At 39.8% G+C, this 72089-nt stretch overlaps 2 protein-coding genes and 1 long non-coding RNA gene across 9 annotated transcripts in view; 2 read left to right on the forward strand and 1 right to left on the reverse strand.

Annotated features, from left to right (window-relative positions):
- Window positions 1–14858: 14858 nt before the first annotated feature.
- LOC114902114 lies at window positions 14859–19237 on the reverse strand. The gene is made up of 2 exons (XR_003795354.1): window positions 19048–19237; window positions 14859–15083 (listed from the first exon to the last, which is right to left on the reverse strand). It is a non-coding gene; the product is annotated as an uncharacterized LOC114902114 (long non-coding RNA).
- Window positions 19238–19325: 88 nt separating this feature from the next.
- PON2 (paraoxonase 2) lies at window positions 19326–45164 on the forward strand. The gene is made up of 9 exons (XM_029233924.1): window positions 19326–19486; window positions 27402–27472; window positions 34289–34344; window positions 37986–38151; window positions 38689–38815; window positions 40258–40458; window positions 43044–43125; window positions 43848–43976; window positions 44546–45164. The coding sequence occupies exons 1-9, from the start codon at window positions 19413–19415 to the stop codon at window positions 44702–44704; spliced, it is 1065 nt and encodes a 354-aa protein (XP_029089757.1). The 5' UTR covers window positions 19326–19412; the 3' UTR covers window positions 44705–45164.
- An 8685-nt stretch (window positions 45165–53849) lies between these two features.
- Window positions 53850–72089, forward strand: part of PON3 (paraoxonase 3) — a 52622-nt gene continuing 34382 nt past the window's right edge. For 5 of the 7 annotated variants that reach the window (XR_003795148.1, XR_003795149.1, XM_029233158.1 and 2 more), the window contains exons 1-3: window positions 53850–54015; window positions 55806–55876; window positions 68599–69379. Coding sequence is in view for 5 of the 7 variants with exons in the window: in XM_029233158.1 (XP_029088991.1) it covers window positions 69071–69379 (309 nt within the window). In the remaining 2 variants the exon portion in view is untranslated. Of the gene's footprint in view, window positions 54016–55805; window positions 55877–67700; window positions 69380–72089 lie in introns of those variants that run through there. The other 2 variants (XM_029233160.1, XM_029233157.1) reach the window with 2 other exon arrangements.

Here is a 72089-nt window from a genome sequence, read left to right on the forward strand (position 1 = left end):
CTACCATTTCCAACCACCTTCCTATTTGAGGGGCTTTATATAATGGGTAAAACTAAAAAATACAAATAAGATTCTGAATGTAATTTTGGTACTAATGTTGAGAGTTTTGTTGGATTTGTCAGTATCACCATGGCAAGAGGTGAAACATAATAGTTTAGAGAATATCAATGAAAGTAGGAGGGCATGCTTGTAAAAAGGCTCTGGGGTGGGGAGCTCCTGACATACAAGACCATATTTTCCAAGTGTAGCCTGGAGAAGAAACTTGTTATTTTCAAAGAACTAAAGGTAGAATTCCTCTTGAGGTGCTAAGACTCTTGTTTATTTGCTAGAAAAGAAACTGCAGCCAGGCTGGATGTGAAATGACAGGCTTTGAGACATGGTCTGGAAGAGAAGGCAGAACAGAGGGAAAGTGAAAATCCTTGGCATAAAGATTTCATTCTAGAGCAAAACTGGGAGAGCCCTAATATTGAAGTAGAGTGTACTTGGGTGAGTGTCCTTTTAATATTACTATGTATGATCCTTTCTTGAAGAACAAATAGGCAAAATAAAGTGGCATTACTGGAGCTTGTATACAAAGGTTTTTGAAAGATGAGATATTTAATTAAAATTGCTGCTATCCATTAAAAACTTGTTCTTAGAAAAGTTTACTAGGTTGCAAAATTATAGGGTTTTAAATTTTATTTATTATTATTTTTCTTAAGAAATAGGTCAGTAATGCATATTGTCTTTTCTGGCTAAAGCTCTAGTAATATCTGACATGACCATAAAACTCCTTGCTGAAATTATGTGTAAAAATTTGCTCAGCACAGGAGATAGTTCCACCCTGACCTAGAAACCAGAGCCAGGAGCTGAATGATCTGATCCAACCTTCCTTTGCTCCTACATGTTAAGCCTTAGAAGAGGGAAAGTCCCCAGCTATCCAGGTGAGCTGCATGACTCCTGGGCAGAACTCAACTCTGAACTCTGCAGGACCCCCAGGTAAGCAGTGGCTCTCCTCTGCCACCCTGCTGGAGGACAGTGTCTAGGAATGGTGGCAATAAAGATCATTCCTATTCCCACATAGTCAGGATGTTAATCATCAAAAGACCAGTTGGGATTATTACAGAAAAACATCCTTCAGTGCTCTCCTGGAACAATAAGAACACAAGGAGAATTCTGGTTTTACCCTTGGAAACCTGAGAGGGAGAGAGATGCTTGAGAAATGGACTGATGGCCCAGCAAAATGGTGAGACAACTGGGTGGAAGGAAGAATGAGGACAAGAAAGAAATGTCCAGTGATGAAGGTGACTGGGAGTTAGAACAAGGAGAGGTAGAATAAGGCTACTTAATAATTACTTTTATACTGTTTATTTGGCTGTACTGTGAAGTGACTCTCCATCCCCCAGCTACCTGAATCTTCAGTGCCAAATGTATTAATTGTCTTAACGGTTCTTTGTAGATCATTAAAGGAAAGGGAAGGTAGCTGCATACTGCAGGGTGGAGGGAAGAGAAGAGACACAGGAAATAAGACACACAGCAAAGGTGGAGAATTTCAAGTAAGCAAGAAAGAAGGGTGATCCAAGCCCCTGAACTTCATGCCAAGGAATCTTTAGGGGGACTTAGAGCAACCCATTACATGAGATGGGGTTTGAGCAAGTTAAAAAACCTATTAAAGAGAAAGATAACTCCAAAGTTTGGAGGTGTGAGGACCACCCAGGAGGCTATCACATGTATTACACATCACTGACACCAGACAGGGAGAAATGAAGAGGTCAAAGACTGGTTCTATGTATTCCAGCGGACTCTGAGATTCATTATCTACTTCTTTGTCCATGCATCTATCCACCCATCTATCTGTCACTGATTTTATCTATCAAGTTGCTCACTCCCAGTTTTCCTCAATATCACTATTTCCTTTAAGCTTTGAATGGTTTCTTCAGTATTGAAGGGAATTTCTTTTCTAGTTAATAACAGGGGTAGAATTAGCAAGCACTAATGCAGTCTGTGGCCCCAACCTAAAATCAACAAAACACAAAGAAAAACACAAAGAAAAAAGTGCTTTTTCTTGCTATTTCCCTCTTTGGTGGCAAGGGGTTGCTTACTAAAGCTTTAGGAGATGGCCTAAGTGAGTTTCTCTGTAGCTCCCTGGGAGTGGAGGTGATGGGGACAACTTCCGGTCCTAGGTCAGCTCCACAGCTGCCCTTGGACTAGAGGAGTTCAGCTGTCAGCACGCATGGATGATCACCAGCCTGGAGTCTAGCACAGGCTGCTGCCCCACAAGCCCACTGTCCTCTTTCATCCCTTCCGCCTGTGTGCTCTTCACTGTTCAATTCTGTCCAATTTCCTCCACCAGGAATTTTCCATTATTCCAGTGGCCTGGACAAATTCCTGTGATTTCTCATGACCTATGGGCCTCTATGCAGTGCCTCATGTTGCTAGAATTGGCTTCATTTTCCACTTTTAAGATATTCAAGTAACTTCAATTTCTTCTCACTTAGAATAGTCACACGACTTACCTTCTAAATTTTGGAATGTAGGAGAGGTTACTTGAAATGAAATACAAGGTTACAAAGAATACTGAGGACTTAATTTAGCATCCCCCCTCCATCTCTGTAATTTAATCATATTTCATGTAAACAGTCATTATGTTTTCAAGTCATAAAATATTAAGTAAACATGGATGATAACCACTATCTGTGTTTGAAATAAGAAAGAGCCCTGCCCCTAACTCCCACACCAGAAGTGAGCTCATCTTCCCCCAAGGCAGCCAGGCAAATTCAAGCTCCAGAGCTTCTGTGAAATATAAAATAATGAAAAGAAAATGCACAGGCTTAAAAGAAATAATGATAATAATAATAAAACACTGCTTGCAGGAAAAATAAATGAAAGGCAGAAAATGAAATAGGTCTCCAAAAGTAATTCCTTAAGACTCTTATGTCAATTCTCCTAAAATAAAACATACCAAATAAAATCTAAATTCCTCCTGCTTGCCTGTGCTGTACACACATAGTCCATTAGCAAAGGGGATGGGGTCCCTGGAAATGGAAGCATGAACCGAGTGAGCAGTGCCTTGGTCTTTCTAGCGTTGCCTCTAGGGAGAAAGTTCTTGACCTCTCCCACCACCCGTCACTGTCCCTTCTCTGACCCTAGAAATGGGTGCTTTCAACTTCCACTTGTTAAAATGCTGGCCTGTCTTCCCAAGCTGCAGTTAGGTTCATGATGTCCCCTACAATGTCAAGGGCTGGCCCCAGAATCTCAGTATCTGCTAATCTTTACTTCTGTTTCTCAGATGTCTCCTTGAATGGGCTTTGAGTCTCTCGCCTAAAACTGTGACGCTCTTCCTGTTTCCTGTGGCAGGCCCAGTTCTATCACTTGCACCCCTTTTTGTCAGCCTGCATGACAAAGCTGTTCACCAGAACAAAGAATAAATGGCAGGAAAAGGTACTCAAAGGAAGAAATCATGAATTTTTCAGAAAACTTACCAACTTGACGAAATTATCAAAATTGTTTTTCAGTAGTTCTTACTAGATACAAGTATATGGTAGCCCTCAGAACTTAGGAAAAACATATATACTTAGTATATATACATATATACTTATACATATATACTTATATACTTGTAGTCTACTACACTGGATTTATATATAGCTATTTCAGTGAAAAAGCACACTATAAAGAATCAGCACTATGCAAAGTGGAGTGTTTGGGGTGAAAGGCAACAATTTTTAAAAACAGTCAGATATCAAACAAGGTCAAAGAATTTTTCAAAAAGTGGAGTACCAGAAGGAATGAGCTAAAAGATAAAATGAGATCTTAAAAGTAAGATTTTAGAATTGTTGTGATTAGTGGTAATAGCAAAATCTTAAATTATAACCATAGAAGCAGGCAGCGAAGTAGCGACAAGGTCACTGGAGGAAAGGCAATTGTGGAACTGAAAATGTAAGTGTGGAAAGGTTACACACAAGGATGTTAAAATCATCGAGCATTTTGGCAGTATAGTATAAAAGGGAGTGATTGTGAGCGGGGGCAGAACCATCAAGGACAGATGGGGAAGTATCCTGGGGTTGGGGGGTCAGTAGATAACACAGAAAGTTGAAAAGAGTATTTAGAGACGATGTTTCAGAACGTAGGGGATTTTGTTAATGACTGACTATGGGTTTCAGAGGACACAACAAAAGTGTTTTGGAAGTTGGGGGTGGGGGAGGACAGGGAGATGGGAGAAAGTACCCTGCCATATGGGAAGAGGCTGCAGGATGAAGGCTGACTAGGAAGCCTGGGCTTCTCCACGTGACCACATAACATAGGGATAAAGGGCCTAATGAGATGAAACAGATATTGGAGGTGAGGAGGTGAGTTGTTCCAGGGCTCTCTTGTCACTCTTGTCCATGGAGGTACAGAGGCCAGGAGAGGGGCCGTATTATGCCAAGCATAGATAACTCTGGAGATTTCTTTCCAATCCTCTATCACCTCCACTGTCCACATTGTTCCCAGTCCGTATAAAGGGACAGATAGCAAATAGGTTGCATTCTCTATGGTCAGGGAAGGACTGCCTGGAGCCCTGTGGTATAAAGAACTTCAAGGCCACATTCAGATTCAGGAGAAAAGGAAAATGATCACCTCTATGCCAGTATCTGCCTTCCCTAGCTTAAGGTGATCCCTAAAGCTCAGTTCAATGTCTAATTCTCCATCCTACTTCCTACTTTTCAACCTGCCTCCTAGCCACTCAGGACTTTTACATATGTCACTTTGCTTCAGGCTACAACCTCAACCCTTCCTGAAGATCCTCTACACAATGTGCTGTGCTCTCTGCTAACGAACCCCACGTTTCCATGTCCAGACAAGACCTCATTCCTAAGCACTAAAAACTTGTCCTGCAATCTTCTCCTGGGCTTGGAGCACATCAAAGGTGCTCATCAATCTTCCCCCGTCCATGCCACCCCAACCTGTTCCTCTCCCATCCCAGTTAGTGTATCCCCATTTACACATCTGAACAACCCAAGTCACCTTCAATTCCTCCTTCTCCCCCACGTCTTATCAGTCACCTATTTCCGCCCCTTCAATTTCTGAAATTCCTTAAATCTGCTCCTTGTGCTCCCTCCCCACGGCCTCAGCCTTGTTCACATCTTCTCTCAAGGAGACTTAGGAAGGAGACTCTACCCAACTCACCTTCCAACAGCCATCAGAGTGACCTCTGTGAAACACTGTTTCTCCCTTCCTTAAAAGGCTTTTGTAGTGTGCTCCAAAGACAAAGAAGAAGATAAACTCAAAGGGCCAATATTGCCAGAACAAAGAGTTACAGGACTCCTACCACTCTGTCACAATGTGACCACTGCAGTGTCCCAGGGCCCTCGCAAGCAGCATGCCCGGTCCCTTTCCCATCCCATTATAAGGAAAGACATTTGCCCCATTTTTCTCCCTCTCAGCACACTGAATGTATACATACTCTGCCCAGTCAGCTAATGACTTGCACATTCCCTGGCTATAAAAACAGAAAAGCAATCCATGCTCATTGTCGACTTTCCCTGGCTACCAGGAAGTCAGCCCGCTATTCTTGCAGCGACCCTTCTCTTTAATAAACTCTGTCTTCCTTACATTCTGCCTTGTGTCTGGAAATTCTTTTCCAACCTGCGCTCCAACCATGACAGCTTTAGTGGCTTTGCAGCATATACAGGATAAAAATCAAAGTTCTTAGCCCTTGACAGATAACATTGTACATGTTTGTTCAGGTGCCTCCTCTCCCACTAGATTATGATCTCCACCAAGGCAGGAAGGTATGCCTCCTTTATTTTGAGTTCCCAGTAACTGCTTAGAGATGCAGAACATACTCAATAAATGTGAAGTGAAGTAGTGCAAGCAGGCAGAGGAAAAGTATAAAAAGTAACCCAATTTTAAAGATGCTCTTTCATGAGAGTTGACATGAGCACATTTTCTATAACTCTCGCTATAGCTAATTCACCTCTGCTTACCATAAATAGCAAAGGAATAAAAATCTTTTAATTTGACAATTAACAAAAAATATAACAGGGTGGAAATGAGGGGGTTTTTTTCTTTTGTGTTTTGGAAATGAGGTGTTTTTTGTTCATTTGTTTTTGTTTAACTTTTTATTTTATACTGGAATATAGCCAATTAACAATGTTGTGACAGCTTCAGATGCACAGCACAGCGACTCAGCCATACATACACACGTATCCATTCTCCTGCAGACTCCCCTCCCATCTAGCCTGCCGCATAACATTGAGCAGAGTTCCCTGTGCTATAAAGCAAGTCCTTGTTGGTTATAATTTTTATTATTGTTTTTATTTTTTAAAACATCTTTATTGGAGTATAACTGCTTTACATTGTTGTGTTAGTTGCTGCTGTATAAAAAAGTGAATCAGCTACACGTATACATATATCTCCGTATCCCCTCCCTCTTGCATATATCCCCGTATCCCCTCCCTCTTGCATCTCCCTCCCACCCTCCCTATCCCACCCCTCTAGGTGGTCACAAAGCACCGAGCTGATCTCCCTGTGCTATGCGGCTGCTTCCCACTAGCCATCTATTTTACATTTGGTAGTGTATATATGTCAATGCCACTCTCTCACTTCGTCTCGGCTTATCATTCCACCCCCGGGGCCCTCAACTCCATTCTCTACGTCTATGTTTTTATTCCTGTCCTGCCCCTAGGTTCTTACGAAACTTTTTTTTCTTTTTTTAGATTCCATATATATGTGTTAGCATATGGTATTTGTTTTCCTCTTTCTGACTTACTTCATTCTGTATGACAGACTCTAGGTCCATCCACCTCACTACAAATAACTCAATTTTGCTTCTTTTTATGGTTGAGTAATATTCCATTGTATATATGTGCCACATCTTCTTTATCCATTCATCTGTCGATGGACACTTAGGTTGCTTCCATGTCCTGCCTATTGTAAATAGTGCCGCAAATGAACATCGTGGTACATGACTCTTTTTGAATTATGGTTTACTCAGGGTATATGCCCAATAGTGGGACTGCTCGGTCATAGGGCAGTTCTATTTTTAGTTTTTTAAGGAACCTCCATACTGTTCTCCATAGTGGCTGTATCAATTTACATTCCTACCAACAGTGCAAGAGGGTTCCCTTTTCTCCACACCCTCTCCAGCATTTATTGTTTCTAGATTTTTTGATGATGGCTATTCTGACTGGTATGAGGTGATACCTCATTGGAGTTTTGATTTGCATTTCTCTAATGATTAGTGATGTTGAACATCCTTTCATGTGTTTGTTGGCAATCTGTATATCTTCTTTGGAGAAATGTCTATTTAGGTCTTCTGCCCATTTTTGGATTGGGTTATTTGTGTTTTTGATATTGAACTGCATGAGCTGCTTGTATATTTTGGAGATTAATCCTTTGTCAGTAGCTTTGTTTGCAAATATTTTCTCCCATTCTGAGGGTTGTTTTTTCATCTTGTTTATGGTTTCCTTTGCTGTGCAAAAGCTTTTAAGTTTCATTAGGTCCCATTGGCTTACTTTTCTTTTTATTTCCATTTCTCTAGGAGGTTGGTCAAAAAGGATCTTGCTGTGATTTATGTCATAAAGTGTCTGCCTATGTTTTCCTCTAAGAGTTTTATAGTGTCTGGTCTTATATTAAGGTCTTTAATCCACTTTGAGTTTACTTTTGTGTATGGTGTTAGGGAGTGTTCTAATTTCATTCATTTGCATTTAGCCGTCCAGTTTTTCCAGCACCACTTATTGAAGAGGCTGTCTTTTCTCCATTGTATATTCTTGCCTCCTTTATCAAAGATAAGGTGACCATATGTACATGGGTTTATCTCTGGGCTTTCTATCCTGTTCCATTTACCTATATTTCTGTTTTTGTGCCAGTACTATACTGTCTTGATTACTGTAGCTTTGTAGTATAGTCTGAAGTCAGGGAGCCTGATTCCTCCAGCTTCATTTTTGTTTCTCAAGATTCCTTTGACTAAAATCTGGTTCTTTGAGAAGATAAACAAAATAGATAAACCATTAGCCAGATTCATCAAGAAAAAAAGGGAGAAGACTCAAATCAATAGAATTAGAAATGAAAAAGGAGAAGTAACAACTGACACTGCAGAAATACAAAAGATCATGAGAGATTACTACAAGCAACTCTATGCCAAGAAAATGGACAACCGGGAAGAAATGGACAAACTCTTAGAAATGCACAACCTGCCAAGACTGAATCAGGAAGAAATAGAAAATATGAACAGACCAATCACAAGCACTGAAATTGAAACTGTGATTAAAAATCTTCCAATAAACAAAAACCCAGGACCAGATGGCTTCACAGGCAAATTCTATCAAACATTTAGAGAAGAGCTAATACCTATCCTTCTCAAACTCTTCCAAAATATAGCAGAGGGAGGAACACTCCCAAACTCTTCCTAAAAGGCCACCATCACCCTGATACCAAAACCAGACAAGGATGTCACAAAGAAAGAAAACTACAGGCCAATATCACTGATGAACACAGATGCAACAATCCTCAACAAAATACTAGCAAACAGAATCCAACAGCACATTAAAAGGATCATACACCATGATCAAGTGGGGTTTATTCCAGGAATGCAAGGATTCTTCAATATATGCAAATCAATCAACGTGATACACCATATTAACAAATTGAAGGAGGAAAACCATATGATCATCTCAATAGATGCAGAGAAAGCTTTTGACAAAATTCAACACCCATTTATGATAAAAACCCTGCAGAAAGTAGGCATAGAGGGAACTTTCCTCAACATAATAAAGGCCATATATGACAAACCCACAGCCAACATCGTCCTCAATGGTGACAAACTGACAGCATTTCCACCAAGATCAGGAACAAGACAAGGTTGCCCACTCTCACCACTCTTTTTTTTTTTTTTTCGGTACATGGGCCTCTCACTGTGGTGGCCTCTCCCACTGCAGAGCACAGGCTCCAGATGCGCAGGCTCAGCGGCCATGTGTCACGGGCCCAGCTGCTCCGCGGCATGTGGGATCCTCCCAGACCGGGGCACGAACCCGTGTCCCCTGCATCAGCAGGCGGACTCTCAACCACCGCACCACGAGGGAAGCCCTCACCACTCTTATTCAACATAGTTTTGGAAGTTTTAGCCACAGCAACCAGAGAAGAAAAGGAAATAAAAGGAATCCAAATCAGAAAAGATGAAGTAAAGCTGTCACTATTTGCAGATGACATGATACTATACATAGAGAATCCTAAAGATGCTACCAGAAAACTACTAGAGCTAATCAATGAATTTGGTAAAGTAGCAGGATACAAAATTAATGCACAGAAATCTCTGGCATTCCTATACACTAATGATGAAAAATCTGAAAGTGAAATCAAGAAAACACTGCCATTTACCACTGCAATAAAAAGAATAAAATATCTAGGAATAAACCTACTTAAGGAGACAAAAGACCTGTATGCAGAAAATTAGAAGACACTGATGAAAGAAATTAAAGATGATACAAATAGATGGAGAGATATACCATGTTCTTGGATTGGAAGAATCAACATTGTGAAAATGACTCTACTACCCAAAGCAATCTACAGATTCAGTGCAATCCCTATCAAACTACCACTGGCATTTTTCACAGAACTAGAACAAAAAATGTCACAATTTGTATGGAAACACAAAATACCCCGAATAGCCAAAGCAATCTTGAGAACGAAAAGCGGAGCTGGAGGAATCAGGCTCCCTGACTTCAGACTACACTACAAAGCTACAGTAATCAAGAGAGTATGGTACTGGCAGAAAAACAGAAAGATAGATCAATGGGACAGGATAGAAAGCCCAGAGATAAACCCACGCACATATGGTCACCTTATCTTTGTTAAAGGAGGCAGGAATGTACAGTGGAGAAAGGACAGCCTCTTCAATAAGTGGTGCTGGGAAAGCTGGACAGGTACATGTAAAAGTATGAGATTAGATCACTCCCTAACACCATACACAAAAATAAGCTCAAAATGGATTGAAGACCTAAATGTAAGGTCAGAAACTATCAAATTCTTAGAGGAAAACATAGGCAGAACACTCTGTGACATAAATCACAGTAAGATCCTTTTTGACACACCTCCTAGAGAAATGGAAATAAAAACAAATGGGACCTAATGAAAGTTCAAAGCTTTTGCACAGCAAATGAAACCATAAACAAGACCAAAAGACAACCCTCAGAATGGGAGAAAATATTTGCAAATGAAGCAACTGACAGAGGATTAATCTCCAAAATTTATAAGCAGCACATGCAGCTCAATAACAAAAAAACAAACAACCCAATCCAGAAATGGACAGAAGACCTAAATAGACATTTCTCCAAAGAAGATATACAGACTGCCAACAAACACATGAAAGAATGCTCAACATCATTAATCATTAGAGAAATGCAAATCAAAACTACAATGAGATATCATCTCACACTGGTCAGAATGGCCATCATCAAAAAATCTAGAAACAATAAATGCTGGAGAGGGTGTGGAGAAAAGGGAACACTCTTGCACTGTTGGTGGGAATGTAAATTGATACAGCCACTGTGGAGAACAGTATGGAGTTTCCTTAAAAAACTACAAATAGAACTACCATCTGACCCAGCAATCCCACTACTGGGCATATACCCTGAGAAAACCATAATTCAAAAAGAGTCATGTACTAAAATGTTCATTGCAGCTCTATTTACAATAGCTAGAAGATGCAAACAACCTAAGTGTCCATCATCGGATGAATGGATAAAGAAGATGTGGCACATATATACAATGGAATATTACTCAGCCATAAAAAGAAACGAAATTGAGCTATTTGTAATGAGGTGGATGGACCTAGAATCTGTCATACAGTGAAGTAAGTCAGAAAGAGAAAGACAAATACCGTATGCTAACACATATATATGGAATTTAAGAAAAAAAAAATGTCATGAAGAACCTAGGGGTAAGACAGGAATAAAGACACAGACGTACTAGAGAATGGACTTGAGGATATGTGGAAGGGGAAGGGGAAGCTGTGACAAAGCAAGAAAGTGGTATGGACATACATACACTATCAAACGTAAAATAGATAGCTAGTGGGAAGCAGCCACATAGCACAGGGAGATCAGTTCGGTGCTTTGTGACCACCTAGAGGGGTGGGATAGGGAGGGTGGGAGGGAGGGAGATGCAAGAGGGAAGAGATATGGGAACATATGTATATGTATAACTGATTCACTTCGTTATAAAGCAGAAACTAACACACGATTGTAAAGCAATTATACTCCAATAAAGAGGTAAAAAAAAAAAAAAGATTCCTTTGGCTATTCGGGGTCTTTTGTGTTTCCATACAAATTGTGAAATTTTTTGTTCTAGTTCTGTGAAAAATGCCATTGGTAGTTTGATAGGGATTGCATTGAATCTGTAGATTGCTTTGGGGAGTATAGTCATTTTCACAATGTTAATTCTTCCAATCCAAGAACATGGTATATCTCTCCATCTGTTTGTATCATCTTTAATTTCTTCCTCAGGGTCTTACAGTTTTCTCCATACAGGTCTTTTGTCTCCTTAGGTAAGTTTATCCCTAGGTATTTTATCCTTTTTTGCAATGGTAAATGGGAGTGTTCCCTTAATTCCTCTTTCAGATTTTCCATCATTAGCGTATAGGAATGCAAGAGATTTCTGTGCATTAACTTTGTATCCTGCTACTTTACCAAATTCATTTATTTGGATGGAATAAATTCCATTTGCATGGAATATCTTTTTCTATCCCCTCACTTTCAGTCTGTATGTGTCCCTAGGTCTGAAGTGGGTCTGTTGTAGACAGCATATATATGGGTCTTGCTTTTGTATCCATTCAGCCAGGCTATGTCTTTTGGTTGGAGCATTTAATCCATTTACATTTAAGGTAATTATAGATATGTATGTTCCTATTACCATTTTCTTAATTGTTTTGGGTTTGTTAATGTAGGTCTTTTCCTTCTCTTGTGTTTCCTGCCTAGAGAAGTTCCTTTAGCATTTGTTGAAAAGCTGGTTTGGTGGTGCTGAATTTTCTTAGCTTTTGCTTGTCTGTAAAGGTTTTAATTTCTCCATCGAATCTGAATGAGATCGTTGGCTGGTTGTAGGTTTTTCCCTTTCATCACTTTAAATATGTCCTGCCACTCCCTTCTGGCTTGTAGAGTTTCTGCTGAAAGATCTGCTGTTAACCTTATGGGGATTCCCTTGTATGTTATTTTTTGCTTTTCCTTTGCTGCTTTTAATATTTTTTCTTTGTATTTAATTTTTGATAGTTTGAGTTATATGTGTCTTGGCATGTTTCTCCTTGGATTTATCCTCTATGAGACTCTCTGTGCTTCCTGGACTTGACTGACTATTTCCTTTCCCATATTAGGGAAGTTTTCAACTATAATCTCTTCAAATAGTTTTTCAGTCCCTCTCTTTTTCTCTTCTTCTTCTGGGACCCCTATAGTTCGAATGTTGGTGCATTTAATGTCCCAGAGGTCTCTGAGACTGTCCTCAATTCTTTTCATTCTTTTTTCTTTATTCTGCTCTGCAGTAGTTATTTCCTCTATTTTATCTTCCAGGTCACTTATCCATTCTTCTGCTTCAGTTATTCTGCTGTTGATTCCTTCTAGAGAATTTTTAATTTCATTTATTGTGTTGTTCATCATTGTTTGCTTGCTCTTTAGTTCTTCTGGGTCCTTGTTAAACATTTCTTGTATTTTCTCCATTCTATTTCCACAATTTGGGATCATCTTTACTATCATTACTCTGAATTGTTTTTCAGGTGGACTGCCTATTTCCTCTTCATCTGTTTCACCTGGTGGGTTTTTACCTTGTTCCTTCATCTGCTGCGTATTTCTCTGTCTTCTCATTTTGCTTAACTTATTGTGTTTGGGGTCTCCTTTTTGCAGGCTGCAGGTTCGTAGTTCCTGTTTTTTTTCTGTCTGCCTCCAGTGGGTAAGGTTGGTTCTGTAGGTTGTGTAGGCTTCCTGGTGGAGTGGACTGGTGCCTGTTTTCTGGTGGATGAGGCTGGATCTTGTCTTTCTGGTGGGCAGGACCGCATCCGGTGGTGTGTTTTAGTGTGTCTGTGAACTTAGTATGATTTTAGGCAGCCTCTCTGCTAATGGGTGGGGTTGTGTTCCTGTCTTGCTAGTTGTTTGGCATAGGATGTCCAACCCTGGAGCTTGCTGGTCGTGGAGTGGAGCTGGGTCTTAGCGTTGAGATGGAGATCTCTGGGAGAGCTCTCAATGATTGATATTATGTGGGGCTGGGAAATCTCTGGCAGACCAATGTCCTGAACTTGGCTCGCCCACCTATGAGACTCAAGCCTGACACACAGCTGGAGCACCAAGACCATTTCAGCCCCACGGCAGTGAATGTGGCAGTCTCCATTATGAAGTCAGATTATGAGGGTCTACAATAGCTGTTCAGCTAGAACAGGCTGACTTGGGAGCAATTTGTCTATGAGGCTGTCTCCAGCAGCTCATGTCTGAAAGAGTAGGACTCCGCATGTGCTGCAAGAATCTTAAACGTTTATATAGAGGTCTTCATTGGGTTCAGTCTCGGATTCAGTACAGATGGTCTCTGAAGAACACCTTACTCTCTCAAGGTCGTGTGCTTGAAACAGCTCCTAAGCCTCAGGGTCTACAAGCTGCAGGAAGACGAGACTGCCCGGGGTGGCCTGCAAGCCATTCTTGCCACGAGCCCTGCTGCTGCTGTCGTGGAATCCGGCTTCCCCCACCACTCACCCTGTAGTGAGTTTTCAGTGAAGCTTTCTCTCTGTGCTAGTGAGATTCATGCTACTTGAGTTGCACAAAGCCACAGAGCGCATAAATGTTAGGGTGGGGGTACAAACCCAGCAAATCTGGCCCCAAGGTCTGTGTTATGTCACCCAACGAGAGTGGGGAGGCCACACTCCTAAACACCTCACCCCCATGAGTCAGCTCCTCAAACCCGCAACGCCACAGGTGGTTATCCTTTTTAAATATGGCAGCGTGTACATGTCAATCCCAAGCTCCCTAACTATCCCTTCCCTCTACCCTTCCCCCCACCCCGGTAACCATAAGTACATTTTCTAAGTCTGTGAGTCCGTTTCTGTTTTGTAAGTACGTTCATTTGTATCATTTCTTTTTAGATTCCACACATAAGCGATATCAAACAATATTTCTCTTTCTCTGACTTACTTCACTCAGTATGACAATCTCTAGGTCCATCCATGTCACTGCAAATGGCATTATTTCTGTGAAGATTACTCTCCATAATGTGAGTGGGCCTCATCCTATTAGTTTGAAGCCCTTAATAAAACGAAGACTGATGTCCCCTGAGAAAGAAGGAATTTTTAATATGTATTTTCTTATATTGGATTCTGGTTCCACCATTTTCTAGGTGTGTAACCCTGGGCAAGATACTTAACCCCTGGCCTCAGTTTCATAACTCACAAATTGGAGATAATAACAGTAACTAATCCAAATGGTTGTTATAGGAATTAAATGAGGTAGTGTATGAAAAGCCTGTTGGAATGGGAAATGTTCAATAAGTAACAGCTGTGGTAGTTACTCTGAAAGAGGTTGCACATATGGTTTATTTATAGATAACTAGAAACATTATTGCTATTAGACAATGGGAAACATGCATGTATTTCCTAGAATGAACAGAACATATCTTAACTTTTTCCATAGAGTTCAGGCCATACTGAGTCAGCCTCTGAAGGAGATTGGGAGTTTTTGTTTCTGGTCTCCCCAGCTTTTCTCTCTCCCAACATTTTCTACCCTCTGACCTCTCCATCTGGGGTCCAACTGCTCCTGGAAGAGAGGCAGCAAATCTGACAGCCCTCTGTAGAAAGAGGCTTGGGTCTAGTGGACCATCCGGTTAACTTTCAACTTTAACTCAAAATTGTTTATTCATCTGTTCTAGAGATACATTGACACAATTGAAAAAACTCATTCTTTTTTTTTTTTTTTGCTTTTGAACTTACACACTGCTCTTTTCCTTTTAGCATCTTACCTTAAGAAAGTTTAAAGTTATCCAGTATCTCTGCTCTCTTCCCACACATACAAGAACATTAGGATGATTTAACACAGGTTCCACTTCCTCTTTCTTATTCTTATCCAGAATTTTAAAAACTCATTCATTTTACTGGGCCACTCCTCCTGTAATAAACCAGGCATATTTTTTACAAAATGCATAATTATCTTGTGACTAGCACATAAAATTTTATTTTACGTTTGTGTGTTTTTGACCTCTAGAAACAGCAAGTTCATATTGTTCAACCTAATATTTGAAGAATGTTAATTTCTTGACTATAAATATTTAAAAATATATACAACAATTTTCTGTTTCTGTTATGGCATTTCTTCACTTTTTAGTATATTGGAATTCTCAGAAAATGACTTGGTGGTGGGGAAGTCTCCTTTACCCTCCAAGAAGCCCTAGTGTGAAGCCTCTACAAAGTAAATCTTTCTTTTACTGATAATAATTATCTTTTATAACACCTTTTCCATGTATTTTTGTGTTAAAAGATCTAAAGATATGACTCCTTAAAAAAAAAAAAGAGGTAAGGAGAGGAAGGAAAAAAAAAGGATGTGGAGGGACCAACACCCCATCATATATTATATAAAATGACAATAATCACAAGAAACCTATTTCACAAATTGCTGGGAATATTACACGTGATAATATACTGCGAAGAACTTTAAAGAGTTAAAAGTACAATCATGAAAGGCAGTCCACTTATGTGTTTGAAGAAACATTTTTGGTCTGTGAATGCTTTATTTCTGGTCCATGGTGACGTAAGTATGAAAATTTGAGAGTAAGCATTTAGAAAATGTTATACGAATTTGACAAAGTCATTTTACATCTGTTGAATCAATAATAAAAGATTTGGGCTTGTATTTTGTATGCCTGAATTTTTACTTCATTTTCTAGTAATTCACTTTCATTTTACTTTACAAAGGCAAAGAAACCCTGTCCTTCACCACACATAGTTTGAGAAGCATCGATAAAAGCTATTATTATTTCTGAAATTTTGCTTAACAACCATTAATTTCTAATTACAAACTAGTTATATGTCATTATTTGAGAAATACTCTCTCAAACCAAGTGTAAGGAGTTGCCAGCATACAAACAAGTTCCAAAACAAGTTTGTTTTGTATTGGGTAACATGGTTATTTGGGAGTCAGACACCATTTTTCCCATGAAATAACATTAGCCGAGGGTTAGGTTCTTGGCGTAGCCTATCAATCCCAGTTATCTCAAAAGATGGGTAAGCTATACAATAAAGTGTGATCACCCGTATATACTGTAAATTTTTTTTTTCGCGGTACTTGGGCCTCTCACTGTTGTGGCCTCTCCCGTTGCGGAGCAACAGGCTCCGGACACACAGGCTCAGCGGCCATGGCTCACGGGCCCAGCAGCTCCGCGGCATGTGGGATCTTCACAGACCGGGGCACGAACCCGTGTTCCCTGCATCGGCAGGCGGACTCTCAACCACTGCGCCACCAGGGAAGCCCTATACTATAAAATTTAATGACCAGGCTTCTCCACCCTCTTACGATGGAGAAATTAGGCTACTGATTTCCAAATCAGAAAACATCCCTCTTCCCCACCCAGCCATGAGAAAAGGTGATTCTTAGCTCTGGCAGGGTGGTAGGGATAGGGATAAGGATGGGGTTACTTTTGCAGAAGTTGCTTCAAGAGTAACTCAGAAAGAGGAAGAGTAATGGAGCTATAGTACTCTTCACACAGAGAATGGAGGAATTAGGAGATCAAGTTTGAGGGAACTCACTGGTCGAGTTAATAAAATTAAACTGAGGATTCTCTAAGATTCTCTGAGAATGAGGTTTGGCAGGTTTTGCTGGACTTGAAAGCCTGGTTCTTTACCACAAATGCCTCTATCCTAAACCCCAGGGCATTGTGGTGGCCCAAGACGGTGAGTAGGCTTCATCCTGAATTGAAATCTGTTAGCAGCTACCTCAGAGATTTTAATTTTTCTTCTGTCGTTGTTTGAAAAGATGTGAGGACAAGTCTAGGCTTAGTGAGAAACATTGGTAGAATCAATTAGTGATGTCTGCCACGGGCAAGAAGCGAAAGTAAGCATAAAAGCTGTATTTCGCTACCCTGAGTATACCCTGAAAGAAACAGACCTTTGGCCCTTTAATTTCAGCTGAAACCAGGATGAATTATTAAGCACATGACTTTTTTAAAAGCCTGGGAATAGCAAAAGGGGAACAGCACACAACAAGGTAATCTTATTTACAATTTATGGTTTCCTCATTTTGTGATACATTTGAAAGACACAGGAGCCTAGCTCTTGACCCAGAGTCCAAGAGGAATAGTTTTATATACTAGTCACTAACCAGAAACCTTGGAACAAGACTCTCAGAACTAATACAGAAGCCCTGGCCACAGTCCCAGGCCTTCTTCTTTAGGTCCTCATTCTAAATTCTGATTTCATATATGAGATTCTTCTCTGTCCCCAAAGACTGACATTAAAAACGTCCCTAGAGAAGAGATCCCACCCACACGTGTCCAGTCATAGGGTAACTATGGTGAAACTCTTAACCAAAATGGTCCATGGATAGAATCTGGGGGCTTCATGACCTTGAATGAAGGGAAAAAAATCTTGATTTCTAAAGGAATTTAACATTTCCTTCAATTATGAAAGTAGAAAACCAATCAAATCTCAGAAGCATTAGCAATACTTGTGACTTTGTTACTAATGTAAATAAGAGTTATGTTCATTATTTCATTATAGTGCTGCAGATATCTTGAAATAACATTTATGCTCATCGCTATTTGAAAGAATGTTGCTAGATCTTGTTATTTAACGTGTTAATAATGTAGCACACATTACACTATTATATTACTATAGCACAAACTTTTAAAAGACTACTTTGATAATTGCATTTGAATGTAATTGGTCTCCTTTGCAATCTGCACCTTTTTAAAATAATTTTTTAAATTATTTATTTATTTATTTTTGGCTGCATTGGGTCTTCGTTGCTGCATGTGGTCTTTCTCTAGTTGCGGCAAGGGGGAGTTACTCTTTGTTGTGGTGCGTGGGCTTCTCATTGCGGTGGCTTCTCTTGCTGCAGAACGCGGACTCTAGGGCGCGTGGGCTTCAGTAGCTGCGGCTCGCGGGCTCTAGAGTGCAGGCTCAGTAATTGCGGCACAGGGGCTTAGTTGCTCCGCGGCATGTGGGATCTTCCTGGACTAGGGCTCAAACCCATGTCCCCTGCACTGGCAGGCGGATTCTTAACCACTGCACCACTAGGGAAGCCCCACACCTTTTATTGTATGCATTTATGTTATTCTGCGAAGGTATCTATAATTTCACTACTGCCAGAGGGGTTCATGACTTAAAAAAAGGTAAGCCTCCAGGACTTTCAAAGTACAACTATGTTGCTATCTACCATGCAATATAACCTAATATCCTTTAGGACTGAATCAGAGACATACAGAAACTGAGGGGTCTCTTTTTTTTTCTTGGTGCAGAACAGGTGAGAAACTGGCATTTGCTTTTATTTACTGGTTGTTAATAAAACCGATGTTTGTTGAAAGTTGGCAATTGTGACCATTTCTGCCTACATACTACAGGGTGGCAATTAAGTACTGGCAACCATCAGAAGCTTGTTTCAGCCATACTCACTTATTATAACTGTCTCAATCTTAATGGGGAAGGTTCTCTTTTATACTTTTTTCTTTCTTTATTCACGTTATGATTGTTAAGTTTTAAAATGGGGTTTGTTTTTGGTGGGTTTTTTTTTTCTTGTCTTATTCCCATAAACTGAGTTTGGAGCAAAAATAGTGTCCAGGTGAACTTCCCTGGTGCTCCCAATGCAGGGGGCACGGGTTCAATCCCCGGTCGGGATTCCGCGTGCCGCAGGGCACTGACAAAAAAATAATAATAAAATAAAATAAATAAAATAGTGTCCAGGTTTTGAGGTCTCTAGTCTAGATGAAGCATTACGTAATAGAATGTTTCCTTCCTCCCATCTACATCCTGTTATAAAAAGTAGTGATTCCAACATGACGTATTTACAAGACATGGCCCAGTATCTTTTCCTGTAATTAAAAAATATATATATTTAAAACTGTCCTCCAGAAGTTTCTTACCGGACTAGGACGGAAGGAATGTCTTCGAAGATTAATCGAGAACTGAGAAAGGCCTGCAGCCTGCTTGAGATTCCCGAGGGGTTGTCTGTTAGTGAAGGGAGGTAAAGGAATTCAAAGTGTCACGCCCTTGGCCTAACCAGGGGCGGGATAGGACGGTTCCCACTGCCGGGAAGGTGTCTCAAGAGGCAGGTTTGCGGTGACAAAAGCCAAGGGCCGCGCCGAGGGCGGAGCCGCCGCGGCCTCTGAGCAGGAACCGGGCTCGCCGACCTCGGGGCGGAGCGCGGCCCGCGCGCAAGAGCCGGACCGCGGGCACCGCCCACAGTGCTCCCGGGCCCGGCCGAGCTAGGCGGCGCGGCTTCCGCGCCATGGGACGGTTGCTGGCTCTGAGCTTGCTGGGGATAGCGCTGGCGCTCCTGGGCGAGAGGCTCCTGGCGCTCAGGTAGGTGGGGGCCTCTCGGGTCCCCAGGCTCAGGGTGGCAGGGGCTGCGCGCGAGCGGGGACCCCGGAGCCGGCGGCCACGTAGGACCTCTGCATCGCTCTGCTCCTCGGCCGGCGGAGCTCCTCCACCCCAACCCCCAGCCGCCACCAAAACCCGGCACAGTTTGGGCTGAATCGCGAGACTTCATAGCGAGTTTGTAAGCTTTTGCTGCGCACCCAGGTCTTTCTTACCTAAGTTGACAAGCGAGTGCTTTGCGATTTACCCAGGGGCGAGCCTAGTGCTTTAACTTGAAAACAAAACTGTTACTCATTCACTGAAACTTTAATTATAAAGATTTATTTCAGGTCATTGGTGCTGTTTCTCTTTGTTGCCCGAACCAGCCTCCGTCTTTAATAAAGTTGTTTTCCGTCTCTTCCCTGCAGAGTTTGAGAAACTCTTCCTCTGCTCTCTAATCTTGGCACGGTTGATCAAAGATACTTGAGATATTCAGCTATTGTTCTTACATCACTTCCTTATTTATCTCTTCGTCTGGGAACACCGAAGCCAGAATGCCAAACAGGATACGCCTAGTCTATCTCATGTTTTAGTTATAAGGAAAAAACGTGGGTGATCAGACGTCGTAGTCTCTAAATTATCAACTCAACTTATGTTAAGCCTCACGCGAAAGAATTCCAGAAATGTTGAGCACCTTCTCTGTACGCTGTGCACTCTTAGCCTCCTGTAATAGAGTAAGGCACCGTCCTTACCTTTAAAGAGTTTACCCTATTAAAGGGAAGGAGAGAAATAAATCAAATAGATAAATTAGGATGTTCAGGACAGGTACAAACCAACCCCTGCTGGCTTAAGGAGGAGAAGTTACAACGCCTGAAGGTGGAGTTCAGGAGGAAGAGACATCTGACACTAGCCTTGAGGGATGGGTGAAACACAAATGGGGATGAAGGAGGCAGTCCCAGATGGAGAGTGCAGCGTGAAGAAAGGGAATGGCGGGGGAAGTTTAGATTTGAGCGGAGCATAAAGTTAAGGGATGAGAACAGTAGGAGTAGGGTTTTGAGATGGTTAAACCTACGTTGAAAAATTGGGGCCTGCATAGATAGGCCAAGGGGAACTAGCAATGTTTGTTGTATGTGTTTTATTTTTTTAAACAGGAACCTGTTTAAACCATCTAAAGCATAACCAGTTGGGCTGTGTAGAGATGTCCTGGGAGGCTGGATTGGAGTAGAGCAGTGGTTCTCAGTCCTGGCTGAGCCTTAGGGATCTACTGGAGGCCTGCTGTCTGGGCTGCACCCCCAGCAGTTCCAATTCTGTTGCTCTGGGTGGGGCCCAGGCATGAGTATTTTTTATTTTAAAAAATTCTCCTGATAATTCTAACATGCAGTTAGAGTTGACAAGTACCAGAATAGAGAGCAAATAGACCTGGGGAAACTAGTTAAAGTCTTGCAGTAGTTTGGCCCAAACTCTGGAACCCCAGGGATGAGGGGTAAGGCCAAGGTGATACTGTAGTTTCCAGCTCTGCTGTCTTAGCTGCAGCTTCATCTGCTCATAAAGGGATGCCAGGAGGAGGAACAGTGTCTATGCAACAGGAAGCATCAGAGTTGGAGGAGGAACATTTACTGGTAAGAAATGGACATGTTGAGCTTAATTTTCACATTATATAAATGACCATCCTGCTCTGCAGAACGTTATTGAGTTGGGTGATTTTGTATGATCTGTCCAGCTCTTGGTTTCAAAGGCAGGACCACTAAAGTTCTCAAGCTCATTAAATTATCCCTAAACTTCAAACCACCAGTGTTTCCATAAGTTGAAGTTTTCTCAATTAGTCAATTTTTTCTTCTTACTAATCTTAAGGTTTTAAATTTAAATCCCTTTAACTGATAAATGTAGATGCAAACCTAAGAAAAAGTAAATAAAGCTTATTTAATTTACATAGAACGCACCTGCTAGATGATTTAAATTTGAATGTATCTTTTCTTTATAAAGACTTGACTATAATAAACTTTACTGAGCAGTGACTTCATAGGGTTGTAACCTCATTGGACAGTTGAAGCCTTATAGTGGCTGATGTGAGAATGTTGGGGTGAATGATGGGTGGCTAGATCTAGCAAATAAAAATGTAGGACACCCAGTTAAATTTGTATGTCAGATAAACAACAAATCATTTTTTAGTATATGCCTATCCCATGCAATATTTGGGATATAATTAGACTAAAATAGTATTTGTTATTTATCTGAAATTCAAATTTAACTGGGCATCTTGCATTTTATCTGGCAACCCTATGAGTGCAGAACATCAAGTGCCTGCTACTTACAAAGTTCGGTGGAGTGCTTAAATGCATATTTCTCCTTTCAGACCCTTAGAGTATTTTGAAAAGCAGCATGTTCCCACCTCCACATAAAGAAAGGCTCTTCAAAAACAGGTTTTTGGTTTGTTTTTTTCTCTCGTCTGCTGCCTTCTATTTCATTATTCTATTTTTAGAGATGGCACTTTGGCACTCAGGTTATTTCTCTCCCCCAGGGTGCCCACTTAAATTTCAACTTGGATTTCAGATAAACAGTGAATGATTTTTAGTATAAGTATGTCCTGCATGGATAAATGGAATCAAGGTTGTCTCTTTCCTTCTGAACTATAACTGGCTAAGGTTCCCAGGGGAGGATGGCATGTCATACCCAACTTTTCCACTCCTCCCTCGAGGAGCAATAAAGGAAAAAGTAGAAATACAAACATGTCCCCAGGCAAGTGCTCCCTGTTGCAAAGCACACACCCTTGAATGAATCATGAGACTTGAGTATATCAGAGACCTATGCCTGAGCAGGAACTCGAAATACAAGCATCTGAACTTTTGCTTGTTGCTTGACACCTTTTATGACAGCTCCACCAAGAAGCTAGCTATCCAGTTAGCTTTTGAACACTTCTGAAGGGGCAGACTTGTTTTCAGCCACCATCCTCCTTATTTATTGTGTGACTACTGTGTGCTGGTCTTTGTATTGAAACTGTCAGCAGTTCATTATATTAAACTAAAACTTATATTTACTGAAATTTGGAAAGAAAGCCCTTTTACCTTCCTGCTTCTTCCAGTTTTCATATATGTCTTCCTTCCTATATTATACATAATATTAACTGAGGCTTGGAGAGGCTGCCTAGTTAGTTCAGAAGTTAGTGCCAAACCTGTGCTCTAAGCCAGGTCTTCTGTTTCCAAATACAGTTTGTCCCAGCTCCACCATGGCCTCCTCTCTTCTCTGCCATTGGAGCAAACTTTCCCCAGCTTTACAAGCCTAAGCACAAATTCTTAAGTAAGAGCATTACAGGGGACCAAGGGGTGAATTTCAAGGGGTTTTACAAGTCTGTTTGTGAAAGATAAAGCCCCAGTTTGTCTGAATATAAGTCTGTACGTAAAAGATAAAGCCCCATCAGTGGTTTGTAAGTTCAAAGGCACTGAGATATGGAACAAACCTGGTAGTAACACTGTGTTCCCAGTTTGCTCAAAGCATATTGGCACACCAAACTGGTGCATCCTTACTGCTACCACATGATGAGGCAAGATAATCAGTAACCGCCCGTGACCCATTCCACTTTGGATGGGTAATGCCTTTTCCTGAGTGAAGGAAATAGAGATTCATTTCATGGTAATGACTGTTGGTTAAGGGTTCATGCTTTGTAGCCAGGTCGCCTGAATTCTCCACTATTTACATGAGACCTTGGCTTTTATTTCACCTTTCTGTGCCTCAGTGTCTTAATCTGTAGGATGGGGATAATAGTACTATATGCTCCATATAGGGGCTGTAAAAAATAAATGAGTTCATTCTTGTAAAGTGCTAGAACAATGTCAGACATGTAGTAAGTGCTCAATAAAGTTACCTATGATGACAATGATGTTGGAGCAGGGGTTCTTAGATTTTTTTGTGCCATAGATCCCTTTGGTAGTTTGGTGAAGCTTTGACTCCTTCTCAGCAAGCATCATGTTTCTAAATGCCTAAAATAAAATACATAGGATTACAAACCAAACTGGAATACTATCTAAGTTACTACTAATTTAAATACTTAAATTCTATTGCCAAACTATTTAAAAGATCTAATGTAGGATATAATAACATGGCCTTCTTTATTAAAGCCTTAAGTAGATCTAGAAGTAGTTGAATACCTAACAGATACTGTGAAGCAGAGATGAGTATAAATGGTATTTTGAGATCTCTACAACAACTAAAATGTGATGAAACAATGTAATTTCTGTTAGTGACAGAGTCACAGGTCCTGCTAGTAGAAAGCTCAGTGCTTTGTTGCCTACACTCATCATCAAAAGAAATACTCAGTTTCAGTCAAAGGTTTAACTAAAGATGTGTTTTTTCCCTCCATCAGAATTCAGAAACCCCTGAATTTTACCCATGGACTCTTTGAGGGTCACTGGACCCCAGATTAAGAATCATGATGTACATGTTTCTGATGGGGGTCATTGGAGGAATGATTACTGGCTCAGTTGAAGGAAGGCAGTATGCATTCTTTCATGTATTATACCTATCATATACTCGTAACTAAAAGGAAAATAACCAAGTTCTAATGAAAAGGAAAAGGAAAGTGAGAAAAACAAAAGGAACCTAGAACAAAGAAAGCAAATAGCTTTCATCTAGAGTGTCCATTTTAATAGACTAGTAGTGGTGGCCTGGAACATTGTGTCTAAGCTGGAGCTGAGTTAAAGAGAAAGAGTGCTGTAATTGATTAGCAATGTCTGCATGACAACAGAGTGGCAACTGCCACACCATCTCTGATCTAGTACGTTCATAAGCATGCTGTAGACATAAAGTGTTAGGGAGCAAATAGGCTGCTGCAAAAATATGACTTATTTGTGTTTGTATCTCTTATTTATTTATCTGTTTTTGGCATTAATATATGTAGGCTTATTGATCTGCTAGTCCAAAGAGTTTGTATAGCTTTCATTTGTATATTCTCCAAACTTCTTAAATCTGTTATCATTTAGGAGTGCTTTCAGCTGCAAGTAGCATACATCAAATTAATGGTAGCTTATACGTATTGAAGCTTGCTTTTCTCACTTGATACAAACTCTGTGAGTCATTCATCCTAGAGCTTGTCCACTGAGTCAGTGATCACATCAAGAAATTAGGTTCTGATGTTTTTGTTCTTTGATCCTCCACTGTTGGCTTTGTGTCCTCATACTTGTGTTAAGGATGCTGAATGATTGCTGTAGTCCCAAGTACCACATATATGGTCAAATCATGAAGAATGGAGGAGTGTTGCCAGTTAGCTCTCTTCCTATGTCTGCCTTTTCTACCAGTAATAAATTTATCTTTCCCAAAAGCCTGGGTCATATGATTACCCCTAAAGTACAAAGGGGGCTGGAAGCAAATATTTGGCTTGCCTGCTTCTGCAGTGAGAAAGAGCAAGGAAGAAAGGGGTGTGAATGGCTTTAGGTTTGTTAGCTAATAGGATCTGCCACTCTGGAGTACAGAAGTCCACTAATGAGTAGGGAACTGATAGTTCTGCCAGGCAAAAAGCCTAGCAGTTTTCTACTGAAAGTCTTGATGGGCCACAAAGGATGGAAGCAAAATCCTCTCTCTTTAATCATAAAGGAAACACAAGAAAAAATGACTTGATTAACTAGCAACAGTCCTTGTGTTACTCTTCAGTTTTAATAGCGGGCAGTCTGCATATCTAGAGATAATATTGTACAACTAAACTAGCTGATGAAGATCGCCCTGTTAACAAAGTGTGATCATCAGTCATTGATGCAAACCTAAGTTGACTGAAAAATACCCCACACCAAAGTGTCCAAACACATATGAATTTTATTTTATCCATAGAATTTTTTGAGAAAGTTAGATGGTAATCAACATTACCCCATCTTTGTTTAGTCAAACGGGCATAAAAGTAAGTTGTATAAAATTGACACCCAAACCAGCACATGATACAGAAACTTGATGAAACTTCAGCTGTGACCTAATGACTTAAATTTACATCTGTTTCTGGAATCACACAATGTCAATAAACCTTGGAGGTCATTTAGTCTCATCCTTATTTTTATACATAAAGAAGACTAAGGCCTGCAGAGATTAATTGACCTGCCGAAGGTCATGCAGTCTTGCTGTTATGACAGAAACGTGGTCTCTTCTCCCCTTTCTGAGAAAAATACAACAGCAGATTAGAGCCTCTGGGTGGAACTTCCTGGCTGGGTGCTGAACTTCAGGGAAGTCATTTTCCTCATCTCTAAAATAGGGATAATGGTACCTACTTCTTCGGGTTGTTTTAAGAATTAAATGAATTCATTCAGGTAAATCACATAAAACAGTGGTAGGCTCAATACATGTTCTCCCTTCTTAGTATTTATTTCCTTTTACCACCCATGATTATCAGCAGCATCCTCCTCACTAGTATTACTGCTACAACTTATGTTAGGCTAAGTGTACTTGTTCTCGCCTTTAAATCACTGCTGGGACTCGCAGACTTGAGATTTTTTTGTATTTTTTTTTTTTACTGCTTTATTTAAATTTTTTATATGTTATTTGCTTTATTTTTTCTATTACATTAATATATTTTATATCTTTTTTTTTTTTTTTTCGGTACGCGGGCCTCTCTCTGTTGTGGCCTCTCCCATTGCGGAGCACAGGCTCCGGACACGCAGGCTCAGCGGCCATGGCTCACGGGCCCAGCCGCTCCGCGGCACGTGGGATCTTCCCGGACCGGGGCACGAACCCGTGTTCCCCTGCATCGGCAGGCGGACTCTCAACCACTGCGCCACCAGGGAAGCCCTATATCTTTATTTTATTCATTTATTTTTATTTTATTGCTTTATTGCTATGTTGTTTCAAGAAGTTTAACAGTATTTGAGTTATATGATTCCAAATACATACTGATTAAAAGTTTAATTGGAAACGTTCATATATATATGGATATATATATATATGAATCGCCAAAATATATAGTTGCCACCACCTGTTGGTAATTCTGGGTTGTCCAGGCCTCGGCTTCTTCCATCTCGCCAAGAAACCAGTAGCCTTCCCCATTTTCGGCGTCTAGAAGTCCAAAGCTGGCAAGGATATGAATAGGAGAGAGACAACTGGCAAATTGTCATGTCTCTTAAACGTGTGGTACCTGTGAACCACTTTGAAACATGTAAGCTACTCTGCAGGCACGCTTGTCATTCTTTGTGGATGTGGAGAACAGAAAGAGAAGGTGAGCCAGTGAGAGGAGGGAAAGCCTTCAAACAATAGAGCCCAGATGTGTTTGCCCACCCTGCTTGGTGGCCCTGTACTCCAGGGTGGGAAGGAGGAGGGAACATGCTTTATTAGAATTCAACATTTTCTCTTTATTCCTTCACTTCCGTTTTTATGAAATTACAACAGCAAGTAGTTTGGCTACAGTAGTTGGTGCTCTCCAACCTCCTCACCCCAATAAACAGTCATGGGGATGGGACTTTCTCCACTTGTTTCTTAATAACTATTTATGAGGTGTCTTCTGTGAGCCAGGCTCTGAACAATGCCATTTTCTCTCGGCCTGCTTTCAGTCACTGTGTCATTTTGCAGAGGGTGTGGGCATTTTATAGCCCCTCTGGGTCCTCAGAAGGAAGACAGGGCTTCTGGTTCTACATCTGAAGCTCTTCCCACAACACAGGAGCTGTGAGAAATGGGACCTGGTGCCGTGTTTACATTTGCATAGGAACTTGCATTCCAAGTTGTATTTGTTGAATTATTGGCTTCCTTTTACGACCCATGTTCACATATAGAACTTTGTGATATGCATTTTTATTTTAACTTCATTTCTGGTGCTATTTTATGTTCCTACCCTTGTTTTCGGTCTTCTCTTTTATCTGCTTTAGATTTATGCTGTGTTTTATGTATTGCTGTAAGCCTCTTTAAACCCTTTCTGCTACAAAGCAGGGAATATGTAAACAGATAGATTTTTTTTTAACAGGAATCGACTTAAAGCCTCCCGAGAAGTAGAATCTGTAGACCTTCCAAACTGCCACCTGATTAAAGGAATTGGTAAGTCAGAAAATGCTTGTTACACAGCTTACATTCCTTGGCCCACAACACTAGAAAACTCATTAACAGTATTTTGGCACATAATTACTGTTTATCAGAGGAAAAGTCACATTAAATCAGCAAAAACCTTTTCAGTCAATCTCTTTTGATCTCATGCACCCTGTATTTCTTCTTCTCTCTCTCACTGTGATTTATTATTTGTACAATCCTATGTTTTAGACTTCTTGCTTGCTTAGTGACTGCTGAATTCGTTTTGTCATCTGTGTTCTGTATTTTGTCAAGTCTGTATTTTTGTCAAGTCTGGATTATGTGTGGCCACTGAATTCTGTGTACCATTAGCCCAGGAGTCAGCTGGTGAAGGTAAGTCAGAAGGAAGAGAAGTTATAAAACAGAAAATAAGAATCTCCCAACAGGGCTTCCCTGGTGGCGCAGTGGTTGAGAGTCTGCCTGCCGATGCAGGGGACACAGGTTCGTGCCCCAGTCCAGGAAGATCCCACATGCCGTGGAGCGGCTGGGCCCGTGAGCCATGGCCGCTGAGCCTGCACGTCCAGAGCCTGTGCTCCGCAATGGGAGAGGCCATAACAGTGAGAGGTCCGCGTACCACACACACACACAAAAATCTCCCAACATAATCTCCACCCACCACAAATATTACTGAGCCATGAAAAAGAATGAAATAATGCCATTTACAGCAACATAGATGGACCTAGAGATTATCATACTAAGTGAAGTAAGCCAGACAGAGAAAGACAAATATCATATGATATCACTTATATGTGGAATCTAAAAAAATTATACAAGTGAACTTATGTACAAAACAGAAATAGACCCACAGATATAGAAAACAAACTTATGGTTACCAAAGGGGAAAGGGAGGGAGGGATAAATTAGGAGTTTGGGATTAACATATACACACTACTATATATAAAATAGATAGGGGCTTCCCTGGTGGCGCAGTGGTTAAGAATACGCCTGCCAATGCAGGGTACACGGGTTAGAGCCCTGGTCCAGGAAGATCCCACATGCTGCAGAACAACTAAGCCCATGCGTCACAACAGTTGAGCCTGCAAGCCACAACTACTGAAGCCCGCACATCTAGAGCCTGTGCTCTGCAATAAGAGAAGCCATGACAATGAAGAGCCTGCACATCACAATGAAGAGTAGCCCCCACTCGCCACATCTAGAGAAAGCCTGTGCGCAGCAATGAAGACCCAATACAGCCAAAAATAAATTAATTAGTTAAAATAAATTTTTAAAAAATAAACAACAAGGTCCTACTGTATAGCACAGGGAACTATAGTCAATATTTTGTAATAACTTATAATGGAAAAGAATCTGGAAAAGAACACATATATAACTGAATCACTATGCTGTACACCTGAAACTAACACAACATTGTCAACTATACTTCAATAAAATATAAATAAATAAATAAATAAAAATCTCTACCTCCCACAAAAATAACCTCAGAGATAGAGTTTCTGTTTTATCCTTTCTGGTATTTCCAGTACAAATGCAAACAAATATATGCATATACATTTATATCTATTGTTTTCACAAATGGCGTCTTAGTATAAGATTATATTCTGTAACTTGCTTTATTCTGAACACAGTGTGAACAGATTTCCACATCAGCACATGTAGATCTACCTCATTCTTTTTAATATTTGCACGTACCATGATTATTTACCCAGTTCCTTAATGCACATTTGAGTGGGTATAGTTTTTTGCAACTACAAGCAAGTCAGTGAGCTTCATTGTACATATAGCTCTTGCATTTGTTTATCTGAAGGATAAATCTTTAATAGCGGGATTATTGTTCATTTAGCACATATGTTTAAAGTTTTGATAGTCTTTGCTAAATTGCTCTCGCGTTGGCAACGCTAATAAATTCAGTACCCCATGTTTATAACCACATTCACTCCAGACAGGATTCATAATGCTCTTTTATCAAAAACAAAGTAGTGAGCCTTTTCTGGATCACACAAAGAAGGCTTCCATTTCATGGAAGCTATTTGTTTTCAGAGAAGCCTTTTCTACTTCAGAGCTTCTTTCTGCCCACGGCGCCTCCTGTACACATCTGTTTCCTCTGTGCTCTTGTCCCCTTTTCCCATTGCTACTTCTGTACTTTTTCCCAGTCCTATCTCCCTTCACAAGACTCCTTGACTTCTTTCTCCTGGGGTTTCCCCTCTTTGTTTATTGCCCAAACACTTAGCAGGAGGATACAAACTCAGTGTCAAATACCAGATTGTCCAGATTGGAAAGGTCTGTGCTGGATAATGCAGAGCGTCCTAGAATTAAGGTTGTCTGGAGTCCCAAAAAAACCCAGCAACTGCATCCTGCCTTCTGGCCGCAATCACGAAGAGCCCCCTTGGAACTGGTCACTAAGCAGAAGCCAGATGGCATCTGGGAGGGACGTACAGGTTGGGAGGCTGAGTCAGTGATCTCGGAGGTTACTTTTGCTACTGAGTTAATAAATGTCAAATTATTAAACAGCCCTTGGCCCTGTGAAGTCCACCTTCTGCGAATTCAAGTCTCAGAGTAGACAATAGGGCACAGCCAGACACATTACTGGACAAACTGCCAAGTGTATTGCTGCTACAACTCACTGGAATGGAGGGCACCTCAGAGAAAAACAAGTCCAACAACATTTGTATTCTGAACAGGCATCTGTCTGTGTTTGTGACCTTTATGTTGTGATGTGTGTGAGCTGCTGTCTGGAATTGGGAAGAATGAGGAAATATGTCACCTATGGCCCCTCTTGTGGAGTGTTTAATGCCTCTGAGGCACTTCAAAAGGCAACAGAGCGAAGACGATGAGTGATTAGAAGCACATTTGGGATACATTTTTAGATCTCATTAGAACTGTGCTTTTTCTCTCCCCCTTCTTTGCTTTTGCTCTGTGGTTAGCATACACTAACATTCGTTGAATGCTATGTCAGTGATGCATAATGGTTAATAATAGCTTGTGGTTATATGTTTTTAACAACAGTTGCTTATTCAGTGGTCTTTGACTACAAAGGAATAACAGGGCATACTTTCCCATAGGCAAAAGCAGTGTCTCTTGGTAGGCAGCAGGAGTAGAGGGGTTCTATTTTTTAGTTTCCACTTTGGAAACAGTAGCAGCCATGCAGTTGAGGCCAACTAATCCCTCCAAGAGGTAAGGGGACAGGTACATCCCCTGTCCCCCGAGTCCCCATCAATACAAACATACACACACACACACACACACACACACACACACACACACACACACATAAAATAAGGCTACATTCACCATGACTAGAAATGAACTCTTTGCAATTCTTAGGTGCTTTATAAGTATCATATCATCTCATGTCTTTCTGTTTTAATAAGTAATAATCACTACCACATATCATACAGGATGTGTGCCTTCAGGGGGTCAGAAAGTAAGCTCACTATTTATTCTATTTTTTTGTATTCCTTTCCAATGTATCTAACAGACAGAAACTAGCATTTGGTATAATATCGACATCTAAATAATAAAAATTATAATTAAAGAGCTATTTAACTCTATTTGAGGCTTAAAAGTTTAAAACATTTTAAAATGTCTTTGAAAATACTGGCATTCAGAGTCCTGGACTAAAACAAAATTTTGAATGGATTATTTCTCTTGAGTTAATAAATGATTTTATACACTTGGCAGTCAAGATCTTTATAATAACTGCTGCTTGAGAAGTTTTTTTTTAAAAAGCATTAAAGTTTATAGCCCTTGTTGTCAAGTACTTTACAATCTACCTATGAAAAGGAAAACAGAAAAACCCACTATGTGAGATATAGACATATTTTTTCTTTTTATAGCAGATAAGAACCTAAGGCTCAGAGAGGTTAAATAACTTTTGCAATTTTTTTCCCAATATAGTATTTTCTCCCAGAGTGATTAATACACACATCTGATTAATGAACCAAAAACGTGGAAAATAATAGGCTACATTACATTTTGGATACTCTGTTGGGTATGGCAACGGCTGATTTGCTGTTATAAAGTTACAATAAGTAACTTAGAGAAGAGAGAAATTGGTTCTATTTTATGTGACAGTCCAAAGATAAGCAAATGACCTAGGGTGATTAGATGATTCTACTCCATGTGGTCATTCTGGAACAAAGGCTGATGAAGCAACACAGCTATCTTCAACATATTGCTTCCATCTTGGTACAAGACTAGAGCTCCAGTTGTTGCCATTTCCCAGCAGGAAGGGGTAGAAAGAAAATTTACATGGATATTTTTATTTTATTTTACCCAGTAGTTGCAAGTAGTTTACCTTGTACTCTCATGTCCCATTAACCTGAACTCAGATTAATGGCCACCTCTATCAGCAAGAAGGGGTAGAAAATGTCTGTAGCTATGTTGCCGTGTACCTGTAGCTGAAAAAAAAGAAGGGGAGTATGGATACTGGGGAGCAGCTGGCCATCTCTGACACAGATAGATAATTGCTAAAGGAATAAGAAGGGATCAAAATCAGATATGCTAAGTTAGAAGACTTTCCAGAGAAAGAGTGTTTGAAAGAAAAGTACAGGATATGAATTGATGAAGATCTTGGTGAAAGGCATGGAAGCAAACATTTTGGGGGAAAAGCCAACATATGTAATTGACCACAGTTGGATTTACAACGTAAAGTATCTTCAGAGAGGAACCAGGGGATGGTTCTGACAGAGAAATTTCATTAAATGCTAGGTTGTATTTTTTCTATGCATTTTTAAGTCAGAACAAAAGACTTGAATCCCAGCTTCCCAGTTTGTGACCTTGAACAATTTACTTAACCTTTCAACGGCTCCATATTCTCTAGTCTAAAATTAGAGATAATAATATTGCTTCTTAGAGTTACAAAAATTATATGAATTAACATATGTAAAGTACTTATAAGGAGCCTGGTTCTTGGTAAACACTTAATATATGTTAGTAGTTATTACTGTTACTACTCACACTACTACTATTTCTATTATTGAATTAGAGGAGGAAAAATTAGGTGTTATGAGATGATAAAAGCCTACTGTCATAACGGCTATAGAAATAAAGATCGGGGAGTAGATCTGGAAAATATTCTAAAGAAAGCTACAGATATGACTTTTTTTCCTTGGAATTAGGCAACGGGATTAAACAGAAAGAAGCAGCAATGTGGTTGACATGAATATATCTTTTAAAAAACATTGTTCTTTTCTTATTAAAAGAATATGATTATTTGTAGAAATTTTTAAAACAAAGAAAAGTATAAAGAAGAAAATCACTCATAATCCCACCACCCAAAAAAACATTGTTATTTTTTTCTACATATCTTTTCTTTGTCTATGTGTGTAAGCATGCGCACGTTGAAGTTAAATTGTCTTAAATGATTTTTCAGGAACAACAAATTTTAATTAACTGAGCTCCTACTCAATGGATCTAGAAAGCAGAACTTAGACTAGAATTCTGTGTGCAGGTGTGTGTGTGTGTTCGTGTGTTTGTGTATGTATACATGGTGAAGCATTCCTTGGTCCTTGCTCTTTATCAGTTGAGAAACACCATGGCACTAGAATCTACAGGTTTTTAACTTTTGGGCGGTATCACAGACCCTTTTTTTGAATCTGCTGAAAGCCAAGAACCTTTTTCACAGAAAATGTCTTATCTGTACATACACAAGGCATTTTGCATTGCATAGAATTTCAGAGGGCTCATAAACTCTTTGAAACCCATGTGTGGTTACTTAGGGATCCACAGACCTCAGGTTAAGAACTCAAGCATACAATACTTAAACTTTTATCTCTCTTCTTACTGAGAAGCAAGCATATGGGTCATCTTTATGAAGTGAAGTTTTGGGCTTTTTTTTTGTTTTGTTTTGCTTTTCTCCACTATGATGGAGCCAGCAACACTGGAGGCGGCCAGCCAAATGCAAACTCAGGAATCAAAGTCCATATAGCTGGATAGATGCTGTTTGTTTTTGACGACCTAGAAATAATCGTGGAGAAATCCTTTGGAGAGGGCTTAAAGTGGAAGGTTGGATTTTGTGGACTCAGAGCATGTGTCATGATTTGGCTTAATCTAAGCCATTTTTATTCCTCTTTTCTTGTGTTTGGGTCTATTATCTGTCTGTGGAATTTACACAGTGAGACCACTGGCAAGGTCTTATGTCTAATTATTTGCTGTGCTGTGTGGAGTGTACTGCAGACAATCGATAAACAATCAATAGTAATTGTAGCCTGTTTCAGAGACACTGTTAGGAGTTTCACCTGGCTTAGGTGCATGGTATTTTTCATTAATCTTCTTTTGCTAGTTTTTTTCCTGTAATTTAAAGCCTAAATTTAAAGATTAAACAGAAAGCTTTCTTCGATTATGAGAACAAGCAGGCATTGTTTTTTAAAGAGGGACTATATAATCCCAGGTGTTTTATCTCTGTTAATGAGAGAAAGTCTGTGTTTGCTTCCGATTGAGTGAGCCGAGAAAGGGACAAGAATATTTGCATGGTTAAATGAAGATGAGCCCTTCATTCTGAAAGTAATATTCCCCTGATGTCAATTACTTTTGTACAGACATCTGGATGTTTATCATAAGAGTGTACAGATGTCAACTTTTTCGGTATTATAGCTGGAAATGTGGTGATTACTTGACTTTGATTTGAGTAGACATAAAATCTCTAACATTTAAAGTCAGAAGTTCACTGCAGGAAAGGATTTAGACTGACGTTTATTAAAGAGAGTGGTTCCTTGGAAGAAAAAATCGGAACCATTCTGAAAGATACAGATACTGATAAAGTAAACAAAGCTCTACCTAACAAGTCACAGAATTCGAACATGACATTTATCTATTTCTTGAACTTAACAGAAGCTGGCTCTGAAGATATTGACATACTTCCCAATGGTCTGGCTTTCTTTAGCGTGGTAAGTATCTTCCTTCCCCAGTCTCAGTGGAGGAGGTACAAGGGAGTTTGATGAGGCCTTCAGAGCAGTAACTTGTTTTTAAAGTTCCTCAGTTTCAAAAAAAAAAAAGACAGGTCAAACAGGATCTTGGAAATTTTCCTCCAGCTCCTCTGAATGTAGGGATGAAAAAGTCTTTGCCAATTGATTTATTGCTCTTTATGCTCCCACTGGCTTGCACTAAAATATTCCAATGCAATCTGTGTTCTAAAAGTTTGTTATTAAAAAGGGTATTTGGGGCATTATTGTGGATATTTGATACTACATTATGCTATTTTAAATACAGCGTCTAACTTTCCATTAGATATTCAATTTGAAACTAGTATTCTTGCTGTTATTATTTATTTTCAAACAATATACCAACTTTCCTAGACAAAGGCCAGTGCTTTTGCTTTCTTTCTTTTTCCCCAAATAGCCTAACGTAAGTGGAATGTCATTGACTGAGCTTATTTATACCCTTCACTTTTGCCTTAATTTTTATAAGCTGAAAAATAACAACCTTTTCAGGCATACATTACAAAGACTTTAAAATTGATTGGCCTGAGTGATGCTAGGCTACGCCAATATGCATTCTAATTAGAAAATTGTATATGTGGGCCAAGGAGGAAGTTCTGACCACCTCTCTCTCCTCCCTGGCGTGGGCCAAGGTGAGGGACCTTGGCATCTTCATGGATTCAGTTTTTCTTGAGAAAGAAGTATCCAACTTTGAAGGCAGCCTGTAGTTATTCTGTTCCCTCTCAGCAGCCATTATTTTCAGGCACTGAGACTCAGGAAAGATGTGAAAAACTTGGAGATGCTTCAGAAGAGAGTCACAACACTAATAAAATAGTTGTCAGACTTATGAGAAAGGTGAGAGAACTCAGCTGAGATGAGAATGAGGGTTAGAACACTCTTCAGGTTCCTGATGGTTTTTATATGAAAGGCTGTGAGTGGCTGGTTATTTACCACAGAGGGAGAAAAGAAATACTGTAGACTTTAGCAGAAACATTGATATTTATATGGATTGGCCAAAAAGTTTGATCGAGTTTTTATCTCATCTTACGGGAGAACCCGAACGAACTTTTTGGCCAGCCCAATATTAAAACTATGGCTTTAAAAGTTTTAGTTAAGGGGCTTCCCTGGTGGCACAGTGGTTGAGAGTCCGCCTGCCGATACAGGGGACACGGGTTCGTGCCCCGGTCCGGGACGATCCCACATGCCGCAGAGCATCTGGGCCTGTGAGCAATGGCCGCTGAGCCTGCGCATCCGGAGCCTGTGCTCCGCAGCGGGAGAGGTCACAGCAGTGAGAGGCCCGCGTAACGCAAAAAAAAAAAAAAAAGTTTTAGTTAATTACCTACACACAATGAGTAAAATGACATTTCTAGGAGGACTCTGGGTTTGTGTAGAAGCACATGCTTGCACACATATCTTATATTCTTCGGAAAAAACACTGAGACTCCTAGTCAACATTATTCATAACTAAAATGCAAATATCCAGAGTAGAGTAAAAGGCAGTTGCTTTTTTTTTTTTTTGCAAAGAAGCTGTTTTCAGAGATTTGCGTAATCCGGAAGTCACCTATTTCAAGATTTTCTCCCCACAGGAATAAATCTGAATTAGGAGGGGTGAGGTCTCCAAGCACAATACATCTACAGCCATTTTAGCTGAGAGGTTTAATATAGTCACAGTGATCTTGTAGCCAAGTCAACAGAATTTCTTCTGCTTGTTTTTCTCTTATCCTTCCTTGGTTATATGACTTTTCTTTTCTTTTCTTTTTTTCAAATTTAGAAACAATCTCATTTTACTGATTTTTTTTTAATTTACTCAGCATTGTCTCTAATATTTCCCAGAATGCACTCCTTTCTAAATGAATAACTCCTACATCATAGCATTTGTTTATTCTTCCAAGCATTGTAGCCAATTAGCCCATCCTATTCCACAGTTACAGGCTTGAGGGGCATCTCAAAACTAACATCACACTGAATGAGGAATTAGATGACATAGAATAGAAAAAAGATTTAAATGACAGTGTGAATGTACTTAACACTACTGAACTGTACACTTAAAAATAGTGAAAATGGTAAATTCTCTGTTATGTATATTTTACCACAGGTGGAAATAAAATAAAATTTGAAAAAGAGAAAAAAGAGGTTAAAATGATAGGGAGTATTACAGTAATTCTGGAGAGTTATTACATCCCTGGTAGAGCTTCCTGAGCATTGAAACCCTATCATTTATGGGACATTAATAAACAATAGAGATTATTAACCACTGAATTGGCACTGCCATGTAGCAATAGCATAATTGCAGTTTATTCTACTTGTTGGGCCTTGAAGTTGTGTAATTTTGATAGATATTTTTTAATTGGAGAAAATTTCTATTAAATACAATTTGTGCATAAAGTGAGATTTTTTGGGTACTCTTTTAAATTTGCATAAAGTATGACTTGAAAGATTTAAAAGAGAAAAGACCTCGATTATTTTAGTGAGGGCTGAAAAAGCATTAAGTGAAATTCAACTCTCATTCCTGATTAAAAGCTCCAAAAAAACTAGAAGTAGAAGGAAACCTTCCAGAAACCTACAGCAAATACCATTCTTAGTGGTGCAACATTAACTGCCTTCTCATTAATGTTTAGAAAATGAAGAAAATGCCCTAAAATACTGTAACCATCAGTAATCTACTAGAGCTCTTAATAACCCAAGAAAACAAGAAAAAGAAATTTGAGGTAGAAAAAAAGACAAAACTGACATTATTTTCAGATAGTGTGATTACCTGTTTTTTAAACAGTCTAAGAGATTCACCTAACATACTCTTAGACCTAATAGGAGAGTTGAGTGATAGGGTTGTATTCAAAATGAACATATAAAACTCAATGGCTTTCCCATGCACTAGGAAAAAACAAATAGAAAATGTAATACTACTACTACTACCAGTAATAATAAGGTTCCATTTGAACAGCAACTTAATTTCCGAAATTTATACAGAAAAATAAATGAGCAGAAATATTTAAGACTCTTTTGGAAAGGTAAAGCAATGTGGTGTGGGATGTGAGGACTTGCCACATATATATACATATTGTATCTTATAAATAAAGCTATAGTAATTAATAAGTGGCATATTATCACAGGATTTAGACATGAGTCCAAACAGACCAATATGTAAACAGGGATCTAGTACATGATAAAAGCAACATTTGGAATCAGTAGGAAAAGGACAGACTGACTACACGCCAAGCACTGATCCAGGCCTTGGGGTCTAGCAGTGAACAAATGAGACAAAGTCCCACCTCATGTTACAATGGGGAGAGAATGAATGTGTGTCAGATAGTGGCTTATCCCCGCCCTCAACTCTGTGTTATCTCCCAGTCCACCAACCTTCTGGTTACCCTTTGAAGAGACTAAACCCTTAGTCTTCTGCCTCAACTCAGAAATATCAGTTATTGTTCAGCTTTCAGCCTCCCAGCTTCCAATTATTATTTTTTTATATTGTTTCCTCTCTGCTCTCTTTGTGTTTGCAGGTTTATGCCACCACCTTTAGCCAAAGTCTCTATCATTTATTTATAGTTGCCACTTCAGTCTATAAAAATACTTAAGCCTTTATATTTAACTTTTTCCTCTGTTTTAAAAAGGGTCTAAAATGTCCAGGCCTCCACAGTTTTGCACCAGATAAGCCTGGAGGAATACTAATGATGGATCTAAAAGAAGAAAACCCAAGGGCACTGGAATTAAGAATCAGCCGTGGATTTAATTTGGCTTCATTTAATCCACATGGTATCAGCACTTTCATAGACAGTGGTAAGAGCTGATGAGCTACCAACATTAAAAAAAACTTACAATGGTTTGCAAATGACTGTGGAAAATATATTTGGATCATATCTGTAGTAAGAGAACAATTAACTCATGAATTACTTCTGTATTCTTCATACAAATAAGTCCATTATTTGCCTCTTCAGCTGGCAGTAAGTTATACTACATTTAGAAATTTCTAACGGTTAACACCTGAAAGAATGTTTAGATTTCATAACCTTTTCAAATATCTATTATCATTACATTGAAAAAGAGCTATATTTGTGAATTAAACTATTAACAGATTATTCATGAATTCTGTATATGGAGTGGGAAACACTCTTTCTTAAAGGTCAGGGGACCAATGATCAGAAATAACACCAGACAGACAGTGATGGGAAAGACGGGGAAGAAGAATGATCTGTTAGGTCGTCTAACAGCTTATACATTCAACCTTTCCTTGCTTGTGGTATTTAAATGTCAGTGTCTGCCCAGAGGTCCTATGGTTATGTCTTGTAAATTAACTCTGTTCTTTCAATTCTTTAGATAACACAGTTTATCTCTTTGTTGTAAACCACCCAGAATTCAAGAATACAGTAGAAATTTTTAAATTTGAGGAGGAAGAAAATTCTCTTTTGCATCTAAAAACAATCAAACATGAGCTTCTTCCAAGGTAATTAGTCCTTTTGTTCATTCTCTGATTTATCTGTAGCATTTTCAGATATTCCCTATGATGGTCCTTTCACCTTTTGTAAGAGCTGAAATACACATATACACATAAACAAATATATGTATTTATATGTGTATGTGTGTATACATAGTTTCCTTGCAGAGCAGGGAAAGTCGATATCAGTGTTCTATGTGGGCTCCCTTGAGAAATAAGGAAATGCTGGACTACCGAGGATTTGCTCTTCAGGGACATCTTGAGAGTAGAAGACAAACCTCACCATTTTTCCTTCTGTCACCTCCCATTTCAGATGACTCATCATCCAAATAGTAATAACACCTGTCCTGCCAAGGAAGAGTAGTCTGCTTTATATGGAGTTTGTATGCTTAGTATGGGACTGACAAGAACTGTTTTCACAAGGTAGCTGTGGGCCAATGGTCCTGCAGAATTGGAAGTGGGTCACTGCTATTTCAAGAACATAGAGCTAGTTGATAATGTGACTAAAAAAGAATCATGTGCCCCTCCCCGGCTCAGCTGCATCTTTTAAGTTTGAACTTGATGAATATTTTTAATTTCTGTTACTTCCCTATCTAGGACTTAAGTGTGTAACTGCCAACCATTCTTCCAAAAATTCAATTCATAATAAACAGGAGCATAAGTACCATCCAGGCAGCCTTTGCGTTAGGGCGCTGTTTCAGAGAGGGGACCCACCTTCCCTGTAGCTCCGTTTTTCCTTTAACAAAGGAGAAAGCCGCTCTTTCAGACATTTTTGCATAGGGTAATTGGAATTTAAATTTAATAACACCCTTACCTAATTGGTTTTAAAAATGTAATTGTTCTTAGCATATAAATCTCTCACCTGAAGCATTTCACTATGGCAGTTTCATCATTCATCTCTCCGTAAGTGTTTATTGAGCGCCTGTTCGTTCTCGGCAGGTCGGCTTTGTGAGTCAGGTAGAAATTGAACAGTCAACCTTAGTTTGACTAATAACTAAGCAAAGGAACTCAGGAAAATCCAGCAACTGAGAACATGGAAGCTACGTAAATGTTATTGACAGCCCAATCAGCTCACCAGCCAATGAGGCTCCACCGAGCTCTCTCCCTTGGACAGCTCTGTCTTTTCGTATTGTTGTTAAACCCTACATTTCTTGCTGTCAAAAAACACACTCTGTTGGCACCAAGTTCTTTTTCCTTTTATAATAACCTGCCATAATTGCTAAATGACCTGTCTTCAAATTACCTGGTACCATAAAAAATTGTTCTCAAGCAAATGATATTGTAGTAGATTACATATGACTATAGCCATGTGATTTTAGCTGAGTTTTTCCTGGGAAACCTCTCACCAAAAATTTAAAGCACATATTATGTAAACCTTCTGGAGACTTAATCTTTAACACTGAGACCAACTGGCTTTTTATATTCTCTCACATGTTATTTTTCTCTTCCAGTGTGAATGATATCATAGCTGTTGGACCAGCACATTTCTATGCTACCAATGACCACTATTTCTCTGATCCTTTCTTAAAGTATTTGGAAACATATTTGAACTTACACTGGACAAATGTCGTTTACTACAGTCCAGATGAAGTTAAAGTGGTAGCGGAAGGATTTGATTCAGCAAATGGGATCAATATTTCACCTGATAAAAAGTATGGTCTCTTATAGAAGTATTTTCATTTCTTCTCAGTCATGGTGCTGGGCCAAATTCTTTACTTTGCTTTTTTGTTTTTTCAATGTAGAAATAGCTTACTTGATATTTTTGGTCTATGATAAATATACTATATATAATATTTACAAATATTACTATAATACTACAATATAGAATACATATATGTAATATATTATTAAATAGATAATGTTTTATATAAAATATATACATATATGTACTATATATTTACATGTAATATATAAATATATATTTATATACAGTATATAAATTTGGTATATATCCTTGTAGAGTTTAATTTTATAAATGTAAATTTTTATAAAATGGGTTCATATTTATATATACATATTAAAGTATTAGGTAGGTGTTTTCCTTTTAAATAAATATATCATTGTTTTATTGGCTGCATATTATTCCATTTTCAGGATGACTGTAAACTAATTTAACCAATTCTCTATAAATGGATATGTAGGGGTTTTTTTTTTTCTGTATAAAAACCATTTTTTATTTCTCATTTACCACTGAAACTTATCCAAATATTTTTAAGGAAAAACCCCCCAAGGGAGAATTACATACAGCATAGTGGTTAAATCTTCAGATTTTGGAGTCATATAGACCTAGGTTCAGATGCCCACTGGGCACTGGCTAAATGTGGGGCTATGAGCGCCTCCTCTTTGCACATTTGTGCAAGTGTTTCTGTAGAACAAACCCCTCAAAATAGAACTACTCACTTAAAGGGTGCTCCTTTTAAATGTTAACTTTAATAGATACTGCCAAATTGCCCCCCCAAATTATCTCACTATTTTTATATGTCCAACTGTAACCTATAGGAAGGATATTAAAGTCTTTATTAACTTTCCCTTTTACTACCTTAGCACACTGAACAATTTAAACTACTACAAATATAACATGAAATAAATCTGGCATTCTGTGACAACTAAATGTCTATTTTCATGACAATTTCTTCTTTCTTGTTGATTACAGAAAAATGAATAGAGAATCATTTAATTTAAATTGTCTATAACTGACCCAATCCAACCTCTCCCACCAAATCTGTTTTTCTCCTCAACTCTCATTTTTCAGTTATGACAGTCAAACTTTCCAGTCACCCAAGCTAAAAATAATAACAATAGGGCATCCAGCTTTAACTCCATCTCTCTCACCATTCCTATTCAGCCATTGAGCAGGTCACATTGGTTCTATCTGTGCTTCCGTCCCTGACCCTCACCCCCTCTTCCTTCCCATTGACACCTGCATGGTTCAGGTTCTCACCCTCTCTGGCTGGAGTATTACACTTTCTTCCCACTTGTTTTCAGTCCACTTCCATTTTTCGCACTGTTGCCAACTTTGTCTTTTATATTCCCCTGCCCTTTCAAGATCTCCAAAAGAGGGACCTCTGTCTGCTTCATCTTTGTATCCTCATACTGAGCACAGCCAATCACAAAGCACATGGTTAGTAATTGTTGAACTGACCATTTGTTATCATGCCACTCTGTTATTCCAGAAATTCAGTGGACCCCAGTTGCTTATCAAATCAAGGCAGGCTAATGGGTTGGACTTTCTTTAATAAGCTAGTTCCAACCTCCCTCTTCTACTGTTTCCACACTTACTACGCTTTAGACAAGAACTCATTATTTTGCAAAACTGCCTCTCTTATTCTTGCCCCTGTGCCTTTGTTCACATGTTTTCTTTTGCCTAAAAGGTGCTTTGTCCTCATATCCTCAAATCCAGTCTCTCTTTCCATGTCCACTGCAGATGCCCCCTTCCTTTGTAAGCCCTTCTGTTTTTTTAGGAGTTAGAGATTTCTTCAGTTTCTAGACCTGAAATATGTCTTATGGTACCAATCATGCTGTATTATTTGTTTAATATGTCTAAACCATCTGATCACCCCCAACACACTACAAACTCTTCAGGAGAAAAGGCTGCGTCTTCTTCATGTTTATATCTGTCACAACACTGAGTTCATGGCTTTACACACTATAATTGCTCAATAGAACAGTTGCCATGGAACAGGCAATTCAATGAGAAAAATTACCGTGAAGCAGTCCATTAATTCACCCTCCTTAGATACAGACAGACTGTTCTGAATAGATGCTTACTTCTAACTCTTACATTTCTCAATATGTTAATAAATATTTATTAAATATTAAGTATTAATATTCTAATAAAATGTGTTCCGTTTTATACCATATGTTTCTACATGTAAATGATCCCTTGAAATATCAAATTATATTGTAGGATGTAAAAGCTTTTTTTTGGAAACCAAATATTTGTTTTACTGTCCTTTCAGTGGCAAATACCACAGACTTTATATTTTAAATGATATCCTACATTATTTTTCCTTACAAACTTTTTGAAAAATAATTTAACAGTTCCATGATTGTTGTAGTGACACTGAATTGATTTTGAAAGCTTACTTTTTAAATAAAAATTGACCTTTATCAAGCATTCCTTGAGAGCCCATCATTGATTAACTTCTTGGCAGGTTATTAAGACTTATTCGTCATACTGTGTTAATGAAGCTTTATATTAGCCTGGGGCTCTAACCAGTATGTCCTTCCTGCAAAGGTACATCTATGTTGCTGATATATTGGCTCATGAAATTCACGTTTTGGAAAAACACCCTAATATGAATTTAACTCAATTGAAGGTAAAATATTTCTTTCTATATCTAAAGTAGACATTAATCTTGAAATTACATAGTTATACTATAACAATTCCTCACTTAGAACAGAATAGCCAGTGTTGCTATTCTGGGTTTTTCACTGCTTCCTCTCTGTAACTGGCCAAGTCTCTTGTTTCCCCACAATCACAAGAACTGACTGATTACAAGCAGCAGTGTGCTGGGAGGGATATTTGCCTCAGATTTAGAGCCCATTCCATGAAGTACTGACGGCACCTGATGAATTCCAATAAGAATTTTCACAACTGGAAAGACTAATAGATGAATTCTGAAATGAAGATTTATACAAGTTGTCAGTTCTTTCAATAATAAATGAAGGTAGAAATTGGGTTCCACACCATTATTATTTTCTTCCTGCTTGACAACACATATTTTAGATTGATTAAGAATTTCCCTTTTTGCTTTGAATGAATTCCTTGAGCTAACTGATCACTGTGCATCTTTTAAGGGGAAAGGAATTCATTTTTTAGAGAGATTGATTATTGCCCCAGCTTTCTTAATTTTAGGAAAAATGAAAAGTGACTCTAAACCAGCGTATTAAATTTATTTTAAGCAATATTGGTGTTAAAGGGTGGAAGCAGGAGATGGGTGAAATTTCCCCATATGCATAGGGGCAAGAAAGTTTAGCCCTAAATTATTTAATCAAATTTCTCATGGCATTTAGATATTGACATTTTTTCATTTGGAAGGTACTCAAGTTGGATACACTGGTGGATAATTTATCTATTGATCCTTCCTCGGGGGACATCTTGGTAGGCTGTCATCCTAATGGCCAGAAGCTCTTCGTTTATGACCCGAACAATCCTCCCTCATCAGAGGTGTTTATATTTTTTAGTTTTTCAACCTTAATTATTCAAGTCCTTTTAAACTAATAAATACCATAAACTTATGTGGTGGTTGGTTTTGTAATTGCTTTAAGCCAATAATTGGCAGAATTTCACATTGTTCAAATACTTTTAGAAAGGTAGTCTTTTGATGTATTAAATTATGGTGGAAACTAGTCAAAAGACCTTTTTATAAAGACATGTGCCCTCCTTGTGTGGTATCCTGGCAATTTTTTAAATACCTGGCTTATTGTCAGCTCTCCACATGTCACTACTTTTGTTCGTGCTAAAGCAGTGAGAAAGTAGGCACATTCGTGTGCAAGTATTTCTGTTAATGCTCAGTTACTATAATAACAATCCTGTGTTGGCATGCAATAACTAGATGGTTTAAGAAAGTACTTTCTTTGAAGGTTTAACAAAGTAATTGAAACATTAAAAAAACTGGCAACTGCTATTTTCAACAGCATATCCTCTTAATCATTGGGTCTTTGTGGAAGATTATTGGTGACTGAGTGACTGGGTGGATGGTGGTTCTATATTAATCGTTTGTATCTCCTGAATAGGTTCTCCGCATCCAGAATATTCTATCTGAGAAGCCTACAGTGACTACAGTTTATGCCAACAACGGGTCTGTTCTCCAGGGAAGTTCTGTGGCCTCGGTGTATGATAGGAAGCTGCTTATAGGCACTTTATACCACAGAGCCCTGTATTGTCAACTCTAAATGGTCCTTTTGCTATGCAGGCATGCTATCTTCTCTTAACAATTTTCTATGAATTGCTAATTCTGGGGGAGTTTAACCAGCAACGTTGACCCAGAAATGTATGACATGTATAGTAAATTTATTTCAGTAATGAAAGCCCCCCTTCAGTTCACATAGCACTTTTAACGCAAAAGGAAAGTGAACAGTTTTTAAAATTGCCAAGTAAAGGTGAGAGAAGAGAGCTGCTTTCAGTAAAGTGAATACACTTTGCATAAAATAAGCCTGCTTTCCAACTGCCAGAGCATGAATTCCACTGAAACAGGGTAGATTATATTTCCTTAAAATGTAAGTGACCTCAGCTCCACCAGTGTGACCACTGTGACTCAGAACTACTGATAGGTAACATGTTTTGATGTTTTGTACTTACATCTTTGTTTACTATTAAAGAGTTGGAGTTATATTAAAGACTAACTAAAATCCATGTTTTGTCTGTGCTTAATTCTCAAGGCATATCCTCAGCGGGGGAATGAGAAAGTGGCCACTTCTTTGTGGGGTTACCTTGGGATGTGCAGGCATGGCAATACTAATTTTTCTCAGCTGAAAAACTAAACTATTTGAATAAAATAAAACAAAGAATAACTAAATATGGCAACTGGAATTCTCAATTAATATGGAGTATTCCATCAGCTCTATTTCTTAATGGGAGCCCAACTTGCATACAAAGAGGAGATAACAGGTTGGAGCTGGAAGGTCAATCATGCCACCTCCTTATTGAACACAGCCGTGAACTTCATCAGGTGAGATGAAGTCAACTATCCAGGCCGACATGGTTAATCCCAGCAATGTCAGGATCAGGGTCTGCCTCATAGAGAAGCGTTCTTTCCACTCACTGTACCTCCTGTAAATTCATCTTAAACCCTGAAGAGAGACTTTCACATGTCTCTTTCCATTGTAACTTATCAAAGCACTTCACTTTTCATACTCTCCCCCATCTTTAGCATCATTATAATCAAAATATTTGTCAGTTACTTATAAAGTGAAAGACAATGCATTAAAAGTGGTACATTCATTATCTCATTTAATCCTAATTACAACCCTGAGGGAGTATGTACTGATATTATATCACTGTTAACATTTCACAGATGTTCCAGGTCACACCTGGTAAGGGGTGGCTCTCAATCTATTTCTGATGTCAGAGGCTGTACCATTATCCGCTGCATGATGCTTCTGCCATGGAACTAATGAGGATCTCGTTATTTACTCTTCTTCCTAATATATAGTTTCTTCTGTTTTTATAGTTATCAACTTGAGTTCTGCTTTTCGATGGATCATTTAAAGACTTAAATGTAAATTGCATAAGTATTCTTAATCTTGGCCCCTGTCCATTTGGCCTGTGTTCTTATTTACATTTTTAAATAGTCTGTTACTAATGTATATTGGATGTATTTCATGCTAAAATAATCATTTTCTCTGTTTGCATTATTCATGGAGAAAACATTAAGTCACAGGTGAATAAAGCAATATTAAATATTATTCATTAGGGATCCAAAACCAAGAAGCATATGCTTTAGATTTTAGACTATGAGCAATGCCGATCTAAAAAGCTACATTCACGAAAAGTACCAGAATACAGTAGGCATAAGATGGACTTTCTTCCATTGTATTTATTAGAAATTTTATTTGGACAAAAGTAAATAAAAGTTAATAGGCACATGTATTATTTATCTTAGAATTTAAAAAAAGTTAAAAAAAAAATAAACTCTGGTTTTTGGCCTCTATGGGCCATGAGGGATTCATAAGTATATTGTGCACCTATTTATGGTGATCTTACTGGGATCATACACTGAGTAACAATTTGGTTGGTTATTAAGAGGTCAAATCATTCAAAAGGGCTGAAACTGCAATTGGGATAGGCCACCACTAGGTGGATTTAGGTCTCAGGTGGGGGTGTGTGTGTATATTTTAATTCTTTTAAATCTGAGATCCTGTTAAGTGACAATAAGTATCTTTTTTTTTTTTTTTAACAAAACCTCAGCTCTTTTACAACAGCTGAATGTGAACATGGATACCTAATACGGGGAGCAAGGAAAATTAAATATAAGCTATACTATTTCTTTTTCTCATTTTGTGTATGGATTAATTATTATTGACAACTAATCTAAGGCTGATCCTTTTTCTGGACCAGATTTGCTCAGTTTGAATGCTCTCTCGGAGACACAGCTTATCTAGGCTGATGAATATTTACTTGGCAAAACAATGAAGAATTAACAGCACCTACCAGCACACCACCCACATCCTCCTTTCTCTGGCCACCTGTAGTTTTCCTTACTCCCTCGGCTTTTTTTCAGTGCAAGCAAGATATCTTCTGGAATAACCTACATTCTGAATTTATTTCTTCCTGGAGTCCTTAATTCAGTAGCACTTTCCTGTAAATTAGAAGTTACTTGAGGCTTGATTAGATTCAGGTTAAACAATTTTGACAAGAATACGAATAAGTGACATGTACTTCACATTGCATTGCATCAGAATATAAACACAGGTTGTTCCACTCTTTGTGATGCTAAATCTGAGTAACTGATTAAGCTGGTGACCACCAGATCAACAGGGTTAATTTGTCCTTTCTTTTTATAGATCCAATCGAATATTCTGCTCCCTAAAACTTTTCATCTGTTTGGTTTTAGCACCCATTAATGATTCTTGCCCAATTATTATTATATTGGAGTTGCAAATGGTGATTTTACTTCTACTATTTCTAGCATTAATATCGATAGGCAGTATTCTATTTCTTAAAAAATTCTCTGTTATTGAACTCCCCTTCTCCCTCTTCTACATTCTCTCTCTTTTTCTGGAAATTATTTTCAGTTTATAGAGAACCATTCCTTACCTTTTTACAGATTTCTACCTTAATTTCTATCTCCAAAATCAGGATAATATTTATTTTGTAGGAAATTAGTACAATGATCTAATAAAACAGAAAGTCTCTATCCCATTTTCTTTCCCAGTGATTTAAAACTCTACATGGATAAATCCTCCAACTCATACCTTCTTAGTGCCTTGATTCTTCACTCCCAATACCCTTTTCTTCCACTACCTCAGCTATCCACTCCCATGGCCATATTCTGTATCAGAAACTTTCTCACTGTAAAACCTTTATTTCAAGTCTCAGACTCTCCAACAACCACCTCCTGCATTTCCAAGTCATTTGCTCGGGTAGCGCTATTGTTCTAAAATTTTTGAAATTGTTCCAACCTCAAATCCATTGACAACGCCTGCCTCAGCACTTTCTCCCCTTCCAACTGTCCCCACTCTGCATAACATCTCTCCTTGTCCAATCTAGCTCCCATCCTTTAATCACTTCCTTGAATATACTCTCAACTCCTTTGTACTTCTCTTCTAATGCCTTGTGGGGCAAAACTCAAACCATTCCTTTACTTCACATATGCACCTGAGCAGCTATATGTTATTTGGGAAAATCACAAAACAGCTGAATGCTTTCTCTTGCATGAATGTCAAAGCTCATATTCGGTACTCAAAATGTCAAGCAATCCTCAGTTTCTTTAGCAGATTAGCTTTTCTCCTTTTAATAATTTTATACCTCCTCCTTTTCCTCAAACTTCCCACCATCCCTCATCTACACTTCGGCTTGAAGGCCTTGCCTTATAATTCATTGAGAAAATGGAAGCAACCAGACATGAGTCCCCTCACATTTCCCCACCAAATCTACACCTCTCTCTATAGCTACATCCATCTCCTCCTATCTCTACTGTTAAAGTGGAGAAGGTGTCCTCCAGCTGTCCTTAGGATTTCATTTTTTCTATTATCCCTTCTCTCTTCTGCTTCATCAAACTCTTTCCCTACTGATTCATCTTCATCTTTCCCTACTGATTTCATCAGCACAAAGACATACTAATTGCATCTCCCACTTTAAAAACAACACTCCCTTGACCCTACATTTCTAACCACCACATCATTTCTCTGAACTCCACTGTGGTGGCTTAAAATATGTCCACAGGGGCTTCCCTGGTGGCGCAGTGGTTGAGAGTCCGCCTGCCGAAGCAGGGGACGCGGGTTCGTGCCCCGGTCCGGGAAGATCCCACATGCCGCGGAGCGGCTGGGCCCGTGAGCCATGGCCGCTGAGCCTGCGCATCCAGAGCCTGTGCTCCGCAACGGGAGAGGCCACAACAGTGAGAGGCCCGCGTACCGAAAAAAAAAAAAAAAATATATATATATATATATATTTATCGACAAATTTGACATTCCTCCCCAGAAGAGGAGCCTAATGCACTGCTCCTTAAGAGTAGGTTGGATTTAGTGGCTGACTTCTAATAAACAGAATAAGGCAGAAGTGACATGTGACTCAGTCATAAAAGGCAGAGGCTTCCTCCTTGCTCCCTCACTCAGGTCACTCACTCACCGGGGAAAGCCAGCTGCCTTATTGTGAGGACATTTCTCAGGCAGCCCTGTGGCAAGGTCCACGTGGCAAGGAACTAAATCCTGCCAACAGCCATGCAAGTGAGTCATGTTGGAAATGCCTTCAGATGACTGCAACCTCACGAGTGACCGTGAGCCAGAAGCACTTCACTAAGCTGCTTCCAGTTTCTGACCTACAACAAGCTGAGATAATGTATTTTAAGCTACCTTGTTTGGGGATAGTTTAGTGCATCATAACACATAATTAATACAGCCATGATAAGTAAATTATTCGAGATACACACCTGTCTCCTCTTACTCATTACCCATTCACTTCTCAACCAACTACAGTCTGGCTTCTGTTCTTGCCACACAGAAACTGCTCTCATCAAGATCATCAGAGATCTTTGTGTTGCCAAATCCAATTACATCTCTCTCCGCTCTCATCTCACTTGAGTTCTTAGCAGCATTTGGCATGTTTTCCTCTTCCTTCCTTCTTGAAACACGCTTCTGCCTTGGCTTTTGCAATACTATTCTCTTTCTTCCCTCATTATCCCTTTTTTGACTCCTTTGCTGTTTCCTGTACCTCATCCAAATAGAAATGTAATGGTTCTTGAGGGCCAAAATTGGGTGCTTTCCTCTTTCCCTTTCATTCCAATGGGTTTACATACCGTCTGTATGTAATTTGGATTACTACAAAATGAAGTGTATCTTTCAAATATTTTTATATAAATACAGGCAGATACAAATACATATTCTTGTTTTTCCCCTTTACTTCACAAAAGGTAGCAGACTATACACCGTTCTGCACATTTCTTTTTTTCAAATGTTCTAAAATCCATATTCTCTTTTTTCTGAAACAGCTTTATTGAGATATAACCACATTCTCTTTTGTGATTTGTTGCTCTCTCCCTCTATCACTCCTGGTCAAGATTCGCTAATATGAATGATCTTTTTAAATTAAAAATTGTATGATAATAAACACGATGAAAATACATGGTTTAAAATGTTCAGACATCATAAGCCTTACAAAACAAAAGCAAAGTCTCCTTCCATGATCACTGACCTCCCCAATCTCCATGACCCCAATCTCATGTATCGACTCTTCAGTTTGTGTCATAGACTGTTTCTATGCATATCATACACATGCAAAACATAAAATTCCTCTAATTTTTCCACCATAGGATGATATGTATGTACATTCTGCATCCCCCTGAATGGTACTTTGATTATCCATGATGTTGGATTAACTAGATTTATGTACTGCACTTATTGTTTAGACATACATGCTTCCATTCGGTCCTATTAGCTCTTTGAGGAGCCCCACTGTATACGTAAGAAAGGCCCAGAGGGAATAGGTGATTTCTAAAGACTAAAGAGTCACTTCCACACAGAACTGGGACTTGACCTCAGGACTTTTGAATTCATTTGTCCTGCTCTTTCAATGACAGTAAGTCCCTTTTTATGACACTGATGTACTCAGTGGTCTCTGCACCAAGCCAATTTGGCCTCTTGACAGGGTTTGAGTGACCATTACACTCAAAGATTAGCCTTCAAAGATTAGATATGGGTGAGGGGCTATGGGTCCCTTTCCCCACAATCTCACTGCCAGGCAGTATATTTCAATAAACACAAAGCTCAAACTCAAATCTGTCACACACAAATGTTCATTACCAAGGAGGCATGAAAATCATCCTGTGATCCATTGTTCTGTAAAGTCAGTGAAGTCCCAGCTCTGTCCCGTGTATTTCAATAAGCACATGACAGAAAGTTTCAGTCTGAGACTAAGTTCTGAAGGGAGGATTCAGCTCACTTCCGATCAGAAAGCAGAATCTTCCTTGGTCAATAGTGTGGACACAGCATACAAGTGTTCTAGAGCTGGTGCTATGGTCTGAACATTTTGTCCCACCCCAGATTCATATGTTGAAATCCTAACCTCCAAGGTGATGGTATTAGGAGGTGGGACCTTCGGAGGTGATTAGCTTATGAGGGTGGAGCGCTCATGAGCGGCACTAGTGCCTTTTTAAAAAAAATTTTTATTTATTTATTATTTTTGGCTGTGTTGGGTCTTCGTTTCTGTGTGAGGGCTTTCTCTAGTTGCGGCGAGCAGGGGCCACTCTTCATCACGGTGTGCGGGCCTCTCACTATCGCGGCCTCTCCCGTTGCGGAGCACAGGCTCCAGACGTGCAGGCTCAGTAGCTGTGGCTCACGGGCCTAGTTGCTCCGCGGCATGTGGGATCCTCCCAGACAAGGGTTCGAACCGGTGTCCCCTGCATTGACAGGCAGATTCTCAACCACTGCGCCACCAGGGAAGCCCACTAGTGCCCTTTTAAGAGACCCTACAGAACTCCCTTGTTTCTTCCGCTATGTTAAGACACAGCAAAAAGACAGCAGTCTAGGAAGCAGTTTCTCACTTGACACTGAATCTGCTGGCAACTTGATCTTGGACTGCCCAGCCTCCAGAATGTGAGAAATAAATGTTTCTTGTTTCTAAACCACTCAGTTTATAGGTTTTTTGTTATAGCAGCCTGAATGGACTAAGACAGCCAAGAACCCACTTCACTGGTTTGAGTATGCTGGCTTCCTTGTTCTTGTTCTTACTCTAGGCAGAGCTGGAGCTGCTTAGATTGATACAATATGTCTTGCTAATCCACATATTTTGGACAAAACTAGCTTTACCTTGAATAATTATCTCTAATATCTCTTGAGCTAATGAGTGAACTCTCCAGGTGCAGATTTTGATGGTGACACATGATATGGTGATCTCCAAAGTTTGGACTTCTTTAATGCTAACTAACCAGGCTAGGGGTTTGAATCACTGATTATGGTATTCAGATGATAACTATCCACGTTTAAGGTTTAAAGTCAATACACACACACACGCACACACACACACTCCTCTGCCTAACGTGAAGAAATTTAAAACAAATTATAGATGACACAGCACCTGCAATCAATTGCCCAAGAATATATCTCTTTTCTTACCCTCTTCTTCATGCTATGCTGGGAGCAAGCAAACACAGCGAAATAGGAACAAGTACTCTAGGGTCAGTAGGTCTCAATACAAATGGAATTTCTGACACTTCTTAGTTATGTAACCTTACGTAAGTTATCACGTAACCTCTCTAAGCCTCACTTTCCTTATCTGTAAAATGAGGATAATAAGAAGTAATATGATAAAGCATGCAAAATGCTTAGTACATAGGAACAATTACTACTATTTCATCATCCTTTCTTTTTATTCTCCCAATATTTACTTCTCCCAAGTCCATATCTTGCATCCACCCATCTAATCAATTTTTAGAGGCTAACTATTAAGTGCAAAGTCCTGTGGCTGGCACTGGAAGACCCAGTGATCAATGCGATGGGGGTCTCTCCCTACAATTAACCTACACTCTCAGGTGGAGGAGGTTCAGATTTAAATGATGGTTAATGCTTATTGGCTTCTTACAATGTACTAAGCACAGTGGTGAGCACTTTGCTCTCATCATAACATTTGATTTTAAGCCACGTATAAGGCAGACATTCTTTTACAAAATATGAATCTGCAGGGCAGGAAAGTTGAGCACCTTATCCAAGCTGGATATAACCCAGGTAGCCTGAGCCTTAAACTCTGGACGCACGCCTGCACCACGCCTCCTGGCCCCTCAGCTTTGGGAGCACTCCTCTCTTCTTCATATCTCTCCTCCTATGTCCTCATGAAAACAGCATTCAATTCCTCCTCTGCTTGAACTCTTTTAAAATTAATCTTAGAAATAACGATCTTACCAATACAACTCCAGATGTTACAGTGTTCCTCTAGTAGCCCTTCTTCCACAGCACAATTAAGGAAGGGCACAGGGTCTGGAGCCAGACTGCCTGACTCTGCCACTCTCCAGCTGTGTGACCTAGGGCAAATTACACAGCTACCCTGTGCCTTGGTTTTCTCACCTATAAAATTGGGATGTTACCTACCTCAGAGAAGTACCGAGAATCAAAAGTAGGCAAAGTTCTAAGCACAATCCAAGGCACATAGTGGGTGCTGCATAAATGGAAGGCTTTATTATCCTACAGTAATTATGTATTCAGACTATATTCATGTACCCCACAGGTCAGAAACCTCCTTTTCTTTCCTTAATATCTCCAGTTCTGTATTCTCTCAAACACGTTTACTCAGTTAAACTCAACAGATCTAGTACTATTTCTTTCTGTTGGTAAATAAGAACAGATCATGCTTGAAGATGCTACTTTGCTCTACCCAAACTCAAGTCTTCCTCACCTTCCGCCCCTCTCCCTCCAACCTGGTCGTCATCCTTCCGTTTATCACTGCTCCCTGTGTCGAGGGATCAATTCGCCGTCTCATATTACTCCTTGCCTTCCACAAACGCAAAGTTTCGAGCTCTGAACTCTAGCTCCCCGCGCTCCCCCGCCCCTCCAGTTTCCACTTCAGGCCACACGAGATGAGGTAGAACTCCGCAGCTTTGGGCAGCAAATCGCCTCCTCTATCGTCCCAGCAACCGGTGGGATCTTGCCGAAGCTGCCAAGAGAACACCAGACCTTAACCCAGGGCTACGGCTCCCGTCTCTGTATTTTGAGCCTTGAAGAATAAAAGAATCCCGCGAGTAAATGTTTCCTTGAACCTCGAGCATAAAGGTAGCTTTGATTCACGCGGATAAAGATGGCCTTGAACCTTTAGGGGCGGCGCGGCGGGGCGGGGCGGGGCGGGACAACATGACCTTAGCCCAACGCCCGGGCAGCGCACCAGCCCGGGAGGAAACGACGGGCGGGGTGGGCACCACCAGGGGCGGGGCAGGCGCCAGCCCGCAGCGCCTCCCCAGCGCCTGCGCTCGCGTGTCGAGCCCCAAGACCATGGGGAAGCTGGTGGCGCTTACCCTGCTGGGCGCCGGCCTGGCCCTAATCGGGGAGAGGTTAATGACGCTTAGGTGAGTTAGCATCTTGATGGGAACATCCTCGGCTCCTATTCTCTTCTTCCAAGTTAGGTTAAGGGCTGCCCGGTGCCGCCTTCCTATAGCGGTAAGAATGAGCAGTTTGGGACCCCATTCCTCAATCCCACCTAGCAAACTGTCCCTTGAGAAGCGCACATTGCCTTTCCTAAGATGGTGGGGCAGAAATACCGCCCCGCACCCGCCCCTTTCCCAGGTCGCCCTTAGCATTCAGCTCCTGAACAAACTAACTCTTTTGGAAGCGCTGAACTTGGGGTAGGGAGCCAGGCTATAAGCTGGATGTTTTTTGGCCGACTCAGAGGTTGCCCAAGGCAAGTTCCACACTGAGGAGTACTGGGTTACCAACTCATCCCAGATTAAAAGAGCTAGGTGGACAGCAGGGAAATGAGCCAAAACCTGCAGGGGGAACCTGGCATTTTGTAGGTATCTGACCTTTTGAGGTGGAAGATCTCCTGGTGATAGCCATCCCAGAAATATCTCAGGAAAAGTTAATACTGGGCTGGTAAGAAGAAACGTTAGGTGATGATGTGCATTTCTGAGTGAATCTATTAGCCTCTACTTGCCTTCAATTGTCTTTGGGTTGTTTTTATTTATTTCTCTAAGTAGAAACTGGTCGTCTCCTCAGAGGTTCACGTCTAGAATCTACTGAGGAGCCTAATGCCTTTTTTTTTTTTCCTCTTAATTTACTTATTTATTTATTTATTTTTGGCTGTGTTGGGTCTTCGCGCTGCTGCGCGGGCTTTGTCTAGTTGCGGAGAGCGGGGACTACTGTTTGTTGCTGTGTGCAGGCTTCTCCTTGCGGTGGCTTCTCTTGTTGCAGAGCAACGGGCTCTAGGCACGCCAGCTTCAGTAGTTATGGCACGCAGCCTCAGTAGTTGTGGCTCACGGGCTCTAGAGCGCAGGCTCAGTAGTTGTGGTGCAGGGGCTTAGTTGCTCTGCGGCGTGTGGGACCTTCCCTGACCAGGGCTTGAACCCATGTGCCCTGCATTGGCAGGCGGATTCTTAACCACTGCGCCACCAGGGAATTCCCGAGCCTAATGCCTTTTGATAATACTTCCTAGTTCAGCTTGAAAGAGTTTATTGTTACATTTGCTCCCAATGCACCCAAGTGAGAGAATCATAAAAAAATAATAATAATTATAAAGCTGATCTAAGGAGTATTTTTCTTAAAGTGACAGTAGGATAAGTCTACGTGTAGAGTCTTCCTGAATACAATTTAATAAAAATGTAAAATTATTCCTGGTATTTAGAAGAATGTTTCACTGTGGAAACAAAAACACTATTCAGAAATAGTTTGGCCAGTTGTTTAAATTGTGGTCAGTTTAATGAATTTAAATACTTGCAAAGTAAATTAGCGTAAAAATTTAAAAATAATAAAGTTAAAGCAAAAGTTACAGGGTTTAGCTATTAAAATACCCTGTTGAATTTGGGAAAGCAGTAGGGGGCACAGGGATCAAAAGGCAAAACTATAGGGGGTTAAGGGAACCAAAGTGCAGATTTATAATAGGCAATACTTTAGCACATTAAATAATATTATTTTGTGCATTTAAATTAATAATATTTATTTACTATTAAATAAGTAATATAGGCACATTACCCAGATAATGTCCACATTATATAAATAAATAAAAGGAGATGTTTACTTATTTGTGATATCATCCATAAATGATGAGAAAGAGAGTTAATGAATATGAAGGTGATTAAAGACCATGTTTAGACATTGATTTTGGATGTTGTGCATTGACCTCCAGTGTTTTTATCTTCTGCAGAGAAAGAACTAATGCATATCGAGAAGTGGAGCCAGTAGAACCCCAGAACTGCCACCTTATTGAGGGACTTGGTATGTATGTGACAGTACAATTTCTTGGTACCATCCACCTGACAGAGGCTGCCAGCTAATTTAATTTGCTGCTACTACTTAAACCCTCCTATTGAGCCTTCAGCCTCATCAGCTTTACCCAAGCTACCTCATCCCACATCTCCAAGACGTCTCCTAAATGTCAAAATCTGTGGCTTTTTCTCAGTCCTCTTTCTTACTGACATCTCTCAATCATTTGAAAAATGTTATTGATTACTCTTTGGTTGGTCCCTCGCTGAACTGTGCTCCTGTCCCTTCTGTGAAATTTCACTTCCTTCTCTGTCTTCTTCTGTTGCTTATCTTACTTCTTTTTTTTCTTCTCCCCTCTCCTTGATGATATTCCTAACTTCAAGTGTCACTTCCTTCAAAATTTATCTGCAAGTACTAAGAGGAATATGACTTAGCCCTTATTCTCAAGAACTTCACAACTGACTGAGTTTTTTTTTTTTTTTAATTAATTGAAAATCCATAGCTGGATCCCTAATCACTCAAACTGCAGGCCTTCTTTTCCCGTCTGAAATCTACTTTACCTTTCTGTCATTTCCTCCCTCATACCCCCACCTATAACCAGCTCTTCTTCTAGACTTCTCCTAAGCATGGTACCCGCATTGTCAAAGAGACTCAGTTCAAAATTTAGCAACGATTTGTTGTCCCCTCATCGCTCACTGTTTCACGTGAGATATGTTGGCCTCTCCTGGGCCACCACACAGAGCTGATCTCATTTACTCCTTACTGCCTCAACTGCTTATTCTGGCTCCAAGTCTTTCACTCTCCCTGACAATACTACTAGAAAAACAAAATTCTAGCTAGATTCTGTTCACCGTTCTGGCAATGTGTTCTTTCATTTTCTCACCTTTGCTCATGAAATTACCCCCAATGATTTCTTCATCTCTGCTGGCTGAAATCAGCTGGAAACTCCTCTCGTACCTCTGAACTCTCACAGCACTCTGAAACTCTGATTCACTGTGACACCTACCACATGCTTTATTTTAGAGCCAGCAGTGTTCTTTCTTTCTCTCACAATCAGACTGTAAACCTCCTAGGGTCAGGGACTGTGATTTATTTCAGTATGTGACAGGATGAAAGCATAGTTTATTGTGACATAAGATATATATATATATGTTATATATTATATAGCTCTCCAAGATATGTTACTAATATATATATGTATATATTTTTTCTGATATACATATATTTCAGAAAAAATAAGAGCCCTTTTGATTTTAGTTTTCTGCCTTTTTTCCCTCTCAACTCCTAAAAAAAGAAGAGAAGTAGCCTGGTCCTTGTGCTCACTGGTCTTAGATGAGGTCTGTGCTGCCAGCTAGAAAGCAGAATGAACTGATGACAAACTACTTCCTGAGTTTGGTTTTTAAAAACCTGAGCTCCTTCAAGGGATTCTGATGGAGATGGGAGAAGAATATGTGGGTTTTCTGAATAACAGGGACCTTTGCCCCATTCTGGGGGAAGATCAAGACCTAGGAAGGAATGGTTAGAAAGTATCTTTAGGGAGGCTGGATCCTTTATACCGTGTGTCACAGCCCGAGCAAAGGTTATATGCGTACACACGCAGGACGCAGGACGTGGAAGTGGCGAAATTGTCTAAGTTAAAGGGACCACATGGGCTTGGCAGTGAGTAATTCAGTGGTGACTAGCGTAGAATAAAGGCCAGATGGACTTTCCCAAATATTCAGCTTCGTTTTAAAATTCACCACCTATGGTATCTGCACAACCCTGGCAGAGAGACTCAGGTTGAATTTCCCTCCAGTTTAGTGGAACGTGGGCTCAGGGTCAGATTTAATTTGATTTTAAAAATAAGGAAATATAACATTTAATCATTTGTTCACTGTCTTGTGGAGTAATATTCATATTGACTACACATATATCTCTCAAAAGATAAGAGCCCTGCCAAGTAATTTAGAGGGGTAATTAGACTAGATCATTTCTAATATCTAGTCCAACTCTCAGATTGTATGATTCAAACAGACTTGAGAAGTTAAAACTAGAGCAGAAGAAAAAACTGTCATGTCACTTCTCATGTCTGTTGGCATGTGTACATTTTGTATTTGTAGAACTAAACAAGTGAGAATGATCATGGGTCATTTGTCAGTAGGACAATATTGCTATATATCTAAAAATAATAATACTGCCTTATCAAAGGCCTAGTGTCTATGAGCTTTCTGCTGAGTCCTTTGGAAACGTTTACATCATCCTCACAACCACCCTATAAGGTGAGTGCTACCATCTGTCTTTGTAGATTAGGAAACTGACACCCAGAAGAATGAAGTTACTTGCCCAGTGGTCCAGAACTAGAGGGTGACAGGCCTAGATTATGAGCCAGAGCAGTTTTCTTCTATGCCTTTGTACTCTCTGTTGTGTAACACTGCCTTTCTTATCTACTGACAGCACATTTTTATTATGAAGCTTCAGGGAAGTATGATAGCAGCAGAAAACAGAAAATCTGAGGTGCAAAAAGGTGAAATATTAATAAATAGAGCTGACCGAGACAAGGCAGGCTAGATATTGAAATAAAGCTCACTAATAAGATAATACTCGCAAGACCCAACTATTCCAGAGTGAAAAGCTTTATGAAACAATGGAAAACACTCAAGGATTGAAGGCAGGGTGTGGTAGGTAGGCAGTAACAGAGCTGGGGAAAAATTCTGATTTGTGTTTTCTTCAAGACCTAGAGTTTTGTGGTTAATTTTATTGGCGAACAAACTCTTCCTTTTTTTGTTTTCCTTCCCCAGTATTCTTTCTGGGAAGAAAGGTTGAAAGGTGAAATAATTCTAACCTCCAAAAACCATACCTCAAAGATCTTTTTGTGTTAAGTTCATCCTTTTTCCAAGGCTTTGAGGCTCAAGGATTGTCTTAACTAGGAAGTCGTTTGGTTAATTAGAGCTGCACTTGAAATATGAATAGCTTTATCAGCTTGCCCTTGGCAGGATTATCAAGTAGACAGACAGCCATTGTATGTGGTGTCTTCCTATCTTCCCCTCCATCTCTTTTCCCTCCTGTAGCTTCCAGCTTCTCCAAGATATGTTTCTACTCCACGGTAGGTTCCATTTGTTTTCTTAGCTGGCTTTCAGAACCTTCTCTCCAAGATGTAAAATGAGGATAATATTACTTGATAGTAATTTGGTGTGACATTCTTTCAGGATGTCTGTAGAGAACTATTGGAGGCCAAAGAAATGAAGTTATGCCAACTAATAGGGTTGACAGATTAAAAAGCAGTAGATGCCTATTTGTAAGCCTTGTTTTAGACTTGGCAGTGGGGTTTTAAGGTTAGTTGTGCACAGGTTAACGAGTATGTGGAGGGGACTCAGGGGTGGGTTCCTGGGGACTCTTACTCCCACAGGTGCCACTGTTTCTGAGATGCATTGGGCCATCATGCAGATGCAGTGTAGGTGGGGGAGGAGGGCAAAGGAGGGTCAGGAGTAAAGTGCAGTCAGCTACTAATTCTTTTCCACATCTGAGTGCAAAGCACCAGCTTCCCTATCCTCTGGGTAGAGCAAGTAAAGACAAGCATAGTCCCTTTGGAAAATGCCCACTCCTATTGCAGGTGAATTACTGAAGTGGTTAATGCTATCATGGGAGATATGCGACATGGTGTATGGAAGATAAAAAGACCAAACCAGAGAGTATACAACTCAGGACATCTTCTACTCAGAAATTAACACACACTTGTCAATAATTTAACCTCAAGACAAGACAAAGTTCAAGAAACTAAAGCAGTGTATCTTTTTTAGTCAGCATACCAGCTTTTACTGAAAGCTTTTACAGTGAAAAGGCAGGTATTATATTGGGTGCAAGCATACCGTACTGAATAAAACCTGGTCCTTGTTTCCAGGAAGCTTACTTTCTAGTAGGACATTAACAAATGCAGGAGGTCGCAGCCCAAGTGTGGAAAATGTCATGGTGGATGCAGTCACAGGTGACTGTATTAGTACATAAAATGGATGCTGAAGCCAAGAGAGGTTGAAAAGGCCGAGAAGGTAGCATACAACTCATCTTTAACAGCCCGTGATACTCAGCCAAGTGGAGGTGAGGGTGGTGTGGGAAAGGTGTGGGTTGCCAAGAAGCATGAAGCAGCATGTGCTCAGGCATGTAGGTGAGTAAGTCTGGCACATTTTAGGAACTGCCGACAGAAGTACTGCAGCACACCTGGAATGGAGAGTGAAGAGTGGGAGCCACAAGAATTGAGACCAGAGCCTCAATTCTGTGGAGAATTTGGGATTTATACTGCCAGCCCTAGTGGACCATTGGTGGGTTTTAAGCAGGGGCATAACAAGGTCAACTTTGCAATTTAAAAAGATGACTGTCAACAGTGCAGAGAATGGTTGTAGGGGAGCAAAGCTGACCCATTTGGAAGCTATTATAGAAATCCAGGAGGGAGTTCTAGAACTTGAAAGACTTGTGATTAGTTAGATTTGGGGAGTAAGGAAAAGGAAAGCATCAAAGATAACTCCAAGGTTCCTACTTTGTGTACTTGGGGGATAGAAGTGTCATCCACGGAAATTGAAATATAGAAAATGGAGCAGATTCAAGAGGGAAATTTCCAGGTCAGTTTGAGACATGTTGAGTATGAGAAATGAAAAGGCCAAGTAGAAATGTCTAATATACAGGTGAATACAGAGGCCTGGAAATTGGGCTTGATTTAGAGATTGGAGAATCAAGAGCATGTGAGTGGAAGCTGAAGCCATGGGCTAGAGTCAATGATGCAGGTAGGATGAGTACTCTGCCCCTAGAAACAGCCAAGGGCAGGTAGAGCCTGGGGAGTATCCACATCCAGGATGGAGGTGGGAAGGAGCTCGGGCAAAAGGAAACCAAGAAGTGATTGTTTAGAGAAAAAAAAGTGAGAGAAAAAAGTTTGTTCAAAAACTAACCCACCCATATTCAACATGATTTTTAAAATTGCTTTATTCATTTTGCTGGATTCTCCCAAAGTCTATTTTACTCCATGTAGAAAAAGCACTAAATCTTTCAGGCCATCAAAATACCATATATAGGTAAATCTTGATTAACTGGATTGCTTAGAAAATAGAAAGCTCTGATTAATGTAATTATTAGGTTACTGGTTGGGGATTAGTTTCAACCTTCAGCATAATCAATATGATTAAATCTCTGTCCTCCAATTTTCAGTGCCTATTGTTTATTATTCTGTTGATTCAAATTTGCATTTTCTTTGGCTTTGTTCCACTTTTCTTTCCCCTGTTCTCCTCTATCCTCTCTCAATTGCCTTTTGACACACTAATAACCCATTACCTTAGGTAACCATTTTCCCATGTATTCCATTTACTATAGCTGTGCAACAAACTACCCCAAAACTTAGGGACTTGAAAGGACAATAGGACTTCCCTGGTGGCACAGTGGTTAAGAATCTGCTTGCCAATGCAGGGGACATGGGTTCGATCCCTGGTCCGGGAAGATCCCACATGCTGCAGAGCAACTAAGCCTGTGCGCCACAACTACAGATCCTGCTCTCTAGAGCCAGCATGCCACAACTACTGAGCCCACGTGCTGCAAGTACTGAAGCCCTCGTGCCTAGAGCCCGTGCTCTGCAACAAGAGAAGCCTCTGCAATGAGAAGCCCATGCACCACAACGAAGAGTAGCCCCCGCTAGCTGCAACTAGAGAAAGCCCATGCACAGCGACAAGACCCAACGCAGCCAAAATAAATAAATACCCTGCTTTTTTAAAAAATAAAAAGGCAATAGTTATTTTGCTTATGAGTTTGCAGTTTGGGCAGGGCTTAGTGGAGACAGCTCATCTCTGTTCCATTTGCGTCAGCTACGGTGACTGAAAGGCTGGGAACTGAAGTCATCTGAGACTCCTCCAGACCTCTCTCTGCACTGTGTGGTCTCTCCACAGTCTCTCTTCTGTAGCTTTAAAGTACCAGACTTCTTATTTTTAGGTTCAGGGGTCCCAAAGTACATGCCTTGAGAGAGAGAGAAAGCAGTGGCAGGTTTGGTTATGACTTTACCTTGTATGTCAGGTGGCATCACTTCCTCTTCAGTCTGTTTGTCAAAGCAGTTAGAAAGGTCCACCCAGGTTCAAGCAGAGACGATACAGATGTAGCCTCTTAATGGAAGAGTATGAACATCACATTTTAAGACGAGCATGTGGGGAGTGGTTCAAGATGGCAGAGTAGAAGGACGTGTGCGCACTCCATCCTGCAAGAGCACTGGAATCACAACTAACTGCTGAGCAATCATCCACAGGAAGACACGGGAACTCACCAAAAAAGATACCCCACATCCAAACACAAAGGAGAAGCCGCAATGAGATGGTTGGAGGGGCGCAATCACAATAAAATCAAATCCCATAACTGATGGATGGGTGACTCACAAACTGGAGAACACTTATACCACAGAAGTCCACCCACAGGAGTGAAGGTTCTAAGCCCCACATCAGGCTTCCCAACCTGGAGCTCAGGCAATGGGAGGAGGAATTCCCAGAGAATCAGACTTTGAAGGCTAGCAGGATTTGATTGAAGGACTTTGACAGGACTGGGGGAAACAGAGACTCCACTCTTAGAAGGCACACACAAAGCAGTGTGTGCATCAGAACCCAGGGGAAGTCACCCCATAGGAGACTGAACCAGACTTACCTGCTAGTGTTGGAGGGTCTCCTACAGAGGTTGGGGTGGCTGTGGCTCACCACGGGGACAAGGACCCTGGCAGCAGAAGTTCTGGGAAGTACTCCTTGGTGTGAGGCCTCCCAGAGTCCACCATTAGCCCCACCAAAGAGCCTGTAGGCTCCACTGCTGGGTCACCTGAGGCCAAACAACCAACAGGGAGGGAACTCAGCCCCACCCATCAGCAGACAAGCAGGTTAAAGTTTTACTGAGCCCTGCCCACCAGAGCAACACCCAGCTCTACCCACCACCAGTCCCTCCCATCAGGAAACTTCCACAAGCCTCTTAGATAGCCTAATCCACCAGAGGGCAGACAGCAGAAGCAAGAACTACAATCCTACAACCTGTGGAACAAAAACCACATTCACAGAAAGACAGAAAAAATGAAAAGGAGAGGACTATGTACCACATGAAGGAACAAGATAAAACCCCAGAAAAACAACTAAATGAAGTGGAGATAGGCAAATTTCCAGAAAAAGAATTCAGAATAATGATAGTGAACATTATCCAGGATCTCGGGGAAAGAATGGAGGCAAAGATCAAAAAGATACAAGAAATGTTTAACAAAGACCTAGAAGAATTAAAGAACAAACTGAGATGAACAATACAATAACTGAAATGAAAAATACCCTAGAAGGAATCAATAGCAGAATAACTGAGGCAGAAGAACGGAGAAGTGACCTGGAAGACAGAATGGTGGAAATCACTGCTGCGAAACAAAATAAAGAAAAAAGAATGAAAAGAAAGGAAGACAGCCTAAGAGACCTCTGGAACAGCATTAAATGTACCAACATTCACATTATAGGGGTTCCAAAGGAGAAAGGACCCCAGAAAATATTTGAAGAGATTATAGTCCAAAACGTCCCTAACATGGGAAAGGAAATAGCCACCCAAGTCCAGGAAGTGCAGAGAGTCCCAGGCAGGATAAACCCAAGGAGAAACACACTGAGACACATAGTAATCAAACTGACAAAAATTAAAGACAAAGAAAAATTATTCAAAGCAACAAGGGAAAAATGACAAATAACATACAATGGAACTCCCATAACGTTAACAGCTGATTTCTCAGCAGAAACTTTACAAACCAGAAGGGTGTGGCATGATATATTTAAAGTGATGAAAGGGAAGAACCTGCAACCAAGATTACTCTACCTGGCAAGGATCTCATTCAGATTCAATGGAGAAATCAAAAGCTTTACAGACAAGCAAAAGTTAAGAGAATTCAGCACCACCTAAACCAGCTCTACAGCAGATGCTAAAGGAACTTCTCTAAGTGGGAAACACAAGAGAAGAAAAGGACCTACAAAAACAAACCCAAAACAATTAAGAGAATGGTAACAGGAACATACATATCAATCATTACCTTAAACATGAATGGATTAAATGCTCCAACCAAAAGGCACAGGCTTGCTGAATGGGTAAAAAAAACAAGACCCATATATATGCTGTCTATAAGAGACCCACTTCAGACCTAGGGACACATACAGACTGAAAGTGAGGGGATGGAAAAAGATATTCCATGCACATGGAAATCAAAAGAAAGCTGGAGTAGCAACTCTCATATCAGAAAAAATAGACTTTAAAATAAAGACTGTTACAGGAGACAAAGAAGGACACTACATAATGATCAAGGGATCAATCCAAGAAGACAATATAACAATTGTTAATATTTATGCACCCAACATAGAAGCACCACAATACATAAGCCAAATGCTAACAGTTATAAAAGAGGAAATCGATATTTATAATAGTGGGGGACTTTTAACACCTCAGTTACACTAATGGACAGATCATCCAGACACAAAATTAAGGAAACACAAGCTTTAAATGACACAATAGACCAGATAGATTTAATTGATATTTATAGGACATTCCATCTGAAAACAGCAGATTACACTTTCTTCTCAAGTGCACATGGAACATTCTCCAGGATAGATCACATCTTGGGTCACAAATCAAGAGTTGGTAAATTTAAGAAAATGTAAACCATATCAAGCATCTTTTCCGACCACAATGCTTGAAAGATTAGAAATCAATTACAGGGGAAAAAAATGTAAAAAACACAAACACATGGAGGTTAAACACTACATTACTAAATAACCAAGAGATCACTGAAGAAATCAAAGAAGAAATCAAAAAATACCTACAGACAAATGACAATGAAAACACAACAATCCAAACCCTATGGGATGCAGCAAAAGCAGTTCTAAGAGGGAAGTTTATAGCAATACAATCCTACCTCAAGAAACAAGAAAAATCTCAAATAGACAATCTAACCTTACACCTAAAGGAACTAGAGAAAGAAGAACAAGCAAAACCCAAATAGTAGAAGGAAAGAAATCATACAGGTCAGAGCAGAAATAAATGAAATAGAAACAAACAAAACAATAGCAAAGATCAATAAAACTAAAAGCTGGTTCTTTGAGAAGATAAACAAAATTGATAAACCTTTAGCCAGACTCATCAAGAAAAAGAGGGAGAGGACTCAAATCAATAAAATTAGAAATGAAAAAGGAGAAGTTACAATGGACACTGCAGAAATACAAAGCATCATAAGAGACTACTACAAGCAACACTATGCCAATAAAATGAACAACCTGGAAGAAATGGACAAATTCTTAAAAAGGTATAACCTTCCAAGACTGAACCAGGAAGAAAAAGAAAATATGAACAGACCAGTCACAAGCAGTGAAATTGAAACTGTGATTAAAAATCTTCCAACAGGGCTTCCCTGGTGGCACAGTGGTTGAGAGTCCGTCTGCCGATGCAGGGGACACAGGTTCGTGCCCCGGCCTGGGAAGATCCCACATGCCACGGAGTGGCTGGGCCCGTGAGCCATGGCTGCTGAGCCTGCGTGTCCAGAGCCTGTGCTCCGCAACGGGAGAGGCCACAACAGTGAGAGGCCTGTGTACCGCAAAAAAAAAAACCCAAAACTTCCAACAAACAAAACTCCAGGACCAGATGTCTTCACAGGTGAATTCTGTCAAACATTTAGAGAATAGCTAATACCCATCTTTCTCAAACTCTTCCAGAAAACTGCAGAGGCAGAAACACTCCCAAACTCATTGTATGAGGCCACAATCACCCTGATACCAAAGTCAGACAAAGATACTACAAAAAAAGAAAATTAGAGACCAATATCACTGATGAATATAGATGCAAAAATCCTCAACAAAATACTAGCAAACAGAATCGAACAACACATTAAAATGATCATACACCATGATTAAGTGGAATTTATCCCAGGGATGCAAGGATTCTTCAATATACTCAAATCAACCAGTGTGACACACCATATTAACAAATTAAAGAATAAAAACCATATGATCATCTCAATAGATGCAGAAAAAGCTTTTGAAAAAATTCACCACCTATTTATGATAAAAAACTCTCCAGAAAGTGCACATAGAGGGAACCTACCTTAACATAATCAAGGCCATATATGACAAACCCACAGCAAACATCATTCTCAATGGTGAAAAACTGAAAGCATTTCCTCTAAGATCAGGAACAAGACAAGAATATCCACTCTCACCACTATTATTCAACATAGTTTTGGAAGTCCTAGCCACAGCAAGCAGAGAAGAAAAAGAAATAAAAGGAATACAAATTGGAAAAGATGACACAAACAGATGGAGAGATATACCATGTTCTTGGATTGGAAGAATCAACATTGTGAAAATGACTATACTACACAAAGCAATCTACAGATTCAATGCAATCCCTATCAAATTACCAATGGCATTTTTTACAGAACTAGAACAAAAAATCTTAAAATTTGTATGAAGAAACAAAAGACCCCTAATAGCCAAAGCAATCTTGAGGGAAAAAAATGGAGCTGGAGGAATCAGACTCCCTGACTTCAGACTATACTACAAAGCTAAAGTAATCAAGACAATACGGTACTGGCACAAAAATAGAAATATAGATCAATGGAACAGGATAGAAGCCCAGAGATAAACCCACACACCTATGGTCAACTAATCTATGACAAGTTATACAATGGAGAAAAGACAGTCTCTTCAATAAGCAGTGCTGGGAAAACTGGTCAGCTACATGTAAAAGAATGAAATTAGAACACTCCCTAACACCATACACAAAAATAAACTCAAAATGGATTAAAGACCTAAATATAAGACCAGACACTATAAAACTCTTAGAGGAAAACATAGGAAGAACACTCTTTGACATAAATCACAGCAAGATCTTTTTCGACCCACTTCCTATAGTAATGGAAATAAAAACAAAAACAAACAAATGGGACCTAATGAAACATAAAAGCTTTTGCAGAGCAAAGGAAACTATAAACAAGATGGAAAAACAACCCTCAGAATGGGAGAAAATATTTGCAAACGAATCAATGGACAAAGGATTACTCTCCAAAATATATAAACAGCTCATGCAACTCAATATTAAAAAAACAAGCAACCCGATCTAAAAATGGGCAGAAGACCTAAATAGACATTTCTCCAAAAAAGACATACAGATGGCCAAGAGGCACATGAAAAGCTGCTCAACATCACTAATTATTAGAGAAATGCAAATCAAAACTACAATGAGGTATCACCTCACACTGGTTAGAATGGGCATCATCAGAAAATCTACAAACAACAAATGCTGAAGAGGGTATGGAGAAAAGGGAACCCTCTTGCACTATTGGTGAGAATGTAAATTGATACAGCCACTATGGAGAACAGTATGGAGCTTCCTTAAAAAACTAAAAATAGAATTACCTTATGACCCAGCAATCCCACTATTGGGCATATACCCAGAGAAAACCATAATTCAAAAAGACACATGCACCCCAATGTTCATTGCAGCACTGTTTACAGTAGCCAGGTCATGGAAGCAACCTAAATGCCCATCGACAGCCGAATGGATAAAGAAGATATGGTACATACGTACAAAGGAATATTACTCAGCCATAAAAAGGAATGAAATTGGGTCATTTGTAGAGACGTGGATGGACCTAGAGACTGTCATACAGAGTGAAGTAAGTCATATATCGTATATTAATGTGTATGTGTGGAATCTAGAAAAATGGTACAGATGAACAGGTTTGCAAGGCAGAAATAGAGACAAAGATGTAGAGAACAAACATTTGGACACCAAGGGGGTAAAGTGGGGTGGGGGGTGGTGGTGGTGGGATGAATTGGGAGGTTGGGATTGACATATATACACTAAGATGTATAAAATAGATATCTAATAAGAACCTGCTGTATAAAAATAAATAAAATAAAATTCAAATTAAAAAAAAAAAGAAGAGCATGTGGCTTTGATACATCCTGTTTCTACCATATTTGTAAATTACAGTTTACCACACTCAATAACCATTGCCTTCATTTCACCCTCAATGCTGCCTGCTTGGGTTCACATTATATGTGGGTCTATCTCTCTACTAGAAGCTATGAGAGCCCCTTTTTCATCCTGTTCTTAGTCATATCTTACTTATCATATGCCTCTTTCCATAGAAAAATGCACATGACCAGCTCTCAGTGAGAAAAAGATCTGACTAAAATCTTTCAAATTCAATTATTTCCAATAGTTCATCCTAAGATCTATTGGTTTTATAACAGAGAACAGTTACTCAGTAATTTCCCAATATGATAGGAGAAGGATAGATTTTTTCAGGCCTCAGCAAGTTGGAGAGGAGAAATACTTGGCAGAAAGGCCTTTAAGAGAGCTTCGCAGTGAGGACTTTCCAAATGTTATCACTTGGTCTGTAGATAAGTATTCTGTGGGGAATAAAGCTGAATCTCTTAGGACATACCCTGAGAGTTTTTACTTGAAGAATAAATCTAGGATATTAATTTATTTTATAGTTATTTGCTTTTTTTCTCCTGAAAATGGACTTCTAAAAAAAAAAAAGAATTTAGTATTTCAAGAGTCTGGCTCAGGTTTTAGTGGAGTGTATCATGCCTGTGGCAGTCCTGAAAGTTAATAGTTTCCCAAGTAAATAGTTTAAAAAGTTAAGGTAGTTTCCAGAAGAAGTTCAAAGTCTTGACTATGTGCATGATTTACTTTTTAAGGCTTTGTACATGCATCTTTCTGATCCTCTGCTTCTTTTGCAGAAAATGGCTCTGAAGATATTGACATACTTCCTAGGGGGCTGGCTTTTATCTCCAGTGTGAGTATTTTCCATGCCCCTCAGATGCTCATGTCAATAGCTGCATGGACAGTACATTAATGTTGCCGACTACAGCTGCCAGATGGATCCCTACACATTCATCCCGCCCATGGGTAAACTAGTCAACTAAAAAAGCCAAAATGGGATTCCAGAAGGCTAATTAAGATACCACGAAAAAGAAAAAAAAAAAAAAAAAAAGATACCATGGAAATGCCAGGCTTGCCTAACCCTTGGCGGGCAGCTCCCTGTGGGCAGTTATATACCCAGTAGTGTCTCAATAAATGTATATTGAATTCCATTAGATTCCTAGATGAGGCACCAGATCTGCTCAGCTGTTGTTCATCCTCATCATCACCCTATTTGCTGGGCCTCAGCTTCTGGAAGTCATCTTCTCACTAATTAGTATTCCTCTCATCATGCCTTCCTATGTTTGGAGCTCAGTAAATGTTTGTGGATTGAATGTTAACCATGTTACTCAATTCAAAACCCTGAGCACTTTCCATCTTGGATACCTTGCCTTTCAAAGAGAAGCTCTTTCAAAGAAGAGTAGAGAAAAACCTGCATTTTATTCTCAATACCACCTTCACAGGTTTGGGATGATGAGGAAGCTATGTGAAGGACTGAATTTCAATAAATTAAAATGTATATGTTGTGAAGATGTTGAAAATTATCATGTACTTATTAAATCAGTTGCATTTGGAACGGGACCTAGGATTTTGAAAAAAGTAGGTTGACTACATTTCCAATGTGAATTCTGATTGCTGGAATTGCATGCTCTAATATTCCATTTTGGCCAATAAAATACTACCAAATAACATAAATTTTTAAAATCTATATGTTTTTGGCCAGAAACGGGGCACATAAAATATTCCTTAATAGCCCCAATTTCTAAATTCTTAAGTATAGTCAGGGTCTCATTTGGATTTTAAATCGCTGCTGCTGGTGGTACATGTGAGGGTGGAAGGGTGGGTGGGAGGGAATTTATTTCTTTAGTTTTCCTCCAAAACCAAAAATAAAACAAAGCTGTCTAGAAAAGCTTTTTCTTTGTTGACTTAAATTACCTATTGTCAATTTAGATTTTCAATGTTATGCCAAATAGACCTTTAAAAATAGTTACTTTACAGCTAGATTTCTTTGCTATTAGGAAATAATATTTGTAGTTCCTACTGTATGTTTCTTTTCTATTTTCACTAGAACTAAGTGTACTAAATTCTTGCTATTCAGAAAGTAGAGATTTTCATCACAAATAATTCCATGAGAAATGTTAGCTCTTTTTGCAAAATAACAAACAACTCATTCTTATAGGATAAGGATAATGTTCTTTGCTTATTTTTAATCTTTCTGTACTGCAGTAAATTCAAGTCCTTGTTCTTGGTTACCTCCTACTGCCCTTTCTTGCCATCCTAGAGCATGTTTGGAAGATGCTGATTTAGAGAGTAATTCTGTGCGATAGATATCTTTAGTGTATTTAGAGGTGCCAAGCAGGCTGTTGCTTCCTTACCTTGGGACTTGGCATGCTCTTTGCCTGCAAGATTACTCCCTTCTTCAATGTTATCGGCTAACTCCTAGTTCTCTATGAGGGCTCATCGTGGTGGCACTTTAATTCCTCAGGAAAATCCCTAACACTCTCTTTCTGGGCAAGATGACTCTTTGATGGTCCTACAGGTTCCTTGTGGTTAGGGTCTTAGATGCCACACCATATCTGATACACTTGCTCGGTGCTGCCTCCCAGGATTTCAATCCTTTTGAGACCAGGACTTTGGAATGTACATTGCCACACTAGCACCTAACATACTACCTGGCATACACAGGTGCTTGACTACTTACTGAATGTATGTACTGATGAATGAGGGCAGTGGAGGAGTTCCATGCCTGTCCACGTGTACCTGTAGTCTGTTGGTGGAAATAAGATGCCTGCACATCCAGGTGATTTTCAGTGGTGAATGGTATCAAAAGAATTGCTTGCAATCACTTGCCACAGATTCTTAAACAGAATTTCTGCCTTAAACAGAAAACCAGGCAAGTGTGAAGCCATTTCTTAGAAGAGTTTCATTCATCATGACGCTTAATGTAGGCCACGTTTGTTTGCCATGCTCTACACTTATTCCCCAATCAAATCATTTCCATTTCCAGAGCACCCAGTCGTTCTACTGGCTGTCAGTGCCTTCACATTCCCCCAAGCTCCCACGGTACTTGCTATGGTGTTCCACCTTGAGCTGCCTTCCTGAGCAATATTCTCTACTGTCAAACCTTTCTTTATGGTGTGACAGAAAGAGGCTGTACAACTAATGATCTGAGTGATTTAGGCAATTCACTTCTCTAGGCTTAATTTTCCTTAGGTGAAAAAGGGAAGGATTAGATGTCTCTGACTTTTTTCCCCCAATGTTACTGGACTTAGTGACAAATTGACTGTGGAGGGAAGGGGAGACTTGGAGACTCAATTTTCTGGCCTGATGTTGGGGAGAGCAGTGATTCCCTTAACAGAGAAGAATAGATACAAATGAGATCAAGGATTCTAGGAGAGATGATTCTGGTTTTGACCATTTGATTTTGAGCTGCCTTTAGGAAGAAGTTGGGATGTAAGCTAGGGCTCCAAAGAGGGGTTCCAGGGAAATGTGCATGTTTGAAAATCACTGGTATAGAAGAAATACCTGTAACCTTATAAATAAGAGCTACAAGGGAAGAGTGTAGAATGAGAAGGAAAGACGGATGGATGAGGACAGAGGAGGAAAGGGCAGGAAGAGAATTTAGACTAGCCCTATACAGTATAAGAGCTAGAACAGGGCAAAGGGACTTGGCAAAGAATCTGATAAGGCAGCAGTAAGCAAAGAGAGAGGCTTCCTTAGAAGACGGGCTCTTGACTGATGATGGCAGATTCGAGCTCTGGAAGCAGAAGTTTGTGGCTAGGGACATGCCGATCTCTCCTCTAGGTGTGGTGACTTAAGGAGAGGGAATGATAGAGGGAATAGACCTTCCACTGATGGGCTTCAGTGGCCAGTATTGTCTGGGGAAAGCTAGATTTCCCATAAGATTTAAGCATAGGAGAACTGTTCTAAGAAAAGCTTGAAGATATAGGTGGGGTTGTTTGAAACTGAAGAGTTACTACCCCAGGGGTTGGGGGTGGGGAAGGGAGGGACAGTGGAAGGGCCAAGAATAGTATAACTGTAAGTAAGAGAGTGTGTGTGTGTGTGTGTGTGTGTGTGTGTAAGAAAGGAAGGGGAGAGGGAGAGCAAGGGAGAAGGTAGAGTAGGAAGAAGGAAGAAGGAGGGAGAGAGAGAAGGAAAGAATTTAAACTGATTATAAGTGGAAATGAGGGTACAAGAAAAGATACAATATTGTTGATGTTGATATACATCAGAGTGATGGGGGAAGGACACAGGGAGGAAGTGGGCTGAGTTTTGTAATTGGTATAGAATAAACCAACCCCAAGTTTTG

Source organism: Monodon monoceros, unplaced genomic scaffold (genome assembly GCF_005190385.1).
Source record: "Monodon monoceros isolate NGI ecotype Baffin Bay Population unplaced genomic scaffold, NGI_Narwhal_1 Super_Scaffold_2, whole genome shotgun sequence".
In the NCBI taxonomy this organism is placed as follows: Eukaryota; Metazoa; Chordata; class Mammalia; order Artiodactyla; family Monodontidae; genus Monodon; species Monodon monoceros.

Bases quoted from the DNA above. Each gene is read 5' to 3' on its own strand.
- PON2 (XM_029233924.1), top strand. From the start codon at position 19,413: ATGGGACGGTTGCTGGCTCTGAGCTTGCTGGGGATAGCGCTGGCGCTC. The intron at 40,459-43,043 runs GTATGGTCTCTT...CTTCCTGCAAAG, and splicing joins AATATTTCACCTGATAAAAA to GTACATCTATGTTGCTGATA. The intron at 43,126-43,847 runs GTAAAATATTTC...TTCATTTGGAAG, and splicing joins TGAATTTAACTCAATTGAAG to GTACTCAAGTTGGATACACT.